Here is a 68,883-nt window from a genome sequence, read left to right as displayed (position 1 = left end):
CAAGAGCAAGATAGGCAGTTATGCAATTCAGAAGATTCAGTACTCTCTACTTAAACCAATTAACACAGGTGCAACAGGTAGCAAGTAGAATTACATATATTCAATAATCTTCGAAAAGCATATGGATTAGACACAAGAAATTAATAATCACATAATCAATTCATACTAATCCCAATCTGTTGTTATATGGCATTATACTATCTATATTACCAAAGTCAGTTTTAGATCTAACATGAAGTTCTAAAAGTTCTACTGACACAAGGTAGACCTTCCATCATAGAACAAATAAATTCCTTAACAAACAATTCAGATTAGATAAGCAAATCTAATTGTACTAAGGAATCTGAAAGTAAGTGTTTTAACAAAGTTATATATGCTAGGATCATAACCCCTAAAACTAAGAGTCGTGTTCCAAAGGAAAGCTTCTAATCTCACCATTGCAAATAATCAAATCCTAAATATTCATACACATGTTAAGAATCTGCTAAAGACACATGCACAAGATTATCATCAATCCTAGTTACCAGAACAGTGATCTAGCATACTAGTTCAACATTATCTATTGTGATGCTATCATGCTTGTGCTTGTGTGTTAAACAATTCTACTCAGAGATTTATAACATGCTTTGAATATAAAGAAACATGTATTGCATAGTTAGAAAGAATTCGTACCTGAGATGTGCGAGTTGAGTCATCTTCAGAGAATGCTAGGATGGCCAGATAACCATAATCATCCTTCTCATCAGCAACTGATCCAGCTCACACCTTTCCTAAAATAGCATAAGAACTTGTTGTGATGTTTCTTTCAAAACATCCACTTGAATTTCAGACAAGCCCTATCATCCTTGTTTGACGAGGCTTCAATATATATAGCAACCCTCATTTGCTAAAGATACCAAACAATATTGTGTGTACTGACCAACTCAGTTTTCAAACAACCTGTCGAACTGAACCCCGAAGAGTCTCCACTTGAAACCAATGGATTCCATCTGAAGCTTGACATGACTAAACCTCTCAGAAAGTGTTATGCTAATCCTTGAAGTTCTGTCCTCACATTCTTCAAAAGTGTTAACTTTCGTCGACTTGAGCTTCCTCAAATTCAGCAGTTACAAACTCTTTTGTTCAATCCTAAGGTTCTGACATAAATGCACGAAACTGATTTGATACGGTAGTAAATCGATAATTATATCCTTAAACCTCCATAGTTCTCTGTCTTTGGTTCAGCTGATTCCAAATAGATTTAGCATTGGTACAATTCACTGAGTAATTGTATATCCCTGAATCACTGAGTTAGATTGAAATCCCTTGAAGATTCTTCTACAAAAACTTCTCTTTTCCTACTACTAGTGGTGCCATTCAAAGTTGATATTCCGAGCCCTGGAAAGATGCTTCATTGTAGATGTAGCAAATTCCCATCCTGATCTGGTGATCTGATAATCAAGTCGGAGTAATTACTCAGATCAAGGCCTGAAGTACCTTCTTCAAAATCCACTTTTAGTAGTACCAAATTAGTCTTCAATAGAATCTTCTTCGAATCACAATCAGCTTTGTCGAACATAGAAAACTTCTTCTAATAATCCTTTGAGTAATCAATTGGGTTGGGTCATCAATGTACTTCCATTACCGGTTCTGAGAATCTGGTATTAAAAAGCCTGGTGTTTGTCTTGTAATCTGTCATCCTGATCTGTCTCAACTAAATGTCAATCTAATTTGTCTTGGATTGAAAATAATTAAAAAGGTTACGGGACACTTGATTTTTTAAACTAAGTTTAAATTATAAAAAAAATAAATTTAAAAATAAGTTTTAAAAGATGAAAGAAAATAAAGTATAAAATAAACTTAGTTAAATCTATAAAGTAAATTTAATTATATTTAAAAAATAAATTCAAATAAATTTATAATAAACTGAATAAGTTTAGAACAAATTTACTTCGAATTCATTTAGTAAATATATTAAAATTTATTAGATAAATTTAATTTTTGAAAATATTCAAGTGTCTCATCTCCAATTAAATCATAGCTTCCAGAACAAATTAAATTGAACTCTTGAATTTGAACTTATATCCATAATCAGTTAAATCCTCTTAAATTTATATTTTATATTTTAACTTAAATTTAAATCATAAACTATACAAATTTAAATAATAAATTTATAAAAATTTATGATAAACTTGATAAAGTCTAAGAGTAAACTTTACAAGTCTGAAATAAATTTAAGCAAATTTATTAAATGAATTTAGTAAAGTTTATAAAGTAAATTTAATTAAGTTTATAAGATAAATTTAATTAATTCATAATAAACTCAATTAATAAGTTTAAAATAAATTAAGTCAAATTTATAAAATAAACTTTTTAAAATTTAAAGTATAAATTTATAAGTCCCGGTCCAAAGTTCAGTATCCGACAAATAATCCTTGCTTAGGCCTACGGACAAATTCAGCAACACAAACCGGAAGAACATTTCCCCTAATCAAATATCAAAAGCTAGGTTCTTGATTTTCCGTACGATAAGAATCCTGATTTGTATATCAATCAGCCTGCTCTGATACCAATTGTTAGGTCCAAAGTATCGTAGAAGGGGGGGTTGAATACGATACTCACTACAATTTAAAATTCTTTCGAATCTTGCGGATAAATAAATTGCAGTCCTGTAATGGGTTTCGTGTTCCGGATATTTATTGGGTCGGTTTCTGAGGATATGAAAATATTAAACCAACACACAATATTTTCCAAGGTATATCTGTATATTGATAAATACCTCGAAGGTGCTACAAATCCAAACCCGAAGGTTGGCTACAATGACCACTCCTCTAAATATTACAAGCCCTATCCACTACAAATATTTATGGTACAAAACTAGGCTAGGGTGTGTGTATATTTGAGAGAGTTTGTGCATAGCACTTGGCCATCCATCCCGAAGGATGATGTAAATTGTGAGAACCACAATCACATATTTATAGGCTTTCATAAACTAACCATGGTTAACGAGTTCGTCCTGGACGACTTGAGTTCGTCCTGGACGGATTCGATTTAACAAAATAAATCTAACTCCAAGAAACTCCATATTGAATGTGCTCCCTTGTTCTCTCTCATCTCTTGGGGACGAACTTTGACTTGGTCAAAGTTTGCTCCTCAAGAGTGTGGATACTCCATTGTGATGTACTTAGAAAATTTTCTAAGTGAGGAAGAGCCTTTGACTTTTGGTCAAATGTTGCTCCTCACATAGCTTCCTTGTTCTCTCTCATCACTTGGGGACGAACTTTGACTTGGTCAAAGTTTGCTCCTCAAGAGTGCATTGTCTTCACTTGTGATGATACTTAGAGAATTTTCTAAGTGAGGAAGAGCTGTTGACTTCGGTCAAATGTTGCTCCTCACATAGCTTCCACCATAGTGTCTTTTGACTTAGTCAAAAGTTGCTCCACCATTGTAAAAGCTTTCCTTGTTATCACTCCTTTGACTGAGATTGACTTGAGTTTGCTCCTCTCCCAACTTAGCCAAATTAGCTCAAATCTTGAGTTGGTACAAATCATATATTATATATATTATATTATATTCATAATATTATATAAATATATGTATAAATAAAGATATACATATAAATATATATAATTAATATTTATATAAACATATAGTAATATATATATATACATATATTTAAATATATTCTCATATATTTAAATATATATAATATACATATAATTATATGTAAATATAAATATTAATATATATATATATAGAATATATATAATTACCTATACATATAAATATACATATATTTATGCACATAATATAATATATATATATACACACTTAAATATATAAATGTTTATGTAAAATATAAATACATATACTATATACATATATATTTATTTAAATATATATACATATAAATATACATATACATATGTTTAAAAACATATATACATATATATTATATATATTATATTTAATTAAATATACATATATACATATATAATTATATTTGTACATATACAAATATATAAGTGCACACATATATAAAATGTCACTTCCTGATATGGCTTTATGTGGAAGCTTTGACATATGGCATTTGAGCAGTAAGCTTTGGCATAGCTGACATTTGGCTTGGCTTGGCTTTGGAACAAATGACTTGATATGACTAGATCAATTCTTCGATCGATAAATACTTTGCAAAGCTCCGTACGTGCTGACGCTTAGTGCACTGGTCTGGTTCACAAGCGACTAACACTGAAGTTAAACATTGTACCGTCTTTGTCAGCAAACATTGATCAGTCGGTTCCGGGTTAGTTTATGCTTCAGTTTGTTGATTATAAATAACCAACCAAGATATATAGAAATATCTTGCTTCAAGAGTTGCACTGAAATCTTTCGAGTACTTGGACAACATCTTCATTGCTTCCGCAATCTTGAATACTTCAATCTTTATTCTTCACTGAGGCATGAACATATTAATGAACTTCTTCCAGTGAACTTATTCCTTCAAGACTGTAGATGGCTTCTTCAACCTTTGTCTTCGTATCTTCCGATTTCGGTGCAGGCGTAGTGTTATTTACTTGTCCTGTTCTACTGTTGAGTTATCATCCCTATGTAACAGATAGGGTTGTCTTTACATTTAGACTTACAGATAGTAAAGCATCTTGTGGGTAGTTAAGGCTCATTCTTACTTAATATTCATATTTTGATTAATTTTTTTAAAAAAATTTACTATTTCGCCCAAGAATTTAATTAAACTTATAATATATTGTTCCACTGCCAATTAAATATCACACTGATACTCCTCGAGACATAGAGTATCACCCTGATAGGTAACTGGTTATGATGTATCATCATGATAATTTTCTTATAGTAAAATTTTTGTAGATATTTAGGGTCCTCCTTGGCAAATTATCACCTCTATATTCAACTGGTTGTGGTGTATCATCCTTATACTCCTCCTATATTAGAATATCTTGTGGGTAGTTAAGGCCCTTTCTAATTGAGTATTTATATTTTGATTAAATATAATTAAAAATTGATTATTTCGGCTGGAAATTTGCCCAAAAATGTAATTAAGTTTATATGTTGCTCCACTCATGGTGGGAAATACACTGATACTCTTTTACCCGTGGAGTATCACCCTAATACTCAATTGGTTATGATATATCTTTATCTCAATCCTCTTTCAGTCAAAACTTTTGTCTGTATTCAGAGCCCTCCTTACTGAATACATCTATTTTGGTTAAATATTGTTGAAGCACGGGCATGCTGGGTATTTAGAGCCCATCTTACCGAATATTCATATTTTAGTCAAATATTGTTGAAAATTGGGTATTTTGACCGAGTATTCACCCAAGAATTCAATTAAGTTTTTATAAATATATAAGCTGTTTCACTCCGAGTGGAATATCACACTGGTACTTCTCTATCATTGGAGTATCACCCTGCTACTCAATTAATTGGACGTATCACTGATAGAGCATATATTTATATACGCTTTTATATGATTTTATTCCCATAATTTTAGTATTTTGTAAATAGTCGGGGCTTTGCTAATTGATTTTAAGTGTTTAATAGCAGGAAAATAAATATTCCTAAAGTTGGATTAAATCAAGTTTATTTGAGCTTAATCAGATGGAAATTCGGATTTTATGGATGGTCTGCGAAGCAAATCTTGTTTGGGCCATAACTTGAGTTTCGGACATCAGAATTGGACAATTCAACAGCCCACGCGAAGATATTAGAATTTTTTACAAGTTTAAAGTGGTCCAGCAATAAAAATCCAACTGGATCAGCCCAGAATCAGGCCTAAACAGCAGCCTACGAATTTCAGCATCAGAATCCAACCCATTTTAGGATATTATTTTATTTTCTTGTAAATCATTAAAACTCTTATATATTAGGGTTTTGATAGAGATAGTAGACAACTAACTTGGATCATATAGAATAATATAGAGATAGCCTTACTAGAGAGAAAAGGGAGAGAAACACTTTTGAGATAGATTGGAAGGAGTGAAGGGATTCATCCGGACTTCAAGCAATTTCGTCAAGTTGTATTCTTCGTACTTATATTCTTATACTCATGATTTGTGGTATAAATATATATTTGTTTCATCTTATCATGAGTAGCTAATCCCTTGATCTAAGAGTTAGGTAGTATTCTTTGGCTTATTATGTTTGTTTAGTTGGATCGTGTTTTCTCTTGATTTGTTAATCTGTCATTAAGCCCTTTATACAATTAGAAGAGTAGCTAACTTTTAATTGAATCTCTAGGAGTTATAACGAATCGGGAGAGGAGTTATAATTCTTGTACATGATATGATGGACACAATTTGTGTATTAGATCGGGAGATTGATATGAGTAGAGATGAGCGTGGTTCGGTTTGGTTCGGTTTTGATCGGAAACCAAACCGTAACCATATTTATTCGGTTTCTTAAAACAAAAACCAAAACCAAACCAAATACCGTTGGTGTGGTTTCGGTTTTTAATTATGGTTTCGGTTTGAAATGGTTCGGTTTCGGTTTAAAACCAAATTAAAAATTTTCTTATTCTCTTTTTAATATTAGATGGAGGTTAGAATTTATAAGAAAACAATGTGTAAAGAATCAATATTTTGTAGAATAGCATAATATTTAGGGACAATGTCACCGGAAGGCTAAACACATTCCCTACTTTTCTTGGACACTTTACAACTACTATTACAAGACTCAATCATAGATATCCTATCATCCATATACCATTAAACTAAAGAGATTATAAGCTTGAGTTAGTGTACAAACTTGTTAGCAGCACTTCACTTAGTGTACAATCTTGTTATATTTTTCTTATTTTAGAAACAGAAATAGCCTCTGTCAATAGAATGGCAGTAGTACTGCTTTTATTCCTTAGTGGGTTGGGTTCACATTTTAAACATGGACCATATATTAAAATTATAAGGAAATCTACAATTTCAAATTAAGATATTATTATTCTTATATGTATATGTATATATATATAAATAATTTTAAAAATATTTATATAATTTTATTCGGTTCGGTTCGGTTTGTATTCGGTTTTAAGAATTTCAAAACCGAACCGCAACCATTTTATTGGTTCGGTTTTTATTCAGTTCGGTTATTAATCGGTTCGGTTTTTAATGGTGCGGTTTTGTTCGGTTTTTTATGGTTTCGGTTTCGGTTTTTGGTATGGTTTTGCTCATCCCTAGATATGAGAATTGTGAGACCTATAATCTTTGGTTCTTAATAGTTCATAATTGTACCTTGATTGACCCTGGGAGTGGTTTTTAAGGGGTAATTATAGGCATTATAATCTACCTTGGTAGAGGATTTTATAAATATTAGAAGGATTGTTTTTCGCAAACAAGAGACACAAATTAGACATTCATGATAGCCATTGAAGAACTCTAATTTTTGGGTTGTATTCTCTCATATTTATTATATAGTTTATTTATTTATTATTAATTAGTTGATAACCAAAACCCACCAAATTCTTCTCCACACTTCTGAATTACCTGAGATAAAAGGCTTGAAATTTGTATTGATATTAGTCCTTCCCTGCGAACGATACTCTTAAAAATACGAAGACAACAATCACCGTGATAATACTCTTACAGTCAAATATTTTCGCGTATATTTAGAACCCTCCTTACTAAATATTCATATTTTGACTAAATATTATTCAGACATGGGCACATGGGAATGTTACATACGTGCAGATGGATGTTGTTATTCTTGTCGTTGTCCAAGTGTTAGGTTTGAGTTCTTGTTATTGTAGGGTGGTGCACTAACCATTAATATGAATTGGAAATAGCTTTTCTTATAATAATACAAGTAAAGTATCATACTGATATTCCTTTACAAGTGGAGTATCATATTGACATTTGACTGGTTGTCGTGTATTATCACGACAATACTCCAACAATGAAATATTTTGTAGATATTGAGCGACCCTCTTAATTACTAAATATTCATATTTAGGTAAAATCTTGTTGAAAATAGATAATTTGACCGGGCACGGGCATGCCAGGTATTTAGGGCCCTATCTTATTGAATATTCATATTTTGGTCAAATATTATGAAAATTGGGTATTTTGGCCGGGCATTCACCCCATAATTTAATTAAGTTTTTTATAAATATAAAAGCTGCTTCACTCGGAGTGGAATGTCACACTGATACTCCTCTCCCATTGGAGTATCACCCTGGTACTCAATTAATTGGACGTGTCAGTTGTCACCATGATAATACTCTTTAATATTTTGTGAATATTTAGGACTTCATTACTAAATACTCATAATTTGGCAAAATATTATCATGGTCACACGTGAATGTTCTCATACGCACGGATGGATGTTCTTATTCTTGACGTTGTCCAAATTTTAGGTTTGGGTTCTTGTTATTATAAGGTGATGCATTAACCATTAATATGAATTAGAAATAGTTGTCCTTGTAATAATGCGAGCGTATCACCCGGGAATGTTATATACGCGCAGATGGGTGTTGTTATTCTTGTCGTTGTTCAAGTGTTAGGTTTGGGTTCTTGTTATTATAGGGTGGTGCACTGACCATTAATATGAATTGGAAATAGTTGTCCTTATAATAATGCGAGTAAAGTATCATACTGATATTTTACTAAATATATATATTGGCTCATGATCAATAGAAACCACTCTTAAAATAGAAATTAGAAACCAATACAAGTTAGTGATATTTTTTTAGGATTTAGTAATCTGTGTTGTAGGAATTAGTAAAAACTTGAAGAAACTGTCCAGAATCTCCAGATCTGTTCTAGAAACTGCTCAGAATCTCCAGATTTGTTCTAGTTACCGATTCAGGTGGTGTTTGTAGTGGTGGAGATGGTGGAGGGGAAGGTGGAGATGGAGGTGGTGGACATGGAAGGAGCCTTTAGCTCTGTTCGACAGTTTTTGGCAAAGATCTGAAATTAAAATCGGCATTAAGCTGGGTAGACGGTACTGAAGGTGAAGGTGAGAAGACAGAGATGGAGGTGAGGACGAAGGTGCGGGCGGAGATGGAGCTGGAGGTGGTGGTGAGGGTGGAATGAAAGGGGCGGTGGAGGGGGGTTGGATTTGGTGGTGATATAAATAATGGAGTCCGACATAAAGTTGGTGGTTATGGAGGGTCGGGCTGCACGGAGGTGGAGAGAGCATCAGAGACTTGGCGGGGTAAAGCTGCCGGAAGTGGGTGGAGGCAGATGCTGGGTTCGTGGGTTGGAGAAGAAGGAGAAATTGAGATAGTTTGAGAATTTAATGATATTTTCTTAGAAATTTAGTGATAGTTTCTAATTTCTAGAAGGTTTCTATTGGAGTAAAAGTCTCTCTCTCTCTATATATATATATATATCTTAATAATGAGTTGTAATATTAGTAAATTATATTTATATGTCAGCAAATTATTTTATATCATTGCGTATGATTATAAAAACCATAAATGCGACAAAATATTATACTTTTTTCCTCTAAATGTCTTATTTAGATTATCATTTAATATTTATGGGTAGATTAACCCATCTTGTAAAAGTACTTATATAATATATTTTATTTATGTTAATTTTGGTATAATTTATTATAATATCTTATATATTTAAAAAATTGTGAACAAATGTTATATATAATTATTTTTTAATGCTTTACAAAATTGTGATATATGGACATTGTGCACCCTCGGGTCGGGTAAAGTTGTATGAATTGGATAGTCCGAAATAGAAAGGTGGACATCTTACAGAGCTCACTTTCTTCATCTTCATCTTCTTCCCCTCGTCGGCGGCGAAGGAAAGTCTCGGGTCGGGTACACACAATCAAATGCCCAACTCTTGGTAATATTTATTACCACTATATTTACCTAACAATAAATTAATCAATTAGTTCATAATTAATAATTTTGTATGTATATCTTTTCCAGCTCAAGCTCTTCACTCCATTTCTACGATTATTTGATCTGACTTGCAGCACTATAAGGTAAATTCCTCTTTATACGTTGATTTATATAATACTATCTGTTTTTTGTTTGACTTGATTGTGTTGAGCCGCTAAAAATTGATTTTAGGGTTTCATTAATCATGGACCATTATATTTATATGTGTGTAATTGTTATCGAAATTGTGTTCAATTTTAGTTGGCGTGCATTTACAAATATGAATTGTGTTTCGTAGCTTCGTAGTTGCCTGTTCTCGAGAAGTGCAGCTTATTTGTCTTTGTGAATTGTGAGTGTACAGATGCCACAATCTGGATTAGAATTTTAAGAGTTAGCTCTATTTAGAGTGAGTTTTATGGTTAGGTTTGTAGAAATATTATTTGACAAATGTCATATTGAGTGAAGATGCACTTTCTCAATTCAAGTAATAATTTAAATTTGTTTACCAATGAGTGTTACACGAGTTTATATCAAATTTGATGCAAACTAAGTTGAACACTAAGGAAAGAAACTAATAACTATCTCCGTATACGTTCTCATTTCACGTGTTAGCGCATCCATAATATGCTTATAAATTTATTAAGACTTATGATTAAAACTCTAGAAACACGATGCTACAGTACTATTAAAATACCATGATAAGAGCAACTTCAATGGTTCTGCTCAAAACAGATGGAGCTATTGCTATAATTTAACACCAAAAGCTAATAGCACCAGGTCGGTTCCATATCTTGTTCCAAATATAATTAACTTTTATACCACACTATTTTAAATACAAATTCTTTTTTTCTACCTAACTTTACACCCAAGTACCCTACTATTTTCACTTTTTATGAGGTAGCAATTATAGCTTTATCTTTCCCCCCCCTCATATTAAGCACAAACTATAGCATTGTTCTATTTGAGCACAAGATATAGTACACCATTGGAGTGGTGAGTTTTAGTTTTAGTTCGATAATATAGATATAGAACAAGATAGAGCACACCATTGGACATACTTTAAAATAAAGCAAACAACTCCAATACATCTAGGATGTTCCTAGTAGTTCACTTAGTATGACTATACACAAAATCAGTTACAATTGAGTTCAATAAGTAAAAGTTAATGTATTAATTCTTTTGTCCACATCACTATCCAAGCCTTTGCAAAATCTCTGTCACGGGTTACTATAAAATGGAATGATACATATTCCTAAAAACTTGGTTTCACATGGTGGAAATAAACTTCTGAAATCTATTAACATACTAAACCATAGCTCCATTGACCATCATTCCGAACTTTTCTTGTAAAAGTCTGTATGATTATTAAAGTAGCTAATAAAGAGAATGTAATGTGGCGATGAAGAGAGACATAATCATGGATGAAAGCATTAATTTTTTGGTGTAAGTTAACATGTGGGGAAGTGGTAACTTATTCAAATATATTTGGTATTTCAGTGCTGCCTCCGAACGATACTAAAGATGCGTTTGAGTTTGATGTCTACATATTTTGCCACATCTCATTTATTTGTATATCCGTGCTTTAAATTTATTGAACTCATGGATGAGCTTTTTTGGGAGAGGAAAAATAACTAAAATATTAATCTGTTATTTTTGATCTTATTATTTATAAATAAAATAATTCTAATATATAATAAAGTTTAGTTATGTTAGATAAATAAAATTTCAGGACTTTTCTGAATTTAGATGGAATAGATGACATCTATCATTGTTAACATTTGTTTTTAGATGGACGGCTTACTTGACACTCTGTGACACCTTAAAATTTTAGATGGATGGCTTACTTGACACTATGTACGAATTGAACAAGGTTCCTTTTCCCACTGCTCATGGGAGAAAATATATGAAGTGCCATTATACTCTAGGGAACACAGTATACCAAATTAAAATGAAAATATCTCATGCACTCTTGCATATCATGCTATACCTATTATATGTATAGTAAGTATTCCTGAAACAACACCCGAAAAGATTCATCTTAAATTATGTAGATGTTGATTCACTTTAAGTTTCTTAGCTTTTCTGGTCATATCCCCTTTTCCGTTCCACTAACTATCACACACTACATATTTTTAGTAGTTCTCTTGTGATACTGCTTCCTTTTATGGACTGAAAATACTATAGCGACAATTAAAAATTTCCAAAATATTATATTGCAACCTGCAGGGTAATTAATATGGTCAATGTGGCTCTGCATTAAACGCAAGTATTATTGTCTGACCCCAAATCCTCTGAAAGTACTTTCAAGATTGAGCTGTTAATATGGATGTATCTTTATCATCACCAACACAGTGAGATGGAAGATATTTCAGACCCAAACCATCTTTATCATCACCAACGCAGTAACATGGAAGAAATCTCAGACCAAAATCCAAATGCATTAGAGCAAGTACTTGATACTGTCCCAAATGGTAACTGTACTGCACCAGTGCAACTGGAAAATGTGGCAGCTGATGATGTAAGAAAAACATCAGGTGAAGCAAAGTTTGAGGGGTATGTTTCTGTCAGTGCAAAGATAGTACAATCTGAAGAAGATTCAACTAAATTTCTGTCCCATAAAGATTTTCCAGAAGATATGAAATTGTGTGATCCTGGTCCAATGAAACTACAAGCTGGAAGTTCAACTGAAATATCATCGATTCCTAAACAAGTGGCAGTGTCCCATACCCATGAATTTATTTCTGAAATGGTCAATAATGAAGTAAGGCAAGAAAACCATGTAACTGCCACGGAACATACTTACGATAGACCTGTGAAAGACCAAAGGTCTGAGTTTGACCACCTAAATATGGTACGAAAAGAAATCATAACAGAAAAAGTGACCCAAAATCCTTTCTTGCAGTCCTTGACTTCACCAATGGACTTTCAATCAAGAAATTATAATGGCGATCAATCAGGACTGGCGCCAGATAATGCAGCAAAAGACTGCAAGCATATCCAATTGGGACACCAAAATGATGCTGCTGCAAAGATTTCTGGTCTCGAGGAATTTGTAATAGATCAGAAAACAGTTGCCAAGAGTCCTAGCCAGTTGGTAGAGACAGGGAAAAGAGGTCGTGGTCGGCCCAAGAAAGTACAAATTGGTCCTGAGCAATTGTTACCTGGACAAAAAACTGCTATTAAGAGCTCTAGCCCGTCGGGAGACACAGGGAAAAGATCTCGTGGTCGTCCCAGAAAAGTACAAAATTCTCCAACTTCTTTACCGGAGAATGTGAATATGGAACAAAAAGAAACCATACCAGAAGAAATGACACAAATTTCTTTTCTAGAGTCTACGACATCCCTGATTGACAATCAATCAAGAAATCATAGCAGTGATCAATTAGGACTGCCAACAGAAAATGCAGCAAAAGATTGCAAGCAAATCCATTTGGGACAACAAAACGATGATGCTACAAAGATTTCTGGTCTTGAGGAATTGGTAATAGATCAAAAAACAGTTGCCAATAGTCCTAGCCAAGTGGTAGAGACAGGGAAAAGAGGTCGTGGTCGGCCCAAGAAAGTACAAATTGGTCCTGAGCAATTGTTATCTGGACAGAAAACTGCTATTAAGAGCTCTAGCCCGTTGGGAGACACAGGGAAAAGATCTCGTGGTCGTCCCAGAAAAGTACAAAATTCTCCAACTTCTTTACTGGAGAATGTGAATATGGAACAAAAAGAAACCATACCAGAAGAAATGACACAAATTTCTTTTCTAGAGTCTACGACATCCCTGATCGACAGTCAATCAAGAAATCATAGCAGTGATCAATCAGGACTGCCAACAGAAAATGCAGCAAAAGATTGCAAGCAAATCCATTTGGGACAACAAAACGATGATGCTACAAAGATTTCTGGTCTTGCGGAATTGGTAATAGATCAGAAAACAGTTGCCAATAGTCCTAGCCAAGTGGTAGAGACAGGGAAAAGAGGTCGTGGTCGGCCCAAGAAAGTACTAATTGGTCCTGAGCAATTGTTACCTGGACAGAAAACTGCTATTAAGAGCTCTAGCCCATTGGGAGACACAGGGAAGAGATCTCGTGGTCGTCCCAGAAAAGTACAAAACTCTCCAACTTCTTTAGGTGGTAGTGTTAAAGTGTTACCAGAGAAAAGAAAAGATGCCCAGGAGTTGTCTGTAAACAGCAGCAGATCATTGCGCTCAAGGTCACAAGAGAAATCTTGCGAACCGGACTTGAGTAATATTGTGGCAGAAGGTGCTGACAGAGAAAAGACAAGAAAGAAAAGGAAGAAGCGAATGGACGAGAGCAGAGTTGATGAGTTTTCTAGAATAAGGACACACCTCAGATACTTACTTCACAGAATAAAATATGAGAAGAACTTCATTGATGCTTACTCTGGGGAGGGATGGAAGGGACAAAGGTTTGTCATTATATCATTTATCTTCATTCAGAATATTTGTTCATGTGGCAAGGTTAATTGTGAATTGTATGCTAAAATCTGATATATGGCGATTTGACTCATCTTAAGGCTTAAAATGCATCCCTTTGCATGCATTGATGAACAATTAGTCGAGTGACCATTTCGGAAAATGGTGAAATTAAACCAAATGAACACATTTATCTATAATTCTATATTATCTGTTTGAGAAGTATGATCTGTTACAATCTGTAATTTTCTGAACAGTATGGTATAAAAGAAAAATGAAAATATTTATGTTAATCTAGTGATGACCCCATTAAAATAAAGCTTAGTTTGTCAACATGTTACCATTTGCAAACTGTTGATCTTGTCATATATTGTTTAAAACAGGACATACTAAAGTTGGGACTCATTAGAAAATAAGAAATGAGGAAAATATTAGAATGACAAGTCATGATAGGCATCAGGATAGAGCTTACGAGTCAAGTAATAAATGGATTCTCTTATGTGAACAAGACTTACATATGTAGCTTGTGTTGTGTGTGTGTACGTTGTAAACACACCCAACCAGGCAAAAGAACAATTATTTAACATTTGTAAATCAATTAGGCATTTTGTTACCGAACTCCTCAAGTACACAGAAATTTGTTATTGAACTATACTGTTCCTTTTTATTCAATGATTCTAGTAATGATATGATCTTGATCTATTAAGATGTGTCTTCTTTACCTATTGTGCACACATTTCTAATTGTTGAAATAATCAAAGTCACATAGTTTAAAAGAGAACAAAGGAACAGATATATACACATTGAGGACACTGTGAATGAAACTATATCGATGTGTCTGCATAGTTATACAGAGTTCTCTGATTTCTACTTCTTCCTACGTCTTAGAATTCACTTAACATGTAATTATTCAGCCTAGACAAGATAAAACCAGAGAAGGAGCTTAAACGAGCAAAAGCTGAAATTTTTGGACGCAAGTTGAAAATTAGAGATCTATTTCAGCGCTTGGATTTATCACGCTCTGAGGGGAGGCTTCCAGAAATTTTATTTGATTCTCAAGGAGAAATTGACAGTGAGGATGTAAGTTGTGCCATGTTCCTGCTTAATTTTAATTCTGTTGGACCCTTAAAGTTTGCATTTGTCAATGCTTTAACAAGTTATATATGTTGTGGCAGATATTCTGTGCAAAATGTGGATCCAAAGATGTGACACTCAGTAATGACATCATCCTTTGTGATGGGGCATGTGAGAGAGGATTTCACCAATTTTGTTTGGACCCACCACTGCTGAAAGAATCCAGTAAATTCTTAATTACTAATTAATAATCATGCCAAGAAATTTTTGCTCTTGTGCTTATATGTCCTTCTATTTCTAATTTTCCCTTGTTTTTTAAATTTAAATGCTTTAGTTCCTTGTGATGACGAGGGTTGGCTTTGTCCTGGATGTGAGTGCAAAATTGACTGCATCAAGTTACTAAATGATTCTCAAGAAACAAATATTTTAGTCGGTGACAGCTGGGAGGTCTAGTACAGAAACTTTACTTGGCCATTTGCAAGTGTAAATGTATTCATTTTCTTTTAAAATATTATACTCGTCACATCTGCAGAAAGTTTTTGCTGAGGAGGCAGCAGCAGCTGCTTCTGGGAAAAATCTGAATGATGATTCTGGAATGCCGTCAGATGATTCGGAGGATGATGATTACGACCCTGGCGATCCTGATTTGGATGAGAAGGTGCATGGAGATGAATCGAGTTCAGATGAGTCTGATTATCATCTGTCATCAGACGACATGCAGGCTTTACCTCAAAAAGAACCATGCTTGGGGCTTCCTCCGGATGATTCTGAGGATGATGATTATGATCCTAGTGCGTTAATTACTGAACAGGTTCTTAAGGAAAGCTCATGTTCTGATTTCACATCTGACTCTGAGGATTTAACTGTTGTGTTGGATGATTGTAAGCATTATAGCATAGTTGAAGGGCCACTGACCTCAACCCCAGATCGCCCTAGGAACGAGGAAGGATGTGGACATTCTGGGCAAGGTGATGCTGTCCCTCTATATCCGAAAAGACAATTAGAGAGTTTGGACTACAAAAAACTACATGATGTAAGCTACTCTTATAACAATTTGTAGATAGTGTTAGCCCTCTATAAGCTTAATGATTACATATGTATGTCCATGCAAATTTGTTTGACTTTTGAGACATAGTGGAAACTGGAGATGTGAACTATAGTGTTACAAGACAAAAGTATTATGAGGGAACTGTCAAACTTCAACGTCATTGTACTTGATATATGGCCTTTCCTGTAAAGCACTAAAAATAACGTTGTTTAATGAGTTCCCTTTTGAGATCAATGTACTTCTCCAAGACCAATCCCTGGAAATGTCCCGGTTCTATTAAATTTCTAAATTATTGATTATTGTTCTTTTAAAAACTATGGAAGTATTTAGAAGGAGATGAACATGAGATATCTTTTATGGATATTGAATGAAATGCATGAGTGGTATCCAACCATGTGTTCGTTCATCAGGCATTCTACAAATTAGAATACGTGGAGAAATAATGATAGTATTCCCCGACGTTATTGAGTGAGCTCTATGAATTGTATGACATCTTTAATAATCTTTTCAGTGCAACTAAATGTGATATATACTGCTACAAACCAGGTATTTCTAGGTACATCTGGATTTAACATGCATTGTACTATTTTGTTGTTTCCTAATAGGGTTAAATTTAATAGTACACTTATTTGTGCTTGAATTGGTTAGTTTGTTACTAAATCCTTGTTTCTGAAGGAGGAGTACGGGAACAGATCTTCTGATTCAAGTGATGAAGATTTCATGGTTACTTCGTCACCAGATAAAAAAACGTATAAATCTGATAAAGAAGCTAGAGTGTTACTTAATTTTGGAAGTCTTACAACGGATCATGGGAAAGTGCACGGTGATTTGGAGCTAGACCAGAAAGTAAGTGAATCCACTCATAAGAGGAGATATGTCAAGAGATCCAGTGTTGAAGGCACAAATGCTTCACTTTCTAGATCATGTGAAAGCTCTGCAGCACCTGTTACTAGTGGTAAAAGTACTTCAAAGACATTATATGGGGAACATGCAACTGAGGTAATATAGTCCTCAATCTTGAATTTTGCTTTAACATCCTTGTGGTTAAGTGGAGTAGAGTAATTATGTGTGCTTGTCACAAGCAGAAGTATCTTATTTCATTTTGGTGTTCTTGCATGTCCAAGAGTATTGTTGTGTTGTGACTTGTGTGGTAAAGATTAATTACAGTATGTAATGCACAAGTTTTTACATAAGTTACTTTTTTCTTTTTTGTATCAGCATATATATATTCATGAAATGGGAGGGGGAGTGGGAATTGGACCATGACAGCAGCATGAGGGTTGCCTTTACTTTTAGGTTAAACCCCAACCTCAATGATACGATTTTATATGCAAGGGCATTAATTTTTTGTGAATAGTATACAAACTGCAAGGACAATATTAATATGGTGGTCATACCTGCAAAGCCTGTTTTATGTCACACATGCATTATGTTGTTATATTATAATTCTTTGTTATATTTATTTCAGTTGAAGCATTATGCATACTAGTGTGTGCAACCAGTAATACAGTTTTGTATTATATAGATGCCAAACAAGGAATGCTGACTATAAAATATTATCTACCTTGTATACATTTCATAATGCATCAACACTTTGATAGTTATTTTGGTGTGCAGAGACTGCTCCAATCTTTCAAGGAAAATCAATACCCTCAACGAGCTGTGAAAGAGAGTTTGGCTGCAGAATTAGCCCTTACAGTCCGACAGGTAGATAAATTTTGATTTGATAGTCCTTACTTTACTTATCAATCTTTTTTTCCTCATTCAGTGCAAGGAGTTCTATGTTAAACAGGTTGGCAAATGGTTTGATAATACTCGTTGGAGCTTTCGCAACTCATCACGCGTTGCATCGGTTGTAGCTGAATCTCCCTCAAATGAAGGTACTCCCCATCAGAAAAGCATTAACTTGTCCGGATCCAGCTTGAAATCGATCCCAGACAATGCTGCTTGTGATGAAACTAAAGAGGAGCAAGATAAGGGAAGCCTTGGTGTGACAGAAGGTTGCGACAGAGACGTAACACTAAACATGGTCACAGATGAAGGCAATGGGCACATTTCCGGTATTACAGAAACTAGTAATGGTAACACCAAAGTTGGTACAGCCACAGAACATACTATAATATTGGAGACGCCTAAACCGAATATGAAAGATGATTTACCGAATACAGGAATTGCGGAATATTAGCAGAATCCAGTTAGAAAGTATGGAATCATTCTCTTGAGTTTTTTTTTTTTTGTTCAATCTTTGATAGCCATGTAGAAGCCTTAAAAATCTGGAGCAAGAAAGACTACAAAGCAAATTCCTAGGGCGCTGTAAGTATGAATTCCTATGTCTGGAGTCACCTATGGCAAACCCTGCATTCTGCAAGAGTAGGAACAGATTTGGTGTAAAACAAACTTTCTGACTTGCGTAATAGGTTGTTGAAGATTTCTTCATTCAGGTTTGTCTCATTTAACCCCAGCCAGGATGCTCAAGAAGAGGTTATAAACTATTTCACAGAGTTTAGAGATAATAATCATCAATCGTCATTCAAATGAATGGTTATACCTTGTGCAGATAATCAAAGATTTGTCATAATAATCTCTGTTGGATGTAACGATCAAGAATTGCATTTGCACTGAAAGGTTTTGGTCTGTTTTGGCCGCTTTTATAAACTCCTCAATACAACTTTGTATCCAGAACCTGTCAAATGCGTTGTTCAGAACTACTTGTCAGTTGTAACAAATTCCAATAGGTTAAACATCTCTTATACTTAAAGAGAAAATTGAATTAGTTGTGTCTTCTGTTGCATTTTTCTGTAAGATGTGGTGTGCAATATTATCAGAACTTGTTAATGTGTGTAAGCTTGTGAAGAAAGATCAACTTGTCTATTGACTGGGTATATATGTTATCATTGAGTCTAGTAATGTGCTTTGTAATTGTAGCAACTATTTTGTTTCGTTCTCTGTATGATGATGTATCAGACTGTATGATTGCAGATTATCATTTATATAAAACATATCTTGAACGCAGTTATAGACTTATACGTATCTGGCCTATTCTTCAGATTTGCCTGGTGATTGTGTTTGCCTGAGTTGTTCCCCTTTTATAATGTGGAAATAGAATAAATCGACCACCTGGGGCCTTTGTTAAGAGCAAATCTGATGCAATATATCCTCCAAAACCACAGGGCATCCTAACTTTTTTGGACAAAAAGATATATTCTATAGCTATTAACCAAAAAACCCAACTAACTTGTCATTTTTTTGTCAAAAAATCTTTAAACTTTTCTCTTCACTAACAACTCCAATAAATTTTATTAAAATTATATGATAAAATACAAAACAAACCGTGGTTAAATTTTCTAATCTGAATTGTCAAGTATCTCTCCATGATTTGTATCTTTTTATACACGTGTATGCCACATAATGCCTATTCATTATACATGTGTGCCACATAATGCCTATTCATTTGAAGTAATTTTGTCTTACTCAATTCAGAATTTTGATTCTGCTGCGTGATGTGCTGCACCTGGAGCTTGGTTTGGCTGCATAGTGCAGGTGTGAGCTGTTGAAATTTTCTCGCTATTTCATGTTCAGATATAATGTTTATTGTTTATGCTCGAGTAGGTTATTCGATTCTGAGATGCAAGATTTGATTTGCGATCTATTTGAAGGTGACAGAGTTATTGTAGTTATTGATTGGGTGGTTTTTCGCCTTAGGAGTTTCATCCGGTTGATCTGCGAGCCCATTATATTGACCACCAACAGTAGCAACATAGTACCATAACTTTCGAGCGAAGATAAGTCCACGTCCTTCCAAACCAGTTCTAACTGAAGTTTGAGATTCAAATAATAAAGATGTATAGCTTTGAAATGCAGAAGCATTTGACATCTCAAATAAGAAAATACCATTTTAGTAACCACATCAAGCACATTGTGTTAAGAATATGTGATGCTTGATGATACAAAGTGTTTTATTCTTACTTAGAATAACACTAAATGTAGCTGATCAATGGCTAGCATGCTAAGGTAGTAGCAATTGATCAGATTCACCCATCAACAGATGATGTGGTACCGTAACAAAGCTAGAGCATCTTAGCAATTGATATGTTAATAATGTATACTTTTAGTTTAGCAGTTGATCTATCAATGGATATATAGATAGGGTGACATAATTTTAAATATTTGAAGTCATGTAATCTATTCAAGTGAAGTGAAGATCGATCGCTAGTCATAAAGTATCAATGGCTAATTAGTGAGTTTATCAATCTCTACATCAACACATCAATTGGTAATCAAGGAAGGCTATCAATCGTTAATTCAAGAAGGCTATCAATCGCTAGTTCAACAATGTTATCAATTGATAAAGTTAGCAATTGATGGTTAGCAATTGAAAGCTACAAGTCAAGTAAAGGACAGAAAGCACATGGGTTGGTGTGACAAATGCTGCACCAGTTTTGGAAGCTAAACTAAAAGCAGTTTGGTCAAATATTGAGAACCTCGAAGCCTACCATTTCTGGCAAAGCAACAAGAATTTCAAGCTGCCAAATGTTCTATCAAGTCCAAGAAATTCCATATTTGTAATAGCTAGAAACTGAGTAGGAAAATACTTTTACAGACTAGTTTTGTTTGTAGTAGTATATATTCACTTTGTAATTTACATTTCAAAGAATCCAAACACTGAGAACTGAAGAGCAAAGCGGTAGAGATAGTAAGCAACAAATTGTAAGCTTCTGCTCTTCATTCTTTTGCAAGCAGTCAAGTAATTTATTACTTGGAAGGTTCTTAATATAAAAATCTCTCAGGTGGATCAAACAATCCACCTAAAATTTTTAAGATCCTTGTTCTTTAAATTTCTGTTTTAGTTTTTAATTTTCTCTTGTAGCTTGAATATAATCTGACAAGCAAAAATTGGTTTAAGATTTTTGTAGATAGCAATCAACCCCCCTTCTACAATCTAACTTATTGTTTGCATTGTCTGAATAACATATTGGATGTCCTCTTGATTTGCACGCAGCTAAAGCAATTATCCTATACCACAGATAAAACTAATGAAAAAAGGATTACAGTGAGCATTAGTGGCCAAACTTTACCGAGTGTAACACTTATGTGACTAAATTTTCATATTCGCAATTTGGAGGCCTTACACTACTTTCATCTCTCAGAATATTGGCGGTTGGCCATGTTGTTTAGAATCCTTTCCTTGGTTGCCCATGTTGGTGTTCACGTTTCCCACACTACCCACATCTATTCAATATTTCCTTAACTACCCACCTTTTTACAATGCATGCTTGAAAATGTTTAAAAAGCTTGGCCCACAACCTATTCTATAATTATTATTTTTTTTTGTCATAAAACGGTTGTATTGTACCAAGAATGGAAATTACAATATCTGAATGGACATAGTTTCTTTCATTCAGGAAACTATATCATCTAACCGAAAGTAAGCAAGTACTCCGGACATTTAGATAACATTGACTTTCAAGAAGGAAGAGATAACCCACCGAAAAAGGCCTCGTTAAAACCCCTCAAGAGTAAAACCCTATGGGAAAAAAACTCAAGGGAAAAAGAGTGCCCTACAAAATTACATCATTCACAAAGTGAGTAAAAACTCATGTCTTCTTTATTCCCTTCATCGCTATTTAGACCATCTCCAATCATAATTTTATAAATAAAGCAACTTCATCTTCATTTTCACCTTTTTCACTTTATATTTTTATTCCATCTCCAACCATTACTTCATTTTATAAATAAAGCAATTTGTGCTTTATCTTCAAGTTCAACTTCATATATAGAGTAGGATAGTGCATGACTTTATATATAAAGATAGAGTAATGGATGATTGGAGATGGATTACTCTATTTATAAAGTTAAAAGTGAAGAAATATGAAGTTTAGAGTGATGGTTGGAGATGCCCTTATAGCTCAATTGTCTTGTATACCCAAGGTTCACGTGATTCTCGAAAGCAGACTTAATAAATAAAATTCAAAAAAAATCTCTTTCAAACATCCTGAAAACAAGACAAAACCGAAAAATATTATTAGTGAATATAAAGAAACTAAAATAAAACATAAATAAGCCAACATTATGGCACTCAATTGCCTCTACAGGCCAAAATATGGCCCCATCATGGTCGCCATAAATGGTACAAAAAAACACTTAATTAAGAATAATTAGTATTCTTAATTAAGGCACAATTATAGCCAATTAGCACCCTTCTTCTCCGCCCTTTCTGAATCTCTCCGCCACCACGATGAGAACTGTTAGCACCCTATTTCTGAACTGAAAACTAGTAGAGATGATAGGAACAAGGGAATTGTTTCTGAAAAATTGACAAAGTAACGCACAGGATGTGAAATGGCTACACATGGACTCAAACATATTTGACAAGTTTTAGTTCAGAGGATACACCTAGATAGACCTACAATCACAAATCTCATGAGTAATAAAATTATTCTCCCAAAACAAAAAAAAAACAGAGAATGGCAGCTTATAAAAATTAGAAAAATGAAAAGAAATATGTTAGACAAGAAAATATTAGGATGTTAGTAAAAGTCAAGAAACTTATCTCTTCAATCAGGAATTGTCACAACAAAACACACATTATCCGCAATTTGCAAGTATCAACGTCGATCCGAGTATTAATGTTTGTTTTCGTGTGCGAAGAAATTGAACAAATACTTACCGGCATCAAGACCTCTTTGACCAAAAGTAGGCTGAAGAGAAAAGCAGTGATTTGATTTAGGGTGAGGAGGGGCGATTGAAAAGGTTCGAGAGAGATTTGTTTTTGAATAACTATACATTAAACATGATGTGTTGGTATATATCAGTTCGGACAAAAATGCAAATAAGTCATTGGATTTTAAACAATTTATGCGTATGCTGAAATTAAATTAAAATATTTCAATTTTAATATATTTATATCATTAAAAGTATTATAAATTATTTATTAATAAATACTTTATAAATAATAATAATATGACCAATTTATATTTATAAACTAATAAAATAAATAATTTAAATACTTTTTCTAAGTTATCAAATCAACTATTTACAAAATAATACATACTGTATGATATCTAACTTTTTGAAAATAATGTCTAACTTTGCAGTGCATTGTCTACTCAAATTTTAATACTGAATTGTCAATTCAACTGTTTGACTCATTTATCAATTCAACTATTCACATTTTATGTCTTGTGAAACTTGCTAAATTATGATCTAGTTGCTCGGCTATATATAACTTGCAATATGAGGTGAAATATACCAAGCTGATCAGGTTTGTTTTTCTTAACATTTTTTGAATTCTAGAAACTATCGTGTTTCCAAGAGCGATACAACACGATATGAGGCGAAATGTGTCGTCGACGAATGTCAATGAAAAATTCGTGTTATAAAACAAAAGACAAGTGGTTATTTTGAAATAACAATACTGCCTGCCGAATATACTTGTCTTTTGAGAACACTTCAACGGGATCATAAGAAACTGAGCTCAAGCTGAATCGCTAGTGTTATAAAACAGCAAGAACAAAAATTCATTCTTTCATAGTCAGATTTAACACACACACATATCTCTGGGATTGCTACTAATATATAATTATTATAATTAATTAGGTAAACATAGAATCAATTTAATAAAGATAATAAACTTAAGTGACCTATATGTAAAATGTAGGCGTGCATGCTTGTAGGTTCATTAAAATTGAAATATTTTAATTTAATTTCAGCACACATATTAATTGTTTAAACTCCAGAGGCTTATTTGCATTTTGTCCGGACAGCTATATACCAACGCAACATGTAATGTATTGAATAGGTTGTGGGCCAGGCTTTTTAAACATTTTCAAGCATACAGTGCAAAATGTGGGTAGTTAAGAAAAGATTGAATGGATGTGGGAAGTGTGGGAAACTTGAACACCAACATGGACAGTCAGGGATATAATTCAGTTTATAGAAAGGAGAAACAACATATGGCCACCCTTTTTCGCCTTTCGCTACTTCTCGAAAAGTCAACATAATATTTGGACACCAAAATGCTACGCTAGGAGGTTTGGTGGTTCTCTGGTCTTATGGAGGCTTGAGTAAATTTTTTATTTATTTTACTATTTTTTGATCAGTTGTAATCATATTGCCACGTAAGATATGTGATGATCATAGTTAGTCCACGTTAGCTATAAACAACTTTAGTTAATTTTTTTTCAAAGAGAGTAAAGTTTATTTTGGTTGTTAAGGAAAAAACGGTTTAAAGGTTTTTTGGAAAAAAATTACTAGTTGGTTGGGTTCTTTGATTAACAGCTCTATATTCTAAATGCTAAAATGGACGAAGACAACTTGAACATGAATCATAGAAAGCAGAGCCGGCAGAGCCGGCTTCAGGAGAGTCTCTCCAGTTATTTGCCTAGGGCCTCCATCAACAGAGAGGCCTCCAATATATATATATACATACATGTAATATTAATATTTATAATTATTAGTTATTAATTATATCCAATAAATTCATTAAAATAATATCTATTCTTCTCCCGTATACACCAGTTTAGGAATATGGACAGTATTTTAACTTTAGGCTCATGTAATAAAATAAAGAGAGATAAAAGCCCAATAAATTATAATGTTTTCCAATATTTTAAATCACTTTAAATTTTTAATATATCCAAAAAGGTAGAAAACCTAATACGCTCAATTGAGCAAATATAGAACCAACAAGAGCAGCAAAAGTAATATACATTGATCTCTTCAATTCTTTTATACTTTGATATTTCTAATTCAAAATTAATTTACTATACTAGATACTGCATATTTTTGATTCTTTGTAGTATATTTTTGATTCTTTGATATTTATGTTTTGTTAAAAATTATTTTTAATACTGCAAATTTTTTAAGTGATTTTAGTTCATCAAATTTTAGATTTTGGTTCAAAAATATTAGAGTCTTCAAAATCCTGCAGACGCCATAGAAAGTAGCTTGGTCTTCGACACACAATGAGGCGAAGAGTATAGGCTGACATATCTCACCCGGGGGCGAAGACACTAATTTAATATAATGAAATTATATTTATTTTGCATATTCAATTGATTTTTAAAATTTAAAATAAGAAGTTTAGATTCTAAACTCCTTCTAAATGTTATCCAAGGTAATTATATTTATGTATGATTTTTCAACATTTAAGAATACATATAAAAAATAAATAAATTTAAAAGAAATGAAGGACAACTTTTCTCTGCCATCATTAGTGCACGAATGAAGCACTAACTTTTCATTATCTTCCCGGACTCCCCCTGTCCCTTCCATTTCTTTACGCTTTCCTTTTTGAGATGTCCCATCCAATTTTTTACATTTCAAAATTTATCAAAAATAATCAATGGGTCCCACCACTTCTCCATTTTTCTTTTCTTTTCACACTACTTTTACTCTACTAACTTCTTTTTATACATTAAAAATCAATGGGTCCCACCACTTCACCCACTTTTCTTTCTCTTTTTCACTACTTTATACATATTTTTTAATTTCTGTGCCCAACCCATTTGATAAGAAATGGGAGGGACGGAGGGAGTATCATATGACTCCGTTTGATTTTCTCTCGTGGATCTTTGACAACCTAAATTATTTTATTATAATTTTAATAAAAATGAGAAAATAGATTTAAAGAATATAAGGATACGTTTTGTTAATAAATTTTTATTATATTTCAGTCACATAATTTATGTAAATTTAAGTAAAAAGTTGGTTAAATTGACTGAAAAATTTTGTAATATGAATCAAGATAAGTTAGTATTATTAGTATTGAGGAGTGTTGTATAAAAGCAGGAAGACGGTAACAAGCTAATAATCAGAAAATTTAGGACTAATCATAATGATCAATCGATTTATTAATTAGAATTAATCTAATATTATTTATAATATAATAAATCTATTTTTTTAAGCGAATATGTATTATAATCAAAAAGATCATTAGAAAGCTACGGGTAGGGGTGAGCAAAACCGAACCAAACCGAACTAACCGAACCGAACCGTACAATTTCGGTTCGGTTTGATTTGGAATTTTTCAAAACTCCGGTTAGTTCGGTTTTCGGTTATAACCGAACTAAAAGTTCGGTTCGGTCCGGTTCTGAAAAACAAAACTTCGGTTTAACCGAAATAACCGAAATTATATATATATTTTTTAAATTATATTTAATATAAATAATATTCATATACATTACATATGATTTAGTGTCTTAGTTCTTATGACCTAATCGGCTAATCAAATACAACCCCTATCTCTATCTATCTGTTATCAGCAACCCTCCCCTCTATCTATCTGCTATCTCTATAAATAATTTTCTGTGATTGAATTTCTGTCACTCTGTGATTGAGTGCTTTGATTGAATTTGATCAGACCTTGTTAGTCACAGGCTCACAGGTAAGCTTTATATCAAGTGTCAACAGCAGGTAATTGAGTGTTGTGTTTGTGTACTGTTTTGCGTCCATTCTGGAACCAGGAACCATTCTGGAATTCAGTCATTTAATGCTTTTATTGAAGTAAAGAAAGCCTGATTGATGCGGCAACTATCTTGTTGTTTATAAATTGTGGTCAGTTGGTATATATAGTGCTATTGTTCTATTCATTTATAAGCACCAAGCTTATCTAGTGAGAAATTGAATCTGATCTGGTAGCAGGCTAGCAGCATTGAACAAACTTCGGTTTTTTTTTATAACCGAACCGAACAAACCGAAGTTTTTCGGTTCGGTTAAGTTCGGTTAGAAACATAAGTTCGGTTCGGTTCGGTTTTCAGAAAAATGAAACTTCGGTTTTCGGTTATTTCGGTTCGGTTCGGTTTCTGATCGAACCGACCGTTTGCTCAGCCCTAGCTACGGGTCTGCTTTGCTATTGGGTCCTTTAAAAGATGATAACCTTTAGGGGTCGTTTGGTTCGCGACACGGTATCGGTTTGGAATCAGGAATCGGTTTGAGCTGGTATGGGTTTGAGGTATCATTCCTGATAGCATTTGTTTGGTTCAGTGCCGGAATGAATTTATGTTATTTGAAACATTTTTATAAAATAATTAAATAAAACTAATTATTGTTAAATAAAAATATTTATTATTCAGGTGAGATTTACCAATTTTAATTTAAAATATTTTTGTAAAGTTTTATAATACTTTATATTAAAAAATAATTAAACTAAAACTGATACCCATACCCCCTTCTCATACCCACCTCCCTCTAGGGTATGAGAAACTCATTCCTGGTGGGTATCAGATTAAAAAAATTTCAACCAAACATCAGGTATGAGGTTGGAATGAACCAAACCCATACCAGAAAGGACCCCAAACGACCCCTTAGTGGCAGTCTGGCAGACCATCCTCTTTTCAAGCCCAGAATATCTTTCTCTACTCAATTTTATGTATGAAATATTTTTCCATTAAATTTTAATTCATTTTTACAAATTTTAATATTTCAACTGATTAATTCAATTTTTGACTGATTAATCACCAATTAAATATCAATTTTGATATTAACCATTTTTGACCTGATTTTTTAAATAAGTCGGAATACATCCTATTATCGGTTACCAATTAACTGGTCGAATGACGCCATTAATCGGCCGATTAACACACGGTCCCGTGACAATTGACCTCAGGTAATTATGCCAAAATTGAACTACGAATTTAATTTCGACTCAGGTCTGTTACTCTAATTAGGATCCTATATCAAATTCAATTAGGATTATGTCTCCTTCAGTTGAATCAAGTTTTACAAATCTAATTTCGGATAATGTCTGCTATTATAATTAGGACTCTGCATAGAAATCTAGGATAAAAATAAAATGTACTAATGCTTACTAGACCAGCTTCAAAGATCTGATAAAATCTCAGCAAATCTGAAGAGCAAAAGCTGCCTTGTATAATTTACGAGCAGAACAACACCTTCTTTTCTATTCTTATATATTCAGAAAAGAGGCTGCCTGAATTTCCACTCGAATAATAAATTACAAAAAGAGAGAGAATATGAAAAATGGCTCAGAGAGTTGCTTAATGTGCTCAACGAAAAGCTAAGGCTTTTCTCATACAAGAGGTGTCAGAAATATAGCATCAATCATCTTTGCCCAATTCAATGTGCAACACACAAAAACTTAAAACAATTTAGAGAGGCTGCAGCCTAATTTAGGGTTTCATTTTGATATCTGGAATTTTGTTTCCTCCGCAATTTATAGCTTTTATGCTGGGCTTACTCAACCCTAAGAACTTGGATTCTTATGAGCCCAGGCCCATACTTACAAAGTATACCTTCTGTATATAAGTCTGTTACTAAGCGCAGAGTAAAAGCTACGTTGGGTTTATTGGAGTTTTAGAGTTTTATTATTTAAATTTATATAAAATATAATTTAATAACTATTCTTAAATATTTGATAAGCTGAAAATTATGTTCAACATCAAAACAAACAAAAATAATAATTATTTTTATAAATTGTAATATACTATGTTTTTTGATACAATTACGATTTTTCTAGTGTGCGTTAATGGACAATTTTTAATTAGATGTTGGATTTTTATTAGATACAATCTCATCACAATTTATAATCTCTTTATATGCACAAAATTCTCCACCAATAAAAATTACCATGAAAAATAGTAGTTATTATAATTTCATGGACAATAGTGGAAAGACTCATATACTAATAAGTCTTAAGAATTCTTAAAGTTGAAAGATATTAATGATTACTTGATAATAATATTTAAAATTATTTAAAAATAATAAAATATATATGAATTTTGATAATTAAACATTTTATGTATGATTAAATTAAAAAGTATGATGATCACTCTAGAAATCCAACTTTAATATGGACTCCATAAAACCTAACTCATTCGACTAAAAACAATTTTTATACTAAGATTAATACGAAGGACTATTTGGGAGTGTTGTTGAAAATTATTACGCAACTATAGAATTTGATAATAAAAAAATTATTGTTGTGAAAAATTATATAACTGATTGGTGTTTTTTTTATGGCTGTATAATACTTGGTTAAATTATAAACAAATATTCTTTATGAGGTTTCATAATGAAATTTATGGGGTGTTGGCCCGAACTATCACTTTTTTCCCCGAATGTTCGAAATATCACTATCGAATAAGATGGTCTCAAATATCGTTTTATAATCCAAAACATTAGCGTGCAGCTTTCATCCTTTCTTTTAACTTTTTAATGCCAGATTGTCTAGTATTTTAAAACCCTAAAGTTATTTCATGTAACGTTTCACTCTAAAACGCCAAATCATGTACGTTTTGTTGAGATTTTTAGACGTAAACGCAACACGATGTACTGATCTTTTTGCCAAAAATTAAAACGCTTAATTATCCATCGTTGATAAGTGTATTTCAAGCCATTTCTCAAAACTCTGATATTTTGGATATTACTTACAAAAATTGTAGTATATGATACGTTTTCTGAAATTTATGACAACTTCTATCAAAAGCTGAAAATCAACTTCTTCTAAAAACATAATCCTAAAAGTAGCTTTTAAAATAGAGTTGCTGTTCTAAAAAATTGTTTTTAAGTTTATCACACAGTTTCTGCATAATTTTCAGTAAAAAGTATGTTCATGTCTATAATAACATTATCAAAAGAGCTTAACAACAATGCTGGATTGAGCTGAAATAATATGAGATATAAATCAATTTAAGAGGTTTTTATTATTACACTTTGACACGGGTCAATTTTGGAAGTTAAAGATTTAGAAAATACTTGAGACATATTAAATGTTTGAATGGATGAATCATCTAGTATTTGGATATTGATTCAAGATAATCAGTGAACTTAAATAGGAGTGTAGAATTAAAATTTTACTATTTGAAAAGCTAATTTGAAGAGGTTTTTTATTAAAAGATTAAAATATATCTAGTTCAAGTACAAAATTAATCAAATAATTATTTTATCATATTTTTTTCATCCAAAATAATAATTCAATCAATTAGTCGAAATAATTAATTTAATCACTAAGTTATTTTAATACACTAATCAGTGAATCATGGCTATATATCACTAAAATTATATAATTATAACTATATCTTAATAGTTTTTAAATTTGTTGTTGGAGGATCTTCAATGAGTTGGCTATAATCGTTGGCGAAATTTGACATGCAGATATTATGTAAAATTTATTGAATATGTAAGATATTGTACTTCAATTATATAAGCTATATTGGTTTGACGATATTGTCATCTATAGGAGGTTAGCTAAAGTTACAGATAAGGGATGATGAGTATGATTGGAATGTGATTTTTTCAAGAGGTTGGTTATATTTTTTGTTTTTGCTATACCAACTCACTGATTTTGTACGGTTGGAGATGCTCTTGCCACTTTCCGATAAAACTGTTACTACGCGTGAAAATTTGCCGGTTTTCACATCCCTCCTTATTTCCTTTTCTTTGGGAACTCTTCTACTTTTTTACTTTTTCCTCCCAAGTTTCAGCATTTTCACTAGTTGCCGCGCTAGTTATCCGGAAGCGTAATTCGTGAAGCATTTCCACAGGATGGAATTACTGCAGCAAACCAAATCAAATCAAACCAAACAAACCCAATATAACCCGCTTAGAGCAGGGTCTGGGGAGGGTAAAATGTACGCAGATCATGTCCCTACTCATTTAGAATAAGGAGGCTGTTTCCGTGAGACCCCCGGCTTAGTGCAAGACAAAGTTTTGTGTGAAATATAAGTAGAGTGTACCTTGTCCCATGATTTCTAACACATGGACTCACCTCTATCGGCAATGCATCTGTTCATGAATGATCTGAGCCGTTGCACCTGAGCCTTGTCCTAAAAGCATAACACCATAACACTCAAAACCCCTGTAAGCCACTAAACCGAATCTCAACTACCATAATACGCCGTCGCCAATCATTCTTATCTAATGTCATATCTCCTGTTAGAATGTAGGAATTGTACCAGGTATTTTGTGTGCATAATTTTGTTATTTAGCAATTTGACCAATTAACTATCATGCTTGCGAAATCGACGATTTATGGTCTTAAGTTACATTTTTGTTTAAAAAAGTTATCTTATGACCTACTTATTAGTCATCGTGTTCCGGGATAATAAAAGATAACACATCACATCCGAACATTGTGTGGTATCTGTCCCATTTTAATTGTCTGTGTCAAAGTTTCAAATATTCTCTCCATCCCATTTTAGTTGTCACATTTCCTTTTTTGTTGGTCAAATTTATTAGTTTTTGACCAAAGATTACAAGTCACTCTTTCCTTATTTAAAAAAACTGAAAATGACATCTTAAAGTAGATTAAAAGTTATTTCCGATGGTATATTTTTTTTATTTTTTCAATTTATAAAATATTAATAAATTTCAGTCAAATTTTGGTCAATTTGACTGACACAAAACCAAATATGACAACTAAAATGGGACTAAAATGGGACAGAGGAAGTATCAGTTAAAGTGGAGTCATTGTTCTATTCTCAAACCATCACGCTTGTTGAAGAAGAGGTGCGGGGTATTCACCTAGCCGTTGCTAATGAACCAAATCATTATGTTTGAATTCACAATCAATTCCAGAAATTTAAGTTGTTGTCAAAACTTAAATAGAAATACTAATATGTATAGTTTTGTACTCTGATTCTATATTTTGTGATCACTGCATCCTGTTTTTTCATACAGCTGCTAGTTTATTGGCTTCTTATACGATTGAGGAGATCTTGCTTGCGTAGTTGCATTGCATTTTAAGAATTTTATTGTTATCAGAGAAGTTACTGGGAGAAGCCAAGCTCTGTCTTTTGTAAGTCCACTGTGCAAGTGTTCTTTCATTCTAATATGATAAACTGTTTCCTTTCGACAACTATATAATTACCTTAAGAGATTTGTTGCTTAGTGCATGTATTGTGACACTTTAGTTGTTCTAACTACCTAATTTTAGATGGGGTTCTTTCCTCAAACTTCCCTGGTGGTATTTCGATAGTGAAGCTGGTCTAAAGTAAATGGTAGAGCTCCAGAAGCTCCTAATAATGACCAATTATTCTCCTACTTGTGGTGGAACAACATTGTTCCTGTTGACTACACATTTGTAACTTCATGCTCCCTAACAAATACTTCTATGCGCCACCGTTACACTCAAAGTTATATGTTTATACTGCTGTCATATAATACAAAGTGCAAAATGAAAGAGGTAGAATCTCAAGTTGATCTCTTACAAATTTAAGGGCATGGCATTAAAATCTATGAATATCCAGAGGTCTGTACCAGATATGGGAGTCATATAAAGCAAAGCAACATCATAGCACAAAAATACTATTAAAATCAAGTACATCCTGATACTTAAGTTCAAAGTTAAAAGTATCTTGATTTTCTTGGTAAAAAGAAATGGAGATAGAACTGATCTTTTTGGAAGAGATTATGCTTGAAGATTCGAATCTGAAACCATAGAACTGTTTTCTAAGGTGGATGAAGTGGATATAACTTTTTCAGCTGTAGTGTGATGTCCCTCAAAGGCTTAAGTCAATGGGAAATTTTGGTTAGGTGTTAGTCATACTACATATTTGTTAAGATGCCCTTTTAAGTACTGATCACGCATCCTTGCACTGCTATGCTGCATCATCTCCAGGAATAGGAAGTCTTATTTAAAAGAAAAGACACCATGATTTATGCTGCTTTATTTTCTGTTGTAAAGCAGAAAGAGGATAACTAAGTATGGCTCTAAGTGGAATTAGTGAAAGATAATTGATCACACTTTTAAGTAGAAATGTCGTTCTGGTATGCCCCTGGCTGGATTAAATGGCTATGCTTGGTTCAAACGTTTTGTTAATTGCAATCAAAAGTAAGCGTATGGCTACTTGCCAGATAAAAGAAAGTGTGGTCATCACTCATCACCTGTGAAATAAGGTAGAAGACCCATAATTTCTGTAGTTCATGTCTGTCCATATCAGTAAATACTAAGTCAGGCTGATGAACAATTTATTTGCAGATCGAGGGAGGGGGACTGGTTCAGGATTATACATGTATAGGTATGTATATGTACAAACAATCATCAAGAGGCTCCTGGAAAGTAATATAAGTATAAGCACTACATTAATTCAGATCAGGAACACATCCAAAAACAAATATTTACGTACGTGGCTAATAAGGATTGTTCCTGAGACTAAGGGACTGAAATCAAAAGGGACTTAAAAGTCGTTATACAGCACTAAGCAGAGAAAGAGGACTCCTCATGCTGCTTAAACATTAATTAGGCCCCAGAAGGTCTATACTTTAGTTTTTGACTTCTCAGAGTTGTGCGTACACCTCTAAGTTAGCGAGTAATTAACTAACAGATCAGTACAAACTCATAACAGAAGACTAGAGGCAAGATTTCCTTAGTTGGAGAGGCTAGTTATTCTATTACAACTTGAGGTTCAAGTCGAGGTCCTCTGGTTGTTTCTTATCCAAGTAAAAACTTCCTGGCCACATATTAGTTCCGTCCATAGTGAAAGGTAACCATGCCATACCACAATCTGCCATGGGTTCACTAGATCTAGCTGATACTGGTATCCCCTCCCTGCTAGGTTTCTGTACAAGCGAGTGAGCCTGTACCCCAAGTGATCTTATTACTCCCGCATTCATGGGCAAAGCTATAAGCGTTGCCATATTCCAGGACTTATTTCTTCTAGCTGCACCCCTCTCCCTCTTATGTGCATTCTGATGGCCTCCTAGTGCTTGTGAACTGTAGAATTTCCTCATGCAAAAGTTACATGAATAAATCTTGGCAGAAGTGCGTCTTGACGAGTCAGAATCTTCAACCGATGAACATAGATCCCCACCTAGGCTCAACTTCAGCCACTCTCTCGGTGCATGCTGATCATGAACCTCTTTGCCGCTTTCCATATTACTTGCTGCTTGTTGGTTATTCTGCAAGTGTTTTGACAACAAGAAGTAGAAGGAAGATGGTATGAATGGAGAGGTAATATCAAGTGTCTAGATTGGTTCTTAAATGCTTTTTGGGTCAAGCAGGATGATAGTAAGTGACAAGAAGACATCACAATAGGAAGAAATTGATTAGTCATTTTTAATTTTATCCCATTTCTTTCATGGTCCTACCAACTGATGCTTGGTATTCTAGGGGGACAACTTTGATGATCCTCTACTGTTATTCATTTTATGTTTGAGATTCTCCACTTCTAGTTCCCATCTTTTTACTTTCTCACCTCAAGTCACACCAGCTTTACATGCTTTACTATTTTGGACTGAACCCAAAATTGAAGGATTGACATCTTATAATAGTTCCACCTATAGTCAAATCAAATCTCATTACATATGTTCATTGCCTGCCATATATGCAGTTCCCACTAATATTACTTACACTCATCTAGCTAGCCTCAATTAAGTATCATGCCTTGGTTCTCTGATGTTATTCTTAATCGTCGAATTTGCTGGAAAACAATTTCTGTAACAGAATCATGGATGCTGCATGTTCTTTGGAAGCCCACTTGTCGAAAAGTACAAATAACTTCCTGAATTGTGACTAAAAAAAACAGAGAAAAAAAAGAATGAATGTTACAAATATAGCTTTTGCAAGTAATGAAACATGGGGAAAATATAGTTTTGGCAAGTATCGAATCTATATCAGGTCACACCGCGGGGCTTGTCGGGTCCTTTAGTTGAGTGAGTGAAAGGTAAGCTTGAATGCAGAAGCTAGATGTGGAAGTGAGTGGTGGCAGAAATGTAATGTGACATTAGGAGATACATGGTAGGGTATGAGAATAGGAAATGATGGTGATACAAGTTAGAAAAAGCACAAGGGTGTGGGAGATCTTACCAATTTTGTGTGGTGTTTCTTATGAACAAGCGTATCTATGTGGGTGTCTTCATGCTAGGACTACATGCAGTAGTGGGCAGTGTGTATGCATAGTAGAAATGCATTAAGAGCAGCTTTTAACTTTCTTTGTATCATGTTTCAGGTCCAACTGTTCATTGCATTTCTGAGTCCTTGTGTTAGAAGCCGATTTTCGAACTTGTAATTTTATCTCGAATACGTGTGTTGATGATCGACACTCGTACAAGAGTATGGATAGTCGGCACGCTTTATTTTGAATAAAAATATACAAATATGCAGTATATGTAGAATTGGCAGGGTTATAGTTTTTCCACTAACATACTGTATCTTTTGAGTCTAGTGTAGTATGGATAAGAATAGTATGCATATAAATGAATCAGCAAGTTTTTACTCTTTTCATAAAATACAAAATTACCAGAAGGTTCAGATACTTGTAAAGATTGGGAACAAGCATATCACCTAGGCCTGTGTAAATTTAGATCTGCTACTTTGCTGATTAACCCCACATTATTTGTCTGTGCAGCATAACGCCAAATGTGTTGGTGAGGTAAAGCCTAATATATACTCTGAAGAGAGCAGAGCACTCAAAGTATTGAAAATGTAAAGTCTGTATTATTTTTGAATTCGATATATTGCTTTTCTATTTTGGCTTTTTAAGATACAAGATTAGTTTCCTGTAATGAAAATAATCATGTTAATTATCATGTGTGAAGAAATTTAAGTTTTGGGTTAAATGACGTTTTGATCACTCAACTGACCCGAAACTTGCAATTGGGTCATTCAACTCAAAAAATTTTCAATCACATCGTTATACTCTTAAAAGTTTTCATTCAGGTCACTGGCCGTTACACTCCGTTCAGGATGACCCAATTGCAAGTTTTCGGTCAATTGAGTGACCAAAACACCATTTAACCCTTTAAGTTTTTGAAGGAGTTATTCTGAGAATTTATTGTTTGTCGTCACATGACTTTGAGTTTAATTCTCATTCATCTCAAAATTTATATGCGACATTGTTGCAGAATAATGAGGAGAAATATATTCGTCAGAAAGTGGGAAAAAAATTAAAAAAAGCAGCACTTATTATAGTTGAAAAAACAAAAAAGTAGAAAAGGTAATAGGATAATGGTGTTCCAAATGATAAGATTGATGATGCAAAATATTCTAGTGGAAATATAATAGAACATCTGCCAGAATAATCCTAAAGAAGCCATCAACAAGAACTGCTTGGCTACTTTTAATGCACTCATCTCATTGCCTGATAGAGATATATCTAGTCAATTTGCTGAATTCTCTAAGTGCTGGAGTGATTATCATCAGTTCCAAACACTTTGAAGGAGTTCAATGTCAGAGAATCATAATACATCACTACAACTTCTGAATGGCCCTGGTGAATTGCATCCAGCACACAAGTTTATTATGAAAAAGTTCCAACTACTTGTGTTCAACCAACTTTTCCCTCTGGGACCGTGTTTCGACGATCTTATTCACACAAGGACCTTTGCCATTTGCAGGAGGTCCCCAACACGCAACCTTCCAGTGTCGCGAGGGATCCCGGTACCCCCACATCAGTAATTCCATCCAGGATTATTAACCTGGCATCGGAGCCAACATTTGATCTGTTGGATAGCTTATGATTCTACTTCATTAGTCGGGCCATGACAGCCAGTTCCAATCATGCACATACATTACATATGTGAACCTCAGAACAGAATTGACATGCACTTGAGCACAAGATTTATTGGAGTGTTGTAGCTATAAGCTATTGTTACGCCCCACCAAGCTGAACCAGTGCACCATTAGGCCCAGGAAGAAAATTGTGCTGGTCCCTCTACTTAAGGCATCCAACCAACAATTATTGCAATAATCAATGATTTTGTCGAGGAAAATTAAAAATCTGTCTTCGAAAAGAACAATAGTTTTAACTTCTAAAAGTAGGTTTTGCATGAACTAGATATACAGAAAGGTGCAACTTAGAAGAGACTTCAAATTTTCAATTGATTAAATGGCTATTTGATCACTCAACTCATCTATAACTTAAAAGTGAATCACTCAACTGAAAAAACTTACAATCAAATCATCATAGTATTTAAAACTTTCAATCAGGTCAGTGACTGTAATACTGTTAAATAGTGGATGGTACTTTTCAGAAGAATGTATCTGACCTGACTCTTCTACAACCCATTTTTTCCAACTCTTCAACCTCCAACATACTAAGTTACTAACTATCCATTACTAAAAAATTTCACCTTCCATTCCTAAATTATCTTGTTTAGGCTAATATTTGAGGATCGGAGAAATAACCATCCAAATCACAATCTCTATCTCTTTATATCACAATCCTTTATTACATATACATGCACACATAAAGAGAGATAAAAAACAAGAAACAAAGAGTAAATATTGGGAAAAGTAAGTATATGTCAAAATGATAAACATATGGGTTTGAGAATTAATACAAGGTTAGCATTGACAAAAGTAAGTATATGTCAAAATGATAAACATATGGGTTTGAGAATTAATACAAGGTTAGCATTGACAAAATAGCACCATCGAAGAAACATAATTCAGCTCTTCAACAGATGATGCAAACACACCAAAATCCACCAATTGAATTAGCGACTTGGGTGAGTTTAAGTAGAGGTTGTGACAGGTGGCAAAGATGATATATATCTTTGTGTGTGTGTGTGTGTGTATAGGCTTTGAATATACGAGAAGTGATGAAGATGATAGTTAAAACTTTTTACAAATGATTCAGATTTAAATTAAATGGGTATTTTTATCACGTGTAATCTGACTAGAAACTGACTTGTACAACTTAACAGACTTCGGTTAAAGTCAAAAGTGATAATATATATAATTGCATGACAAAGCAATGCTTCCTCGATACAGTTGGAAATATTCTTCTGCAATTATGAAATGGTCCAGAAGGACCAACTAAAAATTTATTTAAAGACATCAACTTCAACTCAAGTAAATGATAAACCACTATCATGGTTTAAAGAGTGCAAGCATCTTAACTATTTTGGAAAGGTGCTACCACTGATCAGTAAAATAACAGTATATTCTTATGAATTGTTTAGATCTTAAGAAAACCAAGCTCCACATGAGACGCCTACTTGCTGTAATCATACCAAGGATCAAAGAATCCAGTTGCTGTTATCAAATTGGCAGTCTCAAGTGCCTGCATAATTTATAACGATGTCAGTTAACAATGGTAGGCGTGAAAAAGACTTATTAACAAGTCCTAGTTTAATAGAAGTAAAGTGATGGTACACTCAATTATTTTAATTTATGAGAGTTAAATACAGAACCAGTTCAAATCTACATAATTTAGAGTCCCTACCAAGCCCGAACCAACAGCATTCCTAATTCTGATTTATAGTAAATACATTAAGATTGCAGACTCAATAAGAAAAGTTCTATGAAGATAGTTTCAGAACATGACACACTATAGTTATCACAATTACAACAAGAATCAAGAGCGCCACATGAGGAACTAAGGAGCCATATTTATTACGGTATCTAATTAATGTGTTGATAAAATCGGTTAACACGGAGCAGTACTCAGAATACTCGGCGATTAAGGACCAGCTGAACCGAGTGTAACCATGTCCGGAGCAGGACCAGATAATCGAGGACGAGTACAGGAGTTCTCATATTTTAAATTCAACAACATCACTGAGTAATATCTGGTTCCGATTTTTACAAGATAAAATATCACTAGCTTTGCAAAATGAATTATCCAATGCATAGCTATAATTGACCGGAAAATAACAAAAATGGACTATTAGTTCTAAGTATAGATCAAACTATAGCCATAACTACTCGTTACATCTAAGCATCTAACTGGGAAAACAAAGGCAAATGTCTATGCTATAGATTATGATCCATGAGTTCTAAATTAGATATATTGATAGCCATAGTTGATTTACAATTAGCATTAACTTAAATTTTAATTCTCGGTTTCAATATATAAAACGGGCTGGCTAACATGTGCCCGTTAATGTGTATTTAGTACACATTAGTTGTTGTTGACAGCTCATATAGATGAATAATACTTGTTACTTTTCACTTTGTCGGTTTGTCCAATTCTATTAATTCTTCTCTTTTTTATCACCTTTCAACACTTTTATGTTTACTTTTTTACTTTTTATTTTTTTTAACAACCACATTTAGTTTTAATTATTTTGACAAAAAAGCATGCAGAATAAAAGATTTATTTTAATATAATAATTTATAACCAATCCTTGCATTTTTTTTGTAACTAGAAAAATAAGAAGTATTTGTATAAAAAATATTAATTGATTTCATCCTACAAATAATCCCAAAAATTAGAAGGCTAATTTTCTAACTAAAATCAGCCAATTTGATATTTAATAATAAATTTATGATTTTTTATTATTTTAATAATATTAAAAAATATAGATGATATAATACACATTAACCTGTGCCCTCGGGGCAAAGGTTAGCCAGCCCGTATATAGAAATAGTTTAGCTATTTTAGCACAAGCAAGGGAATTGTTCTAAGACCTGTTCAAATCTGAGAATAAAATCAAGTGTAAATATAAAATCAGAGTAGTATATGAATAAGTACTTTAATATCGTCATCTTATTTCAATATATAGAAATAGCTAAGCTATTTTAGCATGAGCAATGGAATTGTTCTAAAATTTGTTTAAATCTGAGAACAAAATCAGGTAGAAATATAAAGTCATAGTATATGAATCAACACTTTAATATCGTCATTTCTAATTTTCCTTAGAGGCTGATCGCACACCAGCAAACAAACAAGCCTTTCTTCACAATTTTTTTAAAGAAATCAAATTTAAAAAATTTAGCAAAAAAAATAAAACATTCATCCTTGACAACACATCTAGTGACTAGAAAGTAGTTGGGCACCCCAAGGAGGGGAGTTTGTGCCGATTCGACTTAAGGTGTTTACGAGGTTCCCCGCATGAGGTTAACATAATGTTCAAGTAATAATTATGACATAAGAAAGAAAAGTGAAACTAGTGTGAACAATAAGCTAAAATAAACCATTAACACATCATTTCAAAGTCCACATACAAACTAAACCGGGTTATATAAAATATTAAAGCCCACTTGGAAGAAATGAAGAATGAAATTTTCGTCAAGTTACCCTTTACATTTTCAAGTCCTATTATTAGTGTTCCTATAGCAGGGATTGTGCCGATTCGACTGAAGGTGTTTACGTGGTTGCCCGCGTGAGGTTATATACAGCAGGGGTGGTCGGTTACAGATTTAAAATAATGTTCAAATAATAATTATCACAGCTAAAGTCAAGCAACATTCGGAGTATCAGTAGTACCCCTTGACTACAACATGATGAAGAAAGAAAAGTGAAACTAGTGTGAACAATAAGCTAAAATAAACCATTTACACATCATTTTAAAGTCCACATGCAAACTAAACTGGGTTATATAAAATATTAAAGCCCACTTGGAAGAAATGAAGAATGAAATTTTTGTCAAGTTACCCCTTACATTTACAAGTCCTATTATTAATGTTCCTATAGAACTCAAGAAACCTAGGAAACACAATGCCATGAATATCTCACCTTTTAAAGTGGATATTTTAGGTTCAATTTGCAGTGTGCTTATTTTTGACGTTATAATTTGTCATATATAACCTCAAAATATATGCTATATCACACCCACATGATTCCCCTGATTTCAATCGTCGCACCTTCATCTCATCTGTGTTCTTGTCCAGGCATCGATGTGTAAATTATTCATAAATGATGCTAATCTGTAATATAAAATAATTAAGTGATTCTATTAGTTTGTAAGCACCCTCACAATTAATTTAAAATATCCTCATTACTCTAATAATATCAACCAGAGAGGGCCAGTTACACTTTAAGACTTAATACCAATAGTGACAAAGCTTCCCTCTTGAAGACTGTCAAACATTTCATTATACTTATGAGCTAAGATGTGACTTGTGTTGCGAAGAAGTAACTATAAGATGAAACAGAGAACTGAATCAACAACAGAGTAATAAAAGCTTCACACCTATATAAAAACTTAGCAAAAAATATGTATTCGACCTATATATGAGAAAGATTCATCCGATTTTCCGAAAACAGGTAGGAAATATAAACTCTCTAATGACAGCTAATTCGAATAAGGTTTATAACCTTCTCACGAAATAAATATGAACATGAAAGTGTCTAAGCAGTTATATGGTGCTACCAAGTGATAAGACTAATCCTGCTCCAACAATGTTGCATGACTCTATTTAAGTACACATATGGAACTTTAGTAATAACATACTTAGCTCTATTGATATGCCAAGTACACAGAAAAAAAATTGATATGCCACGTGCACAAATAAAAAACCAAAAATATGTTCATGTCAGGCTCCTTTAGTTAAAGTTCACAAACAAATATTATCTTAGAAATTAAACCTCCATTACATTTCTTTCTCATCAACCAATTTTTACAAACCAACGATTACTTTCTAGGGTCCAGGTCCCTGGCATGCCGTTGGATGAATATCCAACGACCAGGATTATAACCTTTTAAGCGCTGGACGAGGTCTGTCCAGCACTTTTTTAACTGCTGGACGGGGTCATTTTCCCGTCGACCCCGTCCAGCGGTTAAAAAACGCTGAATATATTAAACTTTTGTTATAATCCTGGCCGCTGGATATGCATCCAACGGTCAGAAAACTGTATGTTGGTTAACAGATCCCTGGCATACGTATGCCAGGAACCTGGACCCTACTTTCTAAAGTTCACTCCTAACTAAACACCAGTTAACACACTCAGCCAGTATCAATTTATCAAACAGATTTGATATCACGAGCAGAAATCAATTAAAATATATATAATGTAGACCCTGATTCTTTGTGTTCAACCACATTTTTCACATGTAAACAAGTACTTGGATCACTCCTTCACTCATAAAAGGCCATTCCACACGCAACAAATATACAATTTAACGAGCATAGAATCCAACATGTAATTAGGGAAAAATGAGTAATTACTAATTATCATGTGAATCATGTAAGACTCAACTATTAGCGATCTTGACAAGAACGGCAGAAGGTACCGTGAGTCAACTCGCAAAAAGCCCGAACATTAGCATTAAGATGCGAAGTGAGTCGAGTTCCGGCAAGCATAGGTAACAGCAATTGAGAGCATCCAATTTCACCCAAATTCCTAATCAAACACATTCAGAGACAATTTTAAAATGTCAACATACAAACACATTATCACGCAGCTGCTTAGTTAAAACAGAAAAAGAAAAGAATATGTGAGAATGAAAAGGACCTAGGGTTTGTAAAGGAGTGGCGGAGGCGAGGAGAGGCGAGCGATGGAGGCCGGAGACGAGGGAGCGGCGGTGAGGGACGAGAAATGGAGGATCTGGCCGTCGAGATGAGGGTTCTAGAGAGTGATCCACGCCATGCCATTGCTAATCAAGTTATTTGTGTTGATGTTGATAAACAGAAATGGAGATGCGAGCAAGTGAGGGTTTTGTTAGGGGTTTAACAGAATAGGTGCTGCTCGGGTTGTTCAGACCGGGCTATCAATGCTTGGGACTTGGGTAACTCGTATCCGAATTCATTTAAATTTCTCAAATTTGATTTTTGAGAAAATGAATTTTTTTGTCCCTCTATTATTACCTTTTTTAGAAATCTAGCACTGAATAATAAAATTTTTGAAAACTAGAATTCTACTAATTTTGTTATTAGTAACTAACCAATTTGTTAAAAGTAATCAAAAGACGTTAAGTATAATCTTCCACGTGTTAAAGTGTCCTACATGTCAGATGAGGTGGCAGCTGAGTAATAAAAATAAAAAAAAAAAGTGACTGATCAATATAACACACAATCAAACAAAATATACATAAAACAAAAAAAATGAACAAAACCCTTCAACTCCCAGATGCTTTAATCCCAAAACCCTCTTCTCTCTGAGACAAAAACAACAATCACTGAGACGCATCGACTGTTTCATAGCTAGGTCACAAGATAAACCTTATTATTTTATATTCTTAATTATCAATTACTATATCTTTTATTCAGTTTCGATTACTTATTGTGTCAAGTATGTAGATATAATGAATGATCCTAATCGAAACTAATCCAAAGTGCAGGTAGAGAATATATAATGATGAGTTGATGTTAGAGCCCTCTCTCTCTCAATCTCTCCTTTCTCTCGTTCTTTTTTTCCCAGATTTTGTATTCTTTCGGGACATACACACCCCCTTCCTGATCTATTCCCATGTGATTTTTGTGCTTGATGGCTAGTTTGATAAGGTGAGTGTATCTTGTGAGTTGTTACTGATCATCATCGTCGAGGCTTTGTAATGAGCGAAGATCAAGATTCGGGTGGTTGAAAACAGTGTGTAGTGAGGCGGAGAGCCACCGAATGACACACGAATGGAGGGCCACGAAGCTGGTTTTCGAGGTTCAGATGAGAAAATATTTTGGACAAGATGAAGGGATCCAGTTCGTTCCATTGGGGATTCGTTGGTTTCTTCATCTGGGTGTTTTTTGATTTTTGGTGTTCTTGGGTGGTTTGGACTACGAAATAAAATAAACTGACATGGAACATGTATTTACATGGAGATGGATATATTTCGGGTGGTCATCGTCCTCTCTTGGCGGTCGTGTGCGGAAGAGATAGTGTGGCGGTGGTAGCGTCTTTTTGGCGGTCGTGTGCGGAAAAGATAACGTGGCGGTGGTAGCAGTGGTGGCCGAGGGTTGCAGCACGGTCAGTATAGGATTCGGTTTCAGAAAGGAAGGCGCTAATTGATGCGTTAATTGTGCCTCATAATTGATGGCGTTATTTGTGCCTCTTAATTGAGGGCTTTATTTGTGCCTCATAATTGAGGGCGTTAATGGTGCCTCATAATTGAGGGCGTAAAGTGTGCCTCATAATTGAGGGTGTTAATTGTGTCTTAATTAAGGGCGTTAATATTTTATTAATTGTGCCTTAATTAAGAGTTTAATTGTCTCAATTATGAGTTATCATAATTGTGTGCATATTTTAAACACCACATGCATATACACGTGATTTTATTAATAATTAATTATTGGATATATTTTTTACTTTTATAATATATTTAATTTGTTATATATTGACTTATATTTTTCTTGTTTCCTTTGTTTTATTTTTCAGGATTCTTGGAAGAAGACGGATTTTTCTTTTCGGACATTAAAGTTTTATTGTCTAAATTTCCCCGGTCATCTTGCATGTCCGACGGTTAGATAATAAGCTTTCTTGAATGAAAGAATTATCACGGTGAATTGCCGGCTCATATTTGTGAGATTTATTCTCATTTTCAAAAAAAAAAAAAAATGAATGACCTGAGATTGGAGATATATCACAGAGGCAAATTTTAAACTAAACAAGGAATATATTACTACAAAGGAGGTATAGTTGATATCCTTTATGATGTTGATTTGACTGTACTTACAATCAATTCTTGTCTTGAATATTTACGAGAAGCTGGTTATGGTGATGGATTGAAGCTGTACTATAAGAAACCATCAGGTCGTAGTAAAGATGATTTTAAGTTAATTTGGAATGATGAGTGTCTAAATAAAATTAGGGAGGATGGTAAGACTGCTTGTATGATAGAAATATATGTGGATCATTGTGCTGAGGAGAAGGGAACAAACATTGTGGATGTAATGAATTTTATAGACGATGGTATTGAAATAGAGAATCCTGATTATGAGGAAGAAGAGTACACTGAGAGTGATCAGAGTAAAGGAGAGAGTGATACAGATGAAGAACTCGAAGAAATAAAGGACAAGAAAGGAATGTTGAAGGAAGGGTTGATTGATCCCTCAAGAGACGGTAATCTAACTAACATGGATGTTAGTAATGGAAGTTTTAATGTAACGGTGGAACAATCTTTCGATAAAGATGAGAATGAGACTGAAAATATGAATTATATTAGGACCAAAATGAGACATGAAACATTGGGGGACAAACCTGTGTGGCATGAGTGAGTTTTGTTTTTTTTTACAAGGAAACCATTTTAGAATTTTTCAAAAAAAAAAACATAACACTTGAGTGCAGGGTGCTGAAAGTGTTGTTTAGGGATGACGCTGCTTAATTTTTTTGGTTTTTGCTAGTTGGCAAATTTCGCAAGAGTATGCCATGTCATCAGGTCATCCACCTGGACAATCAATTTTAACATTTTTCAGTCAAAATTAACGGAATGTTTAAAATCAAAAATGAACATAACGTTGATGATTATAATTTTAAAAAAAATTGTTTAGTGGTAGGTTTCTAAAATGGGTAATAGTTGAGGGACAAAAAAAATTCATTTTCTCTTAATAACATATCAATCCCCAATAAGAAAAATAATGATACTATATTATAAATATAACTAGAAAATGAAGGAGAAACAATTAGAAGTAATATAAAATTCTAAATCCCTAGTAAGCCGGTTGCTTTTTTCCCCAAACACTTGTCCAACTTCTCAATTGGACTTCTGCTCAAAAGAAGTGGCGGCTTCTTGTTCCCAAACAACAACATAATACTACTAGTAATGAATTGAGTATACTAATCAGTTTAAAAATGTTGAATTTTCGATATCATATCAATTATTTTTATTTATAACAAATAATATTATTTTAATACATTTATATGTCAAATTACAACTAACAAATATGAAACTATTAATTATGTGTCAGTTTCTTTTAGTTATATGAAAATTAAACTAGATTATAAATGATTCATATAAGATTTTTTTCCAATATACGTTAAAAATATTTTATTATCGTATAAACTAAATCAAGTTAATCACTTTCAGTTTTTGATTACTAGCTGGTTTTTGGTTATTCCACCGGTGTTTTGAGAAGAAGGGATAAATTGAAGATGGTATGAATAGAGAGGTAAGTATTTAGATCTGTTTATTATCTTTTTCGATAAAACATGATGATAGTAAGTAATAATGACAATAAGAAGAGATAGATTAGTCACTTTTACTAATATAATAAGTAGGGTCCTGTTCCCTGACAACTGTGTGTCAGGGAACAGTTATCCAACAAACTGCTTCCCAGCCGTTGGATCGTTGATCCAACGGATGGGGTTAAAGAAATATATTTTAACCGGTCCGCGGATATTTTTACGTGGAAGTGATGTGTTCCGCAGATATTTTTATGCGAAAGCAGAGCTGCTTTTTAACGTTTCGCTGTTCTTTTACGCGCACAACGCAGAACCACTTCACCTGCTCTTTTATAACCTAGGCGATCATTTTAGCACTTTTGTGCAAAAGTTGGCATTTCTAGTGGTGATTTGTGGCAACATTCTCATCCATATTCCATCTTTTCCTTGGGTAAGCTCCATTTGTAGTGGTGTTTTGTTCTATATTTGTTGTGTTGTAATGGATAAATTGTTTGCAAGATTTGTAGGTAGAAAATGTTTGGAAAAAAATTGAGAATGTTGATGTACATAATGATGATGTTAAATGTGATAATGATAGAGATAATATTGAGTATGTTAATGTTGTTGATAGCGATGGTGAGGAGTTTTTTGTTAGTGAACAATTAGATGAAGAAGAAAAATTGCATGAGAATAAAGGTAGTATGCATGAAAGTAGTGCTAATTTGCATAAGAGGAGTGATAATATTGTTGATGGAGATGAACCTATTAGTAGGGGCGGACTTGCAGCTGGGCTGCAGTGGGCTAAAACCCTGGTGAAAGTTTTTTTTCAAAAAATTTTACTATTAGTAGTCTGCTATGCAGAGGCTTCAGCCCAGTCCAGTGGGAAAATATTTTAGTATTAGCTAGGGCTTGGGTTTCTAGAACTTGGGCCGCATGGGCTGTAAAGAAAAATTACCCTGCGCATAAGATCTATTAATGTTTTTAACTTTTTGAGGCATTGATTACTAAACACGCGAGCATGAGCAGTTTTCTTGTTTTCTTTCAACGACGCACGAAGCCATTAACGCAACATCATATTCAATTTCCCCTGTACGTGTCTTATATTCTTTTATACTCTAATCAGTAATTATTTAATTTTTATACTTTATATAGACACACTAATATCCAAACCTACTTTAAACACAAGAATTATAATTTTACGTCAATTTTTAACACATGAATCACTAAATTCTCAATTCTATTACTTGTATCAAATTTAATATGTGATTTTGGTTACATGAATAAAGTATTATTTTCTTGTTCGTCACTTGTGATGTTAATAGATAGATTATTTGACTTGCTTTTTGTGTATTATTAGATAATAAAATATAGAGTTAAGTTCTATGGAGTACAAAAAAAATTGGAGTATTGGAGTACAAAGTTTGATAAAATGTAATTTAGTCATCTAAATTTCAATTTTTTTTGTCCAATAATATTTATAAATATTTGACAACCTGCACATCATCTTCTGCAACATAAACACCGTGCTCAAATGGTAGAATAATTACTTTTATAAATCATAGGACTCTATGTTCTGCAATATAACTAATAAGCAGAACAATAATCTTAATACTTGTTAAAGTTGAAAGATATTAATGATTAATTGACAATTATGTGCAAGACAACTTATAAATGATAGATTATATCAAAATTTGGATAATCAAAGATATTATATAGGATCAAACTAAAATATTATGATTTGTACTCCAATACTCCAATGTTTTTATGTACTCGATAGAACTTAACTCTTGAAATATAATATAATATAAGTTAATTTATTATATGTTTAACTTAAATTTTAATTTTAATTTATTTGTTTATATTCGATTACAGATTGAGGATATATATGGCACATCAAGATCGAAAAAGAAAGACGGTGTTATCATTTTTTAAGCCAGTTAATGATTCACCTATTGTGCCGGGTTCCCATGATTCACCTCCACCGGCTAGTCATGATCCTATTGTGCCGGCTTCCCATGATTCACCTCCACCGGCGAGTCATGATCCTCCTATAGAAGCTAGTCGTGATCATCCTACATCATCTACTGAGGCACCATCTTCAAAATCTAAAGAACTTGATGTTGATATCACGACTCTTGAACGTGATCCGAGATTACGTCTTCCAATCTGGAAGCATCCTCTTAATATTCCGGATAATATTAGACGGGCATACATCAAAATAGGACCATGTCAACTCATGTTGCACAAAGATATGTACCCACCTACGGTATTTGGAAGCCAACGATGCCGATTTCAAAGCTCAATGTACAAACAATTCTCTTGGCTAGAGTATTCAATTTCAAAAGATGCAGCTTTTTGTTTTCCATGCTTTATTTTTGAAAAGGATACATCTACACAACATGCATTTACAATCGATGGTTTTAGAAGTTGGAAAAAAATTAATGATTCAAAAAGATGTTCTTTCTTGGTACATGTTAGGGGGCCTAACTCACTTCATAATAATGCAATGAACGCTCTTCATGATTTGTCAAAAGTTACCGGACATATTGACAAAGTCATTAATGCTCAAACTTCTGAAGAAATAAAGAAAAATAGATTGTGCCTAACTGCAACTATTGATCGTGTACGTTGGCTAAGTTTGCAGTAATGTGCATTACGAGGTCATGATGAATCACCAAGTTCTCATAACAAAGGTAATCTTATTGAGATGATTAAACTTATGGTTAGACTAAATGTTGATATCTCTAACGTTGTTTTGGAAAATGCTCCAAAAAATGCTACATATACTTCACCAATAGTACCAAAAGAGATATTACACATTCTTGCTTCTACTGTACGAAATAAAATTCGTGATGAGGTGAGAAATTCTAAATTTTGCATTTAGTAGATGAAGCAAAATATGCAGCGAATAAAGAACAGATAGTTATTGTTCTTCGATTTGTTAATGTTCAAGGTATGCTATGTGAGCGTTTTTTTTGATATTGTGAATGTGACTGACACAACTTCACCAACACTAAAAAAAGGAAATATCTGATGCTCTCACACGGTACAACTTGAACATTAATGATATGCGAGGTCATGGATATGATGGTGCTGGTAATATGCGTGGTGCTTTTAATGGTTTGCAGGCTTTGTTTCTTAAAGATTATCCATATGCTTACTATGTACATTGTTTTGCTCATCGTTTGCAACTAGCATTAGTTGCTGTAGCTGAGAAAAAGGATTCTATTTGGGATTTTTTTTTTCTATGTTGACTAAAATTGTGAATATTGTTAGTGCTTCTTCTAAACGCCAGGCAGAGTTACATGCTGCTCAAGATATCGAGATTACTCTATCCGTGGCTAATGGAGAACGTGAGAATGGTACGGGCATTAATCAGATAGGAACTTTACAGCGAGCTGGAACTACCAGGTGGGGATCTCAATTTAATTCTATCTGTAGCCTAATTGATATGTATGGTGCACAGTGGCGGAACCAGAAGGGGGTTAGGGGATGCTAGAGACCCCCTGACTTGAAAAAAACAGTTAAAATTTTTCTTTAGCCCCCCCCCTAAATTATCGATGGCAATATAATTTTTTTTTAAGCCCCCGCTGAATTATTTTGTAAAAATGTCATCGAGAGACTTATTTTGTAAGAAAAAAATATTAAAACATTTGTAATATAATAATTAAGAGAAATAAAATAAAAAGTAGTGCTTTTATAAATAAAATAAATATTTTAAAATTATTTAAAACATAATTAATTTTACAAAAACAAAGAAAAAAAGAAAAAAGAATGCATTTGATCTAAAGTAAGTAAGTAACACTAACACATACTCGATACAGCCATACAGGCTCATTTCTCGTACGCGCGCACAACTCACAACATACAGATATAATTATACAAACGCTGCCTAAATCCCTAAATCCCCAAATCCCTAATTCCTAAATCCTAACTCACGCACTCTACACTCTTGCTCTCCTGCTCACTGTGAGTCTCCGACGAATTCAATTTTGCACAGGCCACAAGGTCCACAACGAATTCAATTCTCCTGCTCAGCTCGTCTCTGACACTCTCCCAGTCTCCCCCACAGGACACAGCTGCCGCGACCCCCAATTTCTAACCTCTAGGTATTTTATTTTGACTGATTCTTTATCTCTTTAGTATTTTTGTATAATTGTATATGCTGTGATTTTGTATAAATTAGATTGTTAATTGGAGATTTGGAGGTTCTGGATTGTTAATTAAGTATAACATGCCTCAGAAAATTAAGTGTATTTCTTGTGTGTTTGTCCAGGGAATCAATATACATGGATAAATTTGTGATTAAGACTAAGAGACCAAGATCTCTATGTTCTGTGAATAAAAAATTCTGGTGTGAAATCAGGGGCAAAGGCCAAGACAGACTCGGGGTCAAATGCCTCTGTTCCAATTCCAAATGTACATATCGAAGAAAGAACAAGCACATAGTTCAATTCAGAGGAACTAATCTCAGACCCGGGGCTTCGAATTCCAATTGCTGAATATATTGTGAATATCAGAGATCAAGTTCGAAGCGCATACATTGCTAAAGGTCCATTTCAAATTACTGACTATAATTTCCAGAAGAAGCAATTCAACAAAGAAATGAGAAGTTTTCAAGCAAATTGGTTCAAAGAGTTTGATTGGTTTGAATATAGTGTTGCTAGGGATGAAGCATATTGTTTGTGGTGTTATTTGTTTAAGCCAGATCGGGAGGAGAATACGGGAAAAAATGCATTTACAACAGCGGGATTTAACAATTGGAAGAAGGCATTGGTTGTATTCAGGGCACATGTTGGATCAGTTGGTAGCTCACACAACGAAGCAACAAGGCACTGTCAGGCTTTTAAAAATCAGAGACAAAGTATATCACACATCTTTTCCGCACAAGGGCATGAAATTGAGGTTGATTACCGCAAGCGGTTGACTGTAGTATTAAATGTTATTCGGTTACTTTTGAGACAAGCTTTTGTATTTCGTGGCCATGATGAGTCTTCAGATACATTAAACGAGAGAAACTTCCTTGAAATTCTTAATTGGCACTGCGAGCACAATTTAGAAATTGGAAAAGGTTCACATTTTAATGCTCTTGGAAACTGCCAGCTTACTTCCCGAAAGGTACAAAAAGAAATAGTAAGTGCTTGTGCAAGTCAAATACGATCAGTCATTTTTGCAGATATTGGAGATAGTTTTTTCTCACTTATGGTTGATGAGTCCCGAGACATATCTTTAAAAGTACAAATGACGGTTGTCTTAAGGTATGTAAATAAGCACGGTAAGGTGATTGAAAGATTTATTTCAGTGGAACATGTAACTGATACATCATCCCAATCATTAAAAAATGCCATAGATTTGCTATTTTTTAGACATGGATTATCACTATCTCAGTTACGAGGCCAAGGTTATGATGGGGCTTCAAACATGAGTGGTAAATTTAATGGTCTTAAAGCACTAATATTGAAAGAAAACCCTTCAGCATATTATGTTCACTGTTTTGCACATCAATTGCAATTAGTAGTTGTTGCTGTGGCTAAATGTTCTCCTGTAATTAGTGATTTTTTTGATCATCTTTGTCGTATTGTGAATTTGGTTGGTGCCTCTTGTAGGAGAAAGGATATGCTTCGACAAAAGCAACATGAACTTATAGTAAAACGTTTAGAAAGTGGTGAGATACTTTCTGGAAAAGGGAAGAATCAAGAAACTTCTTTAACTCAGCCAGGAGATACACGGTGGGGTTCACATCATAGAACAATACTTCTTCTTTTTTTGATGTGGCCATCGGTAGTGGAAGTACTCGGGGATATACATCAAGATGCTACCAATCAAGAATTAAAAGGTATTGCAGAAGCCTTACTTGAAAAAATGGAGACATTTAAATTCGTCTTTATGTTGCATTTGATGAAAGTTATCTTGGAAATTACTAATAATTTGTCAGAAGCTTTATAACAAAGGACTCAGAATATTATAAATGCTATGACAATGGTTCGAAGTATGAAGAATAAATTGCAGCTACTTAGGGAGGAAGAATGGGAGACATTTTTAGAAGATGTCAAAAAATTTTGTGATGATAATTTCATTGAAGTACCCGATATGGAAGACATATTGCCTATCCAAGGTCGCTCTAGGCGTGAGGGACAAACTGTTACTTACTTCCATATATATCGTGTTGAGATCTTTTACGGGGTTAGTTACTTGATTAATTAAATAATCAATATTTTGTTCATTGCTATAAAACTTGTTTACTAACCTTTTTATTTAACAGGTTATTGATCTTATTTCCCAAGAGATGGATAATTGTTTTATAGAAAGAAACACAGAGCTACTACTTTGTATTGGCTCCTTGGATCCTAGGAATTCATTTTCAAGTTTCGATAATTCAAAACTTGTTCGCCTTGCACAATTTTATCCAGAGGATTTCTCTTTATTAGACCTTGAGCTGTTGCCAAATCAGTTGGATAATTTTATCTATGATGTGAGAACGGATAAAGATTTATCTGGACTTCAAAATATAGGAGATCTTTCTGTAATGATGGTTAAGACACACAGACACACTGCTTATCCTTTAATTTATCTTCTAGTTGAGTTAGCTTTGGTTCCGCCTGTTGCCACTGTTACTATTGAGAAAGTTTTTTCTGCTATGAAAATGATCAAGACTTATCAGCGCAATAGGATGGGAGATGCGTAGTTGAATGACAGTATGATGATATATATCGAGAAAGCTATTTTTGCAAGTGTGGATAACGAAGCTATTCTACAACACTATCAATATATGCAAAATCGCAGGATCCAACTATCATCCATCACTTCTTCACTAAAGAATAGTACAACTATTGGAAATTAAAGGTTAGTTGCATTTTCTTTTAGTATTGTATGTTTTTTCATGTTATGGATATTCCATAATGAAATATTTCAGCCCCCCCCTCCTGATTTTTCATCCTGGTTCCGCCACTGATGTTGCAGTAATTACATTGTTAAAAAACATTAATGCTGATAATACTGCTTCTAATTCTTTGCGTGGAGAAGCCAGGGGTTCATTAAAGGTGATGAAATCATTCAATTTTTTTGTTCATACTGTACCTAATGCATAAAATTATGGGGATCACAGATATGCTTTGTCGGGCCGTACAGAATAAATCAATTGACATCTTAAACGCCATGGATTTAGTAGGGACAACCAAAGAATTGGTTCAAACTTTAAGAGATAATGGCTTTGATTCAAACTTTAAGAGATAATGGTTCAAACTTGTGACAAATTTGACATTGATATACCAGATTTGAGTGCCCGTTACATGGATGATAGTCGTTCTGGTACGTCAGAAAGATGACGTCTCAGTTGAGCATTATTATCGCTGTGATGTATTTTACCATGCTATTGATTTTCAGTTGGAAGAGTTGCACACAAGATTTAATGATGATGCGGTAGAACTGTTAAACTTCAGTTCAGCTTTAGAACCAAAAAATAATTTTAAGTTGTTTGATATTGATCGCATCTGCACTCTAGCTACTACATATTATCCAGCTGATTTTGATCAACAAGACATGTATTATTTACGCCTCCAACTACAACACTACAAGATTGATGTAATTAATCATGAGAAGTTTCAGCATTTATTGACAATTTCTGAGTTATGTCAAAAGCTAGTTGAGACAACAAAGGCGGAACAATACAGTATGATCTACATGTTAATTTGTCTGGTGTTAACTTTGACCGTGTCTACGACAACCACAGAGCGAGTTTTTTCAGCTATGAAAATAGTTAAGACTGTCCTTCGGAATAGAATAAAAGAAGATTACTTGAGAGATTCTATGATTATTAATATCGAGAGAGAGAGTTTGCTGAAAGTATTGATTTAAATGTGTTCATCGATGAGTTTTATACTAGAAAAAAATCATCGAGTACAACTCATATAAAGTGAGTTTATATTCTTTCTTACTTTTATTCCATCTCTTTATTAAAAATTATAATTCATGTTTTTATTGTCATTGATTTCATTATCTTTTTTACTTTATATAGGAAAATCTAATCACTTTTAAGGCGCGGAGGATGCACTTAGCTGAGCAAATAATGGAACATCTTTTATATATTGAAAGGTTCTTATTCTCGTGATTAGTTATTTTCACTACAATTTAAATGATTATGACATTCAAGAACTGTTATTTTTTTAATAATTTTTAATAACCAGAACGAAATCTTGTCTTGTATTGATGTTACTTATTAAATGTTACTACATATATGATACTAGAAAAATGTATATATATGTAAAATTTTATTGAATAAAATAATAGTATTTTAGAGTAAAAATTTCTTAGCCCAGGTAAAATCAAAATCCTGGATCCACCTCTGCCTATTAGTATTCCTTACTTGAATCAAAAATTTCCTCATTTACAAACTACAGAGAATTTGTTTAGGGCGTATGCTTTAAACCATGGTTTTGCAATTAAGATACAAAACACACAGATCGTGTCAATGATATATCTATATATGGTCGAATGTATGTTTGTAATTTAGCGAGAGAAAATCGTGGGAAAAACCCCATTGAGGACGATGAATATTGATTGGTAGTGTTAAGGGCAAACGTCGTACAGATGTGCTTCCTAGAAGTGGTTGCAAAGTTAGAATGTATGTGGTTAATAAGGAAAAAAACAAGTCGTTGGGACTTGGGAGATAACCTCTTTCAAATTAGAACACTATCATCAAGTTGTGACGCCTTCTAAGATGAGTTTGATAAGACGGGGGAGACATGTGAGCGCGGCTCAAATATATTTAATCAAGACCTTACATGTTTCGGGTGTCTCACCAAGACAACAAATGAATATTTTTCGTAAAATGCACGGAGGAGCGGAACAAGTAGGTTTTGATGGCCAATATTTAAGAAATGTCGTACTCGATTTTAGGAAGGACAACATGAGAGTTAATGATGCTCAAGCCGGTATGGATTTGTTGTATCATTTGCAAGAAGATCGAGAGTGACATTAAGTTTTTCATCAAGACTCTCCTTGATGATGAACAAAGATTGAAATGTGTCTTGTATGGGTCGATCACCGCTCTTTGATGACCTACAAAAACTTCGGTGATGTGGCTGCGTTTGACACTATATATCCAACTAATAGGTATGCTATGCCGTTTGTGCCTTTGATCGGAGTCAACCATCACCACCAATCAATGATTTTTGACTTCGCACTCATGCAGAATGAATTGAAGACAACTTTTGAGTGGGTTTTGAGTAATTGGATATAGGCAATGGAAGGCAAAGAACCCTTGGATATTATAACCAATCAAGATCAAGCCATGGCCGCGGCTATTGAATCACAACTTCCGAATACATCACATTTGTTATGCAAATGGCACATTAGCAACAAATTTTGCCGAGAAACTTGCAACATATTATTCCAAGAAAGGTTTTAAATTTTATTTCAATAATTGCATATATCACTAAAATTGACCGAAGTTGTGTTTGGGGATCGGTGGAAAGCTTTGATTTTGAAGTACAATTTGGAAGGCAAAACATGGCTACAAAGGTTATATGTTTGAAGCATAAGTGGGTCGAGGCTTACACACGAAACACTTTTTTCCCGGGTCAGAAGACCACATCAAGAAGTGAAGGAATGAATGTCTTTTTCGATGCCTACGTTGATCCTTGCACCAGTTTGAAAGATTTTGTAGAGGGTGCATAAAAAGCTTTGGAGAGGCAATTAATGCGTGAGAAAGACGAGGATTACAAGACACATCATAGAAGTCATTGCATGTAAATGAAACCGCTTTGGAGCATCACGCTGCTTCCATTTATACCAAAGAAATGTTTCGAAGATATTAAGAACAATTGGTTGAAGCATCTAAGTACTTTGTGGAGAAAGATAGAGATCGGTCCTTAGACGATGTTGAACATACTTTCTACAAATGTTACAGATCGTTGACGCATGCTTCTTAGAGAACCACATATGTTGTTTCATTCAATAAGGCGTCATTATGAGGTTCTTGCATTTGTAAAATGTATGACCATGTTGGCATTTCATGCTGTCACATTATTTCCGTCTTGACAAAGAGGTGTGTGGCGGAACTATCAGAAAATTTTATGAAAGGACGTGGGACAAGGGATGCCAATAGAGTTGATGGCGTGTTTCCATATCACACATCCGAAGTTGAATCACCATATCATGATTTGACTCCCACGAAAAGATTTAACCATATGACATTACTTACCATGGAATTTAGTCATAGTTGCATGGCATCGAAAGAGCGGTATGAGTATGCCGTTGTGGTTATTAATCGAGAAACGGAAATTATTGAGAAAATGCCCGTTGACGGGGTCGAACGTGAAGGAGGTGAATGCAATCCAAAAACAACTCAAGAAAGTGGTGAGAAGTTGCATGAGAGTATCCTTGATCCCTTGGTGTCTAAAACGAAGGGGCGGGAAAAAGAGCACCGCCCCGTTGAGGAACTTCCAAAAACCAAAAGTAAATGCTGATATTGCAATATGTTGGGACATGATGTCAGAAAGTGTCCAAAAAAAGAAGATGAATTAAGAAAATCTGAAAGTGGCCAATTGTAATTAACATTTTAATTAAATTTCCCTTATGTTTTTCTTTGGTTGTGGTTTATATGTTCTTCTCATGAGTTGGTGTAACTAACTTTTTCATTGTTGGATGTGTAGGTAAAATGGCCGATGGTTCGGATGATGAGTCGGTGTCACACGTCAGCAACTCATTCTCGGATTCAGAAGAAATGTATGTTTCACCAACCTTTAGCGAGTTGGAGGAAGCATGTCGTGAACTCAATGAATTGACACAAATGTACGAACCACCTCCTTAATCGGAGGAAGAAGACACTGAGTTGCACTCGCCTAAGGAAGAGGCCTAATGGTCAAGAAATTGGACCGAAGCCTGTCAGTGGTGTGCAAGCGATAACATGTTTGAAAGGGTGGCGTATAACTTGACCCCATATTATCTCCCAATTTTGAACTTGGGTGAGGACTACCCCGGTGGCCTAAACAAAGTATCCCAATGGGATGGTGGTGATATTGTTGACTGTGATAGGATAGCCGACATTCTAAAGTTCAGGCCTCGCATGGGTTACACGCGTGACCAAATGCGTATTGAATATGTGAAGAGGTGGGTGTCCAACCTAGAGGGTGATGATACAGGGAAATGGACTAGGGGCCTCACACCATTTTGCATATTTGTCACTATGATGGGCCTAGCAGCATTCGTGTCACAATATGGAATGATCACAATACTCATGCCAATATGACTGATGGTGTGCTCCGTGAAGGTTGTGTTGTTGTGCTCTACTGGGTGGCATGCTTCGTTAGAGCCGATGCTACGCCCAGAACTTCCACGCATCAATTTTCGGCGCGGCTTCTCCAACATTTTAGCAGTTTTTAGTTAGTTAGGTTCCATGCACTTGAGTACTTTTTGTTTGTGCATGTAGATGTATTTTGATCTAATCATTATACTATCCGATATTATTTAACATATGTTTGTTATTTTAAAAGTTCTTATATGTTTTATATATGATAAATATTATTAGCTCTTTACAAGTGAATAGAAATTGTTAAATGCTCCTTTTCATTACTATGTGTACAGTGTATTAAGATATTTGTCATTTTTTATGAACTAATTTTCATCTTGATCCTTAATAAACATAAGTAAAATAAACGCCTATAGATCTCCAATATTAAGCAAAGATAAAAAAACTGTACAATAGTAAAGGTTCACGTTGGCCATGTAACTTTTAAATGTATATAACTTATAATTTGTATCAGCTTTCCTCTTTTAATTATTTTCAAAACTATGACAAGAATTCAAGAGCGTGTGATAACAAGATAAGATACCAATTAAGGTCAAACTTAGACTTTATAAATCTGGGTAATATATGACAAATGAAATTCCGCACTACACGGCTGTTTAACAGGCTACACCTTTTCTAATGACTTTCAAGTATGGCATCCCATATGTTATTAATAGAAACCTCAGTTCCTGCAAAAATCTTGTGGCAAAGAAAATGAAAGCATAAGAGGGTGTTTTTCGTGAAAATGAAATAGGAAGGAGGTATCCAGATTTGCAGGACGTTATAGTTATATGTTTTTGCTTTTTTCTTTTGTTGCTCGCAGGCAATTACTTTAGAATATAGTCCTTTAAGTACACATCAGTTTATTAATCAGTCAAGCTAATTAAAATACTTTGATCTTTCTTAAATCCATCTTAAATAGAAGCTTAGCAGATGAAAAACCGATGTGTAGTATAATTACTGCAAGAATCTAAGAGGGGTGTATTGGATTGGGATTTTAAAGCATTTTTTTGGATTCATGAAATCCGAGGGTATTCGATTGGGATTGTTTGAAATCCATTAAAATCTTGAGGTATTCAATTGGGATTTTAAATTATGATACAAAATCTGGTGGTATTCAATTGAGATTTTAAATTATGCTTTAAAATCCGATGGTATTCAATTGGGATTGTTTAAAATCCATTAAAATCTGATGGTATTCAAATGCTGATGGATTTTTTTTCATTTCATAAAATGATGGATTTTGTGGCATTCTTCAGTGTATTTTAAGTTTTTTGAAATCCCACCAAATTGAATGGGATTTTGAAGCATTGTACCTAAATCCTATCAACTCTGCGATATTTCATCAAGAATCCGCACAAAATCAAAATCCCATACAATCCATTAAAATCCATAGACTAAAAACAATGCATTAAAATCCCAATCGAATACACCCCCGTAAGTTAACCCAAAATACAGCACCAGACTAACCCAGATTTCATTCAGTCAATTTTCAAGACTCCTACAGACTACACAACATCAATGAAATAATGAACTCTCTGTGATGTCTTTCATTATTTACATTGACAAGAACGTATATTCTCCTGGTTTTACACAACGTAAACTGCTAAGCATGTCCTCATAAAGGCTTAAGCAAATACCAAGTCAGTCATAGGGTTCTCATTAGAATGATACATATCCATTTTTAAGTATGAAAATCAAAATTGGTGCCGTCATTTAATAACCAGAGATATAAATAGAACCTAATCTTCTAGTTATGGTCCATGAAAATTTCAAAAACAAGGATATAAACCGCAGCCAGACATCTAAATTTTACACTCGAGAGACCATGTACTTTTTTAAGATAATTTTAGGACATTCGTACTGATATCCTTATCGGAACAAAAGCTCTACAAAGGAAGGATCTTCATCGATATTAAAGGATTTCACCCTCTGAGCTGTTGACATTTTCTCATCTTCGGTAGCTTTCAATTGACTACCAGTTACAAAGCACGAATCTTTTTCAACAATTCTTGAGCTTTTTGAAAGCTGTAGGGAGACGAGGTGAAATAACTTCTAATGATCATTCAAGTGGCGAGCAGAAAGTTCAGCGTATTATGAAATTTTTTTTATTAAATCCAAAACTTTTAGAGATTCTGAAGTAGGATTCGTCTTGGATTCTGAGGCCTTAGAGCACTCTCATTGGGAGCCCCATCGTCAATTATTTGGGGATATATATCACATTTGATGCGAAATACCTTTACTTCTGGATCCCCAAAGTACAATATAAATTTGGCAACTAACATTAAACCCCCATATACAGGGCTTCACTGTTGATTCCCATCTCAGCAACAGCCTGCTACCCGCCAGAAAAGCAAGTGTACTGGTAGTCTAGTACTATCCACAAAAAATATTAGAAAATAATATAGAGAAGAATATAAGTACCGGAATATGGGACCTTTAAACAGAAAACTACTATAATTTTGGGATATATATGGGAAATTACTGTATATAGTAAGTTTTTGAGGTTAGGTGTTGCAGTGAAATTTATAAAGTTCGTTCTCAAGGAAGGACTGAATAAAATATCAAATCAAGTATATTATTCCTTTCTATTTAGAAGTTTGGAGAATAAATTGTGGTTTTTACTATCAACTAAATTAAACTAATAAAGCAATTAAAAGTGTGAATTATCGATGATAAAAAGCAATCCAAGAATCAGGTTTCTTTGCTGGCTACAATGAATGTCAATCAATTGTGATATGCAAGTCTCTACTCTGCTAAAAACAATCCTTATATTGATTATAATGTTCTCTCCCAAGATACAAAATAATACCTATAATTTAGCCTTGAAGTCACTCCCATGATTAGGGGTGGCAATCGTTTCGTTTCGTATACTTTCGTTTCGTGTATTTTCGTGTTTCGTGTACTCAAAGATGAAACCCGTATCCGCCCGTTATTAATTTCGTGTACCTAATTTGAAACCCGTATCCGTTTCGAATTGTTTCGTGTATATTTCGTGTACTTTTCGTGTATATTATATATAAAAATATTAATATATTTTTTAATCAAAAAATGGATTTAATATATATTTTCCTTTATAAATTTAGTAAATGTGAATGATATATATTATACTTGTATACAATTCTTTATAAATTTGTTAATGTATCTACAATATATATCCACACATACATCTAAATATATACTTTATACTCAATTATATATTTAATATATCATTACATATATATACTAAATATAATCTACAAATATTTCGTGTACTTTCGTGTATTTCGTGTACCCCAAATGAAAACCCATATCCGACACGAAATCTATCGTGTAATTTCGTGTTCGTGTACTTTCGTGTTTCGTGTATCGAAAATCAAAACCCGTATCCATTTTTTTCGTGTCGTTTCGTTTCGTGTTAGCGTGTTACGTGTCAAATTGCCAGGCCTACCCATGATCAATCAAAACCAAATTATAAGCTATCACGAACCAAGGATTTTCTATTTCACAACTCACCTAATAATCTCCCGATTAATTAATTGAGTTATGTCTGTCATATCATTTACAAGAAGTATAAATCCTCTCCCGATTCATTATAAATCCTACAGATACAATTACAGGTTCGCGACTCCTATAACTGTGTTAAGCGCTCAATGACTAGCATACATAGAGAAATCACAACATTAGATCAAACAAACATATTAAGCGAACAAATACTCCCCAATCCTCGGATTAGAGGATTAGTTACCCATAACAATTAAAGAAAACACGAATATATATATTACTGAAATCATGTCAAAAGAGTACAAGAGTGAAGAAAATACAACTTGATGAAATCTCTCGAACTTGGACTGAATCCCTTCAATCTTTGCTCAAGTTATCTCCCAAAACTTTCTCTACCTCTATCTCTCAATAATACAAACCTTAATAATAATAGTGTTTCTAATGGTTTCCTTGAAAAACAAATCTAATTTCCTAAAACAAGTTGGATTCTGAAAAGAAATTCGTAGGCTGACTTTCAGGCCTGATTCTGGGCTGATCCATTTGTCTTTAGATATCTGAACCACTTTAAACTTGTAGAAAATTCTGATATCTTCGCGTGGGCTGTTGAATCGCCCAATTCTGACGTCCAGAACTCAAGTTATGGCTCAAACAAGATTTGTTGCGCATGTAGCCCATAAAGTCCGAATTTCCATCAAATAATAGCCCAAATAAGCTAGTTTCATCCCACTTAGGAATATTTATTTTCCTGCCATTAAACACTTAAAATCAATTAGTAATTATCCGATTATTTACAAAATACTACAATTATGGGAATAAAATCATATAAAAACATATATAAATATATGCTCTCTCATTAGGGAAAGGGCTTCCAATGAGAATGTTCTTAGAGCACTCTCATTGGGAGCCCCATCTTCAATTATTTGGAGATATATATCACATTTAATCCAAAATACCTTAAGGGCTTCCAATGAGAATGCTCTTAGATCACTCTCATTGGGAGCCCCATCTTCAATTATTTGGAGATATATATCACATTTAATCCAAAATACCTTCACATCCCGATCCCCAAAATACAATATAAATTTAGGGACTAACATTAAATCCCCATATATGAGGCTTCACCGTTGATCCCCATCTCGGCAACAGCCTGCTACCCGCCAGAAAAGCAAGGGTACTGGTAGTCTAGTACTATACAGAAAAATTATTAAAAAATAATATAGGGATGAAGATAAGGACCGGAATGTGGTAACCTTTAAAAAGAAAACTATAATTTTGGGATATTTATGGGGAATTACTATATATAGTAAGTTTAAGTTTTTGAGGTTAGGGAAAAGGCTTCCAATGGAAATGCCGTTGGAAATGCTCTAAGTGAATGGCCATCAAACGAGGAAGATGCAGCCAGGCAAAAAACAGCCCAGTCAGCACCCTTAACATTGATCTTCTTGTCATCTGCGACGTGTAACTGACCAGTACCATCACTAATTTTCAAGTCAAGAACTGCAGAGAACTTGATACCCATTGGATCACCTCCTTCCACCATGTACACGTGATTCATGCTGTAACTTGCTGTCCAGATATATTGTGAACGATAAAGACCCAGGTTTGCTTCCAGAGATACTAGTCACCAATACTTTATCTGGACCTGAGGAAAATTGTTACCCCCTCTGTCCCATTTAATTGTATACGTTTCTTTTCAACTGTTCGACACGCATTTCAATGCTCTTATAAAATATAGTTCCGTAACTTATTTTTGAGATTTTCTTTTTCTGAATAAAAATATAACATCCAAACTTTAATTCAGAAAAAAAAAATTTAAAAAATAAATTACACAACTATACTTTACAGGAGCATTAAAGTCCGTGCCGCGTCCCCGTCCCTCAATGTATACTACTCAGGGGGACGGAGGGAGTACCTGGTATGATATATTTCACCTGCAGTATACTTAACTTTTACAATGGCCGTATCCATATGATTGAATTGGGCTTTCTTTTTCTTTCTTTTTTTGCAAAGTATATGATACTATTGTTTAAGTCAGCATATAATTCAAAATGACTTGCCCAGAAAATCCAATAATCAAAGAATATGGTGAAGTTTACAGCAAAGGAAATGTGGCAGGGGGGTCATGGAGAATTCAAGGCAAGAAGGAAATGTGAAGAATAAATAAATTAATCAGAAAATAAACCCTAAGCATTATATTTAGGCCTATACAATGGAGGATCATCTTGCAACAAAAGAGACCTCAAAATAGCTTCACACACTGCACTATCATACACAAGTAAATGTCCACCATCAGGAACTTCATGATAGTGTATCCAGGGGAGATATTTCGACACACATCTTTGTAACTCAACAGGCACAACCTTGTCTTCAAAGCCTTGCCATATGTGAACTGAGCTTTTGCCACCTTTTCCCAACATAGGATTTTCAAGCTCCAGTGGATCAAAATCCCATTTGCTAAAAGCAACAATAAAGTCACGACGGATGGAGTCGAAAACAACTCGTTCTTTGAGCTTATTCTGTCAATCGACACAAATTTAATTGCATCATTTTCCCTTTTAACACCGCAAACAGTAATGAAATACAAATATAATGTCATACTTTCTCATACATGATTACAACATTACCTTACTAAGCAATTGATACCCTGGTGTATTCTTCAAGACTTCCAAGTCTTTTTTACTGAAGAATCTTGGGTTACGGTCAAGAACAGTAGATGAAGAAGGAAATATCTTTTGAGTTAACCACCAATGTACTAGCCCTGGGGTGTAACGTGTAACCCAAACTGTCCATCGTGAAAGATTCTTTCTATAATCATCTCTTGTGAGTTCATCAGGCAAAGAAGGCCATTTGTAATTGATAAATGGAACTACAAGAGCCACTCCAGCTAGCCTGCAATCACAGAGTTAAATGTTTGAGCAAACTATCTCTAATACACATTGTAATGGCTAACAAGCTGCAATTTATGGTCAATTGAGAATCTTTTATATATTGCCTGTGTGGTATACGTTTGAGGCAACTCCAGGTGGGGTAAGCTCCTACTGAGACACTAATAACGTAGAATTTGGCCCCTAACTGCAACTGATCCGCTAGTTCCTCTATATCAGATGCTTCACTTTTTAAGGAGCGTTTTGGGTTTGGATCACTTTCACCATAGCCAGCTCGATCAAATAGCAAAATGTATATTCCAAGCTCTTCCAATACTTCCTGAAAAACTTAAAGCTGTATTGTTGATTGTACAGTAGCATCCATCTTCATCGTACCAAAACGCCAGCTATGTTATTTGATAGAGCCTTAAAACAAACCGCTTAGCATTAAATTTATCTACTTTAGGGGCTCAGATTGTGGTAAGTAGCCGGTTCTCCTTAAACCTTAAGGTGTTAGGAGGACATTAAGATGTTAGAAGGAGGGTTGAACGTTATCATATAGTACCCTAGTACATTATGGATGACGATTAATAAAACACAAAGCAAATTATGTTTCAAAAAATGGACATTTATCTTTCCATTTTAACCATAAATAAATGCAAGGTTGAACTAAGCAAATTTAATCATACAATCGAGATTTCAAAACTTAAATCTGGAGAACTACATTCATTTGCACAATAAGATGCAAGGCCAAGCTTGTGAATCGGGTCAACTCCATAACAAAAACAAGGGGAAAAGTGTTAACATTCCTACTCATTATTCGCAATTCTTTGAGTAGCCAAATCATGCGCTTAAGATTGCATGATGAAACAGAGTCAATTAACACTTGTTACAAGATTTTCTGCTGGCCTCTTGCAGTTGCAGGACACAATTAACTTCTTAACTACTCAAATGAAGTATAATCCTAGACTGTATATGATTCTCAAATATACTTTTAAAAAACATAAGATGATATATATGGATTGTATCTAGCATTCAAAGATCTGACTTTTTCCTACTAGACAACATATTAACAGATTCAAACATAAAAGAACACATTAAGTATTACTTGAGGAGCCATGAAGTTCATATCTTTGGAGCTGCCAAAGCCATGAACAACAATGATTCTGTAAATGGACTTGCTTTTAGGGACACCACTCTCTTTGTATGCAAGATACCTTCCATCACCCAATCTGATCCTAAGTGGAACAACAGCTACTAATGGATCAATACTAGTAGTTGACGAAGAAGAAGCCTCTTTGGGCTGTTTACTAATCCCAAGACAACTCATCATCGATGCAACTATTTTTCTCAAAACCATTTCTTAATCCCAGTAGCTAGATGAATAAATGAAGCTTAGTTGCATCACTTTCTCTACAAATACATGCTTCCCAAGAGAATCTTGCAATAGTCTCTTCTTTGTTGTTTCATTTTTTAATCACCATACCACCTAATTTGCCCATTTTTAAAAAGAAAAAAAATTAATTTTAAAATATTTTTAAAATTAGTTTAATACACTTAATAAATCAATTATTTCAATATATTCTATTAATGGTCCGATTAATTGCTAAACTATAGTTTCATTTTTGATTTTCGCTTTTACGATACCAGTCAATATTTAATATATATAAATATTTAATATATATAGTAAGTGTAGTGAAATAAAATAATGGATGTAAGTGGATTTTTATATAATTAAAATTTATTATTTTTCATAACTTTTAGATCGTATAGAGTAAGACATCCATAGAAAAAAAGTATGGAGAAATTAACGGGACAGAAAATATATTGTATTAAAATTATAATAATATAAAGTTGGTTTAGTTGTCTACGACAAGAAAGCCTGCATATGGGACAGGGGGGTTTGAGCATTTTATGAGTTTATTCTTTTTGAAAGATAGATGCTCTGTATCTTTCCACTGGCCACGCTAGACTTGAGTATTAAATTTGTTGGTCTATCTCACTCTAAATTCTGGGATGTATTCAAGTTTGAAATTTAAAAAAAAGAATCATTCATAAAATTTGAGGATATTCAACTCATATTTTAAAAAATTATCAAAATATTGAAGTATTCAATTGATATTTTAAATTATGTTATAAAATCAAATGGTATTTAATCAGAATTTTATATTATATCTAAAAATCTGATAGTATTCAATTAGGATTGTTTAAATTTGGTGACAAATTAACTAGTTCCATCGTCCACGTTGGGGTGACAAAGGAATCAACAAGGTTTGATATCTACAATGCCTAAAGGCGTTCTGATTCATCATATAAGCGCGAGATCTCGATTTTGTGGAGTACGGTGACTAGACGTCGTTGCTACATGATTATTGATTGATGTTTTAACATGTTTTTTCCTTAGCCTTTTGTTATTTTATGAATGTTTATTGTGTGTATTTACGCCACAATGAAGGTACGCTATCTTAAACTTTTGAAGATTCACTATAATATTGATTTTGTTGGGTTAAAAGCGTTAGATGTAGGAATGAATATTGATAGGCTTGAATTCATGTATTTGCCACTTTTTTTTTTTTTTTTTTTTATCATTCTTGTATGAGATGTTTAAGATTAGTATTGTAGTTGTTTTAATTATTTGTTATAGCTTTTGGAGCCTATATTTTATTGGATTTTCTTGGTTAAAAGTTTAAGTTTCTTGTACTCTAACTCTTGCTAGTTTACTCCTTAAGATCATTATTCTGATTTGATTAATATATGATTGGTTTTGTGATCACTTGTTGTTTCTTTTCATCTAATTTTTCCAATGAAATGCGTAAATTTTGTCGATGTTGATTTATTGAGATAGTTCGTGTATGTTCCATTTATAACTCTTTTTTTTGGTCTTTTTGATTTTCTAGAAGATCGGAAAGTTTGTGAGTTTTAGTTAAACTTATTTTGTATATTACGTGCATGATATGTTGTCTTTTTTTCAATTTATTTCGAGTCACAAATTTATTTGTATTTGTGTTTTTGAGCTTATAGGGGTTAGAGTTTGTATGTCATTATTGTTTGTGATAATAACGAGATTATGGTGCTTCAATGTCGGTTATGATGTGATGATGCTATCACTTAATGTGATTTTGAAATAAAATATTTTTGTATAATTCTCTTGAATGATTTAAGGTTTGATTTGTAAAATTTGTGCCAATTTTTACTTTATTTAATTGGCTTTAATAGTAGTAAATGTTGACTTTAATTTTGGCTATATTAAATCGCTAGTTGACTTACTTGATTGGTGTTGATTTTTGAATTTTATTTGATTTGCTTGATTTGTGCTAAATTTTGAACTTTGTTTTATTTCTCGAGTAATTGCTAATAAATATATGCTCTTAATGTTTAATCCTCTTTGATTATAGTTCAATGCAATTCATTAACTGGTGTATAATTATTTATAGTCTTAATTAGTGGCTTTTATTTGTATCATTTATGGGTGGCCATAATTGATGGCGTAGATTCTTGGCTAGATAAACGGCAATTTGGTGTCATTTTGTTGGCTTATTTATTATATTTAATTTGTTACTTAAAATTTCAGATATTTTTTGAAGTTTAGAGTTGTATATTTTAACTTTTTTTAATACTTATATTATTAATCATATTCCTAATAATAATTTATCTTGTTATATATCTAACTAAAGGATCTCCCTTTGGTTAGATATATATTTTCTATTTTTTTTCTTATATTATCTTCTTTTTGTCGAATTATTTTATATTTATCATTTTATTCACTTTATCATCTTTTGAATAAACTATACTGATTTTAATTATTAAATTTATTATTATTATTTTCTTGTTATTAATGAATCGTATTTGTTTCAGGTAGCATGGTCTTACAAGTTGGGACGTTTTCTTTTCGGACATTAAGGTATTATTGTCTAAACTTCCGGAGACATTTTCAGATTTTGTGAGATTGATCGGTGTATTTTAAATTTTTTGAAATCCTATCAAAATCCATGAGATTTTGATTCATTATGGTTAAATCTTAAATAATCAATATCGACAATATGACATTTTATCTAAATCCACACAAAATCCAAATCATATATACTTCAATAAAATCTATAGATTAACCCAAATCCATGAAAATCCGAATTGAATATACCTTCTTCAAGGTCAAACATATTATTATATAAAGGGTTTGTTTATTTTTAAGGCTCAAGTTGATAAATTAGTTTTCATAACCTTAAACTTGTGAGAAATACGGGCTAGCACATAATTTGAAATTTATTATTTATAATTTAAATTTTAATATCAGTTGTTAGTGTTTTAGTATCAATAAATTAAAATTTGTTTAAAATATATTAATCGAATGATTATCTTCCACTTTTTTAAAATTTAACTTTTACAATATTTTTTTTTATATTTTAAATCGATAGTATAAACGACAAATATTTTATTATCTATTTGTAAATATTTTTCTAATATTAATATGTGATAATGTGTTTTTCGATTAATTTTAAATCATATTTTTCATTTTTCTAAGGAAAAATAATATTATTTATCATATGTTAGATTCGTGTTTGTCTTGGAGTAGACAATGTTAGAGTTAAATAGGATTACACCATTATTTGTGTTTATCTTCAAATTGAACACATTAGAGTTAAAAAATTTGTATGATGGTTTGTATCTATTTTCGAGTACAACACTTTATAATTAAGTAGAGACGTGTTGATTTGTCTTTCATTATTTATATAATTATTTATAATTTTCTATAAAAAGATAATCTGAAGCATGACGAGTATATAATTCAGAATTTTATATTTATAACGTCAGTATATTTTTTTATATAAAAATTATAATGTACTGAAATTTGATTAAATATTATTGACAAATAGATAATGTTTTTTCTATAGATTTAATTGTTACAATATTTATTTATATATTGTAAATGGGTATTAGAAATAATATGTATTTTTATCATCTATTTAAAGTATGTTTTTGGTATTACCATATGTTATTGATAGTGGCTTTACTATGTTTTTTACTTTTTGACCGATTCTAAATTATATTTTTCATATGTTTTAGTATTTGTTTATAATAAAAATAATATTATTTATCTTGTATGAGTTACATAATAACTAAGATTCACTTATTTATATAAATTTTTTATTTGACTTTCACTTTGTCTTTATAAGTTATGCATCTGTTGATAAGTATGTTTTAATAT

The 68,883-nt window shown here is 33.4% G+C and overlaps 5 protein-coding genes and 2 non-coding genes across 11 annotated transcripts; 2 read left to right on the top strand and 5 right to left on the bottom strand.

Annotated features, from left to right (window-relative positions):
* Positions 1–9,664: 9,664 nt before the first annotated feature.
* On the top strand, positions 9,665–19,404 carry LOC108204028 (pathogenesis-related homeodomain protein). 3 transcript variants are annotated; one of them, XR_010292152.1, is made up of 11 exons: positions 9,665–9,806; positions 9,893–9,948; positions 12,071–14,263; positions 15,185–15,350; positions 15,446–15,569; positions 15,679–15,791; positions 15,877–16,377; positions 17,068–17,391; positions 18,010–18,099; positions 18,185–18,833; positions 18,950–19,404. XR_010292152.1 is itself a non-coding variant. In XM_017373296.2 (10 exons), exons 3-10 carry the CDS (start codon positions 12,171–12,173, stop codon positions 18,575–18,577), a joined length of 3,804 nt encoding a protein of 1,267 aa, XP_017228785.2. In that variant the 5' UTR covers positions 9,665–9,806; positions 9,893–9,948; positions 12,071–12,170; the 3' UTR covers positions 18,578–19,404. The 3 variants fall into 3 exon arrangements, 2 of the variants coding, with proteins under 2 accessions (XP_017228785.2, XP_063949754.1); XM_017373296.2 differs by having other exon boundaries at positions 18,185–19,404; XM_064093684.1 differs by lacking the exons at positions 18,185–18,833; positions 18,950–19,404 and adding an exon at positions 17,611–17,688.
* Positions 19,405–28,182: 8,778 nt separating this feature from the next.
* On the bottom strand, positions 28,183–28,323 carry LOC135149986 (small nucleolar RNA snoR77). The gene has a single exon (XR_010288341.1). It is a non-coding gene; the product is annotated as a small nucleolar RNA snoR77 (small nucleolar RNA).
* A 50-nt stretch (positions 28,324–28,373) lies between these two features.
* Positions 28,374–28,463, bottom strand: LOC135149980 (small nucleolar RNA snoR1). The gene has a single exon (XR_010288335.1). It is a non-coding gene; the product is annotated as a small nucleolar RNA snoR1 (small nucleolar RNA).
* A 5,278-nt stretch (positions 28,464–33,741) lies between these two features.
* On the bottom strand, positions 33,742–34,224 carry LOC108192811 (zinc finger protein KNUCKLES). Its single transcript, XM_017359307.2, has one exon. It carries the CDS (start codon positions 34,222–34,224, stop codon positions 33,742–33,744), a length of 483 nt encoding a protein of 160 aa, XP_017214796.1.
* A 3,778-nt stretch (positions 34,225–38,002) lies between these two features.
* On the bottom strand, positions 38,003–42,732 carry LOC108213234 (uncharacterized). 3 transcript variants are annotated; one of them, XM_064093682.1, is made up of 3 exons: positions 42,471–42,732; positions 42,185–42,359; positions 38,003–38,354 (listed from the first exon to the last, which is right to left on the bottom strand). In XM_064093682.1, the coding sequence occupies exons 1-2, from the start codon at positions 42,608–42,610 to the stop codon at positions 42,218–42,220; spliced, it is 282 nt and encodes a 93-aa protein (XP_063949752.1). In that variant the 5' UTR covers positions 42,611–42,732; the 3' UTR covers positions 38,003–38,354; positions 42,185–42,217. The 3 variants fall into 3 exon arrangements, with proteins under 3 accessions (XP_063949752.1, XP_017240496.1, XP_017240502.1); XM_017385007.2 differs by having other exon boundaries at positions 42,216–42,359; positions 42,471–42,730; XM_017385013.2 differs by having other exon boundaries at positions 42,250–42,359; positions 42,471–42,726.
* A 9,293-nt stretch (positions 42,733–52,025) lies between these two features.
* Positions 52,026–52,731, top strand: LOC108219745 (uncharacterized). Its single transcript, XM_017393255.1, has 2 exons — positions 52,026–52,229; positions 52,309–52,731. Exons 1-2 carry the CDS (start codon positions 52,026–52,028, stop codon positions 52,729–52,731), a joined length of 627 nt encoding a protein of 208 aa, XP_017248744.1.
* Positions 52,732–62,960: 10,229 nt separating this feature from the next.
* Positions 62,961–65,141, bottom strand: LOC108210371 (uncharacterized). Its single transcript, XM_017381624.2, has 4 exons — positions 64,789–65,141; positions 63,809–64,020; positions 63,441–63,705; positions 62,961–63,332 (listed from the first exon to the last, which is right to left on the bottom strand). Exons 1-4 carry the CDS (start codon positions 65,038–65,040, stop codon positions 63,000–63,002), a joined length of 1,062 nt encoding a protein of 353 aa, XP_017237113.1. The 5' UTR covers positions 65,041–65,141; the 3' UTR covers positions 62,961–62,999.
* Positions 65,142–68,883: the final 3,742 nt, after the last annotated feature.

Source organism: Daucus carota, chromosome 1, assembly GCF_001625215.2.
Source record: "Daucus carota subsp. sativus chromosome 1, DH1 v3.0, whole genome shotgun sequence".
NCBI classification, from domain to species: Eukaryota; Viridiplantae; Streptophyta; class Magnoliopsida; order Apiales; family Apiaceae; genus Daucus; species Daucus carota.
The sequence above is the reverse complement of the archived record's forward strand: the minus strand, read 5'-3'. Positions and strand labels throughout refer to the sequence as shown.

Excerpts from the sequence above, each read along its gene's own strand:
- LOC108204028 (XM_017373296.2), top strand. The coding sequence starts at position 12,171 with ATGTATCTTTATCATCACCAACACAGTGAGATGGAAGATATTTCAGAC. Across the intron at positions 14,264-15,184 it reads GAGGGATGGAAGGGACAAAG|CCTAGACAAGATAAAACCAG; the intron begins GTTTGTCATTAT and ends GTAATTATTCAG. Across the intron at positions 16,378-17,067 it reads ACTACAAAAAACTACATGAT|GAGGAGTACGGGAACAGATC; the intron begins GTAAGCTACTCT and ends TTGTTTCTGAAG.
- LOC108192811 (XM_017359307.2), bottom strand. The coding sequence starts at position 34,224 with ATGGAAAGCGGCAAAGAGGTTCATGATCAGCATGCACCGAGAGAGTGG.
- LOC108213234 (XM_064093682.1), bottom strand. The coding sequence starts at position 42,610 with ATGGCATGGCGTGGATCACTCTCTAGAACCCTCATCTCGACGGCCAGA. Across the intron at positions 42,360-42,470 it reads CACTCCTTTACAAACCCTAG|GAATTTGGGTGAAATTGGAT; the intron begins GTCCTTTTCATT and ends GTGTTTGATTAG.
- LOC108219745 (XM_017393255.1), top strand. The coding sequence starts at position 52,026 with ATGGTTCGAAGTATGAAGAATAAATTGCAGCTACTTAGGGAGGAAGAA. Across the intron at positions 52,230-52,308 it reads GTGTTGAGATCTTTTACGGG|GTTATTGATCTTATTTCCCA; the intron begins GTTAGTTACTTG and ends TTTATTTAACAG.
- LOC108210371 (XM_017381624.2), bottom strand. The coding sequence starts at position 65,040 with ATGGTTTTGAGAAAAATAGTTGCATCGATGATGAGTTGTCTTGGGATT. Across the intron at positions 63,706-63,808 it reads CTCAAACGTATACCACACAG|GCTAGCTGGAGTGGCTCTTG; the intron begins GCAATATATAAA and ends CTGTGATTGCAG. Across the intron at positions 63,333-63,440 it reads GGTATCAATTGCTTAGTAAG|AATAAGCTCAAAGAACGAGT; the intron begins GTAATGTTGTAA and ends GTCGATTGACAG.